The sequence below is a fragment of the Hibiscus syriacus genome, unplaced genomic scaffold (assembly GCF_006381635.1).
Source record: "Hibiscus syriacus cultivar Baekdansim isolate YM2019G1 unplaced genomic scaffold, ASM638163v2 tig00006570_pilon, whole genome shotgun sequence".
Lineage (NCBI taxonomy): Eukaryota > Viridiplantae > Streptophyta > Magnoliopsida > Malvales > Malvaceae > Hibiscus > Hibiscus syriacus.
The window spans coordinates 438403-499350 of record NW_024062102.1 but is presented as its reverse complement, the minus strand read 5'-3'; the positions used below and the strand labels follow the sequence as shown (position 1 = coordinate 499350).

Sequence of the window (60948 nt, the reverse complement as noted above, 5' to 3'; positions counted from 1 at the left end):
TTACGAAGCAAATTCGAGATGGGGGTTGCTATCGTAGCAAATCCTTTAATAAACTTGCGATAGTAAGATGCAATGCAAGAAATCCTCGCACTTCCTTGACTGTGGTAGGTATCGACCAAGCTCGTATTGCCTCAACCTTAGCGGGATCCACTACCAATCCTTCCCTTGAAACTATATGCCCCAAATATTCAACAGTGGTCTGTCCGAATGTACACTTACTACGCTTTGCGACAAAACCATTTTCTTGCAACCTTTGTAGCACCTGTCAAACATGGTCCAAATGTTCCTGCCAATTTTGACTGTACAAAATAATATCATCCAAAAACATTAAAACAAATTTACGTAGAAATGGTCGGAAGAGATCGGTCATTATTGCCTGAAAGTGGATGGCGCGTTAGTTAAACCAAACGGCATAACGAGAAACTCATAATGTCCTTCATGAGTCCGAAAAGCTATTTTTGGAACATCTTCTGCTTTAACTCGAATGATGATAGTCGACAAGTAAATCCAGTTTTGAAAAGAATTATGAATCACCCAACTCATCAAAGAGTTCATCGACTGTGGGAATCGGACATTTATCTTTAATGATGACTGCGTTTAAAGCACGGTAGTTAACACAGAACCGCCACGTACCATCTTTCTTCTTTACAAACAGCACTGGCGAAGAAAATGGGCTATTGCTCTTATGAATCAACTGGTGTTCAAGCATGTCTCGGACTTGTCGTTCGACTTCATCTTTCTGAAAATAGGGATATCGGTAGGGTCTCACATTCACTGGTTTGTTCATAGGTTGTAAATGAATAGCATGGTCATTTTCTCGAATAGGGGGTAGACCGTGATGAGCCATAAAAATATCAAATTCAACCAATAGTTTGTCATGTCATCTGGTTCAACTTTGCTTTCCATCGTTAGTCCCATATCCATTTGTAAACAATAATAGGCAGCCACAACCATAGTGTCTTTAAACGACGTAAGGATTGTAATTGGATCGGTTGGGAGCCAACCCTGTTTCCCTTGCCAACAATGCTCCTTGTTCTCTTGGTGGAATTGAAATCGAAGTGTAGAAAAATCCATAGTCACCGGTCCGAGAATAGCCATCCAAGCAACCCCTAACACCATTTCAGTACCTTCTAACGGACACATAGAAATCAATAATCAATTCAGTACCTTGAACTCGTAATTTAAGATCGCGCACACATCTCTTATTTTGTAACTTGTCACCATTTCCCACCAGGACCCTGAAGTTTAGTGTTGATGTCACATTCAAACCCAAATGCTTTGCCACACGGGTCTGGACAGAGTTGTATGTACTACCCATCAATCAAAATCCGAACGGTCGGCCTTTAATCTCCCCGTCACACGTATGGTATTAGGAATGAAACAACCTGCAAGAGCGTTAAAGGAAACTAAAGATTGTTCACGTACAAACATCGTCGGAGTCTTCTAATTCATCGCCGTCATTCGCGTGTACCTATGATCGTTTCTTGGTGTTCATCCTCAAGTTCATTATCTAGCAAGAATAACTGAGGATCCTTGTATTTGTGACCCGGAACAAATTTCGCATCACAGTAATAACTCAACCCCTTCTCACGTCGAGCTTGAGCTTCAGCCGCCGAAATTCTGCGAGGTTGCATAAGATTATGAGAGGTCGTATGATTTTCTGATTGAGGTAATCGGCCAAGATGTGCTTTAGACCCAGAAGGAAACGAGGTGGGGTTTGGTAGTATAGGACGGTAATTTTGTACCCGGTACCCGACCTAATGGTTCCTGTCTCAAGAAATTTGGCTTCATGAAATTTGGCCAGCGCAATTACTTCACTCATAGAGGTGGATCGATAACCCAACACCTCATGCTTGATATCTGAACGGAGCCCAGACACAAAGCATTATGTCAGAAAATCATCAGAAATGTTATTTGTACGCAAGGCAAGGTCTTCAAATCGGGTTTGATATTCGTCCACGTCGTTGTTTGGAAAAGCTTAGAAAGTTGCCCTTCCGGTGACTCGATTTCCATCACCATGAATCGTCGAATCGCTCCAACCAAATGTTGCCAAACTACCAGTTACCGCTGTCGTTGCATCCAACGAAACCATTTCTTGGCTATGCCTTCCATTATGAAGGATGCCATGGTTACGCGATGGTGGTTTTCAGTGCCATAAAACTCGAAGAAATCATTTGCCGATGCAAGCCACTCCTCTGGGTCCTTACCATTAAATATAGGTAACTCCACCTGAACTGGTTTGGGTGAGAAAGGAAATACGTCATCGGATTCCACTTTCATTTTTGCCTTGCCTCTGGTAACCACGATTTCTCTGAACCGTCACTATCGCAAGAAGTGGTTGTCGGAGCTCCTAACTGTGCAGAAAACACTGTTAACTGGCGAGCCAAATCCTGGAGGGTTCGTTGTGTGGTCGCATTCCATTTCTTCTGATCCTCCGCCTGAGATTGGAGAGAAACCAAAAGTTGGTCCTGGCGAGCACTCGTTTCCTGCAAAGTTTTGATAGCTTTTGTGTTAGTCACCATATTGTGCAAGCTCAAACGAGAGCACCAAAATGTTATGTACCAGTAACCAGAAAGAGAATATAAGAATAGAAAAGAAGAATAGGCAGTAGATTAAGAAGCTTTTTTAAAATATTTCAGGATTACAGATATCTTTCACGTTTCACATGCTCTCTTATTTATAATTTTAATCCTTAGATTCCTTAGAACCGGACAAAATTGGTTAAGGGTTGGGGCGTCCTTTTTTCTCTCAAGCTTCTGCGCAATATTCGGTTGTCCTTGGTGGTCGTTTCTTGGTTGCCAACTCCCTCTATAGTAACGCTCTCATTCCTTGTATCGGCTAACTATACCCTTTCCTTGACAGAAGCATTGGAGATGCCCTAAGACAAAATCTTCGCATGCAAATTGCCAAACGCATAATGTCCAATAAATAAAAAGAAATCAGTATTTGAAGGCTAACCTCTTCCAGCTGCGATTGCAACACACCACCCGCAAAACTACACATTTCTTCATAAAATTTAGCCTATGCTTTGGACCCCCCACCATCTTTTAATCCAACGCCTCAGATTCATCCCTTGCCTTAAAATAAAGATAAAAAAACGAACAGACAAATCCCGTGACAGCTGTAAACAACGTGAGACCAATCATGTTGCTCTGTTTTTGCCACGTCATCTTTCAGATGGTTGGGGCTGTGAGTGACCCCATTCACCATCTCTTTTATAGTTGGACACCAATCCTCCTTCCAAATTAAATCATTCGTTAGGATATAAATCTCAATGAGATTTAATTATATCTAATCAAAAATCATTTATATTTAAATTTATTATTTAAAAATTTATTGAGGGTTATCAGTTCGCAATAGTAAAATGAAATATTCATTTTAGGATTTCATATTTATGCATCTATGTTTACAGGTAAAAATGGACAAAACTCAACTCGATTCATAAATTTTACAAATTCGACTCAAAATTTTTTAAATTTGAGTTTAGTTATAAAATAAAACTAGAATGACTTCAAATTTTAGCAATTAGTGAATGATTTTTTAAGTTTGAGTTGAGTCCCTCAATTCTACATAATATATGAATAAATGTATATGTATATCGTGTATGCTTATAAAAAATTATTTAAATTAAAAGCAAGCGTACTATAATATTATAAATATTTATAATTAAATTTAAATATAAATTCGCTCAAATCGAATTTTTAAAATTCAATTTTAAAAAAATTAAATAAAGTTTGAGTTATAAAATAGGACTCGTCAACTCAAATAACTCGAAATTTTTTAACTCGACTCAACTTAACTCGATTGAATACTCATCTTTATTTACAAGATATGATTGCTGGGGGTAATGTTTGGAAACTTCCATGTTCTCCAACAGTGCAATGTGTATCTTTGGTCAATTATTAGGTTGGTTGTGAAATGAGGTTTTTAAGCAATGAACTTTTTGTTTACAAATTGGATTTAATGCATTTGCTTAATGAAGTAATTAAGGATCAATGCCAACTTAATTAAGATGGGATTCTAACATCCATGTTGTGGTGCTGAGTTACTTCATTACCCTCAACCCATTACCAAACAGTGATTGCATTTCATTCTTTTCTATTTGCACTTTCTATAAATGCATCTTTAATATTTAATGATTAAAATCTTTATAATTTTACTATCAAATATATAATAAATACATGTTTAATATTTTAAAAAAATATTTAAACCCCATTCAAGAAAAATAATAATTAAACCTCATTGATTGTACCATGCCACATGCTACATTGTTGCTTCAACCTTCCAAAACTCCAACGCCCACTTCTCGACTTGTCATTTTCTTATTCCATACTTTCAATTTTAATGTCAAATAAATCATTTTTTATTATTATTAAATTGTATCATTTTTTAATAATATATGATAATTATAAATAACATTATCACACTTTGTATATATAACTTTTGAAGTTAGATCCTCTAAGTGCGAATAATATTCTTTCTTTTCACCACTAGGTGAATTCTTTAGATTGTATCATTTTAAATATATAAACATAACATCTTTAACAAATATTTAAAAATATTAATATTACATGTTGATGTACAAAATAAAATTTTGATATATTTATATATATATTGATCGAAACTTACTTTAATTGATATTATTATATAAAAAAGGATTGTTAGAAATTTTTCTTTTTTGAATCTGTTATACTCATAAAATAAGCAATTAAAAAAATAAAAGTATACGATAAAGATGGTTAAGCTATCCTACCGTTCATAAGTGAAACTCAGTTTTACGTGATAATTTTAAAATAATTTAAAATATGAGTCAATAATTGAAATAAGAAGGAAAGAGATTTTGCAGGTGAAATGTTATCCCGAATTTTGACAATAATTGACCCAACATTTACCCCAAACACATTATTTTATGGAATTCAGTAATGCTGAAAATTCTCTTTGATTCATCCCCTCCATTATGATTCTAGTTCGTAATGGAAAGTTAAAATCTTGAACCCCAATATCCACAGATTGGTGGCAATACAGTCATTTAGCTTTCCATTTCATCAATCTTCCTATCCAATTCATTGAAAAACTCAACCTTTAACCTCAAAATATAGAACAGAGCCAGTCTATCTCTCTCTCTCTCTCTCTCTAAACATTATGAAAGCCAACCCCTGTATGAAACAGATTGTCCTTAAGCCTCTAAATCGAAAACCCAGTTTCGATTTATAGCTTTTAGTTTCTGGTTTTGTAACTTCTTTGTTTATCTTTCAAAGTTCCTTTTTCTTTTGTTTGTTGTTCACTTGTTTTCAATTCAGTGCTTTCTTCATTTGTTTCGTTTTCCAAGCTCTGCATTCAGCTCTTTGAGTCTAAACTCTTGAAAGAAAGGTAATTTCTTTATAAAAATCAATAATAATCATTGGTTTCTTGTCTTTTCGAGTTTATGCGAATTCTGTCTGGTTATGTTCGTAAATGTTTAATTCTTTTATATCAGTGTTGTCTTCTACTCATTTGGCAGAGAATTTAATTGTATAATTTCAGCTGGATCTTTGTTCAATTGGTGAGATGGTTCTCATTTCGTGTTTTGGTTATATTTAACTAGATTATGTGGTTTTTGAGGAAAGAATGTGAGAAGGGAACTATATGTCATTTAGATTCAGTACAAAGACCAGTCATTAAAGCTAGATCTTGCTTGAATTCTCTAGTCTCATAGTCAAAATTTAGCACTGTCATTGATTTGTTGGATTTTTGCAGAAAAACCCTTCGCTTTTTTGAGGTTTTAAGTTGATGCCGATGACCATGACTTGATTTTAGCAGGAATTTTTCTCCCTTAGCTGTAGAATGGAGTCTGAAAAACGGGATATCAATGGAGGAAGAGATCTTGTCAGTGGAAAAGCAGATGGTGAAGAATCGTTGCAGAAGAAAAGAAAAAGGAAGCCAATGCTGAAGGGGCTTCAAATTTGAATGAAGATCCGAAGCAGCAGGGAACAAAATCTGAAGGCAAGGCAAGTAAAGCTCCTGCAAATGTCTCTAAGAGTCAAATTCAAAAACCTTAAAGGTACCATTCATCCATTCGAGCTGTTTTATTGTGTTGATCACTTGTATAATTTCTTATAGCTCTAGATGTTCCCTTATTTTTCTCTATATTTTGTTTTGTACTTGTCTATTTCAATGTGTAGGAGCCTGGTGATCTGAGTGATGGAAATGCAAAGAACATTAAGGTGACAAAGGATAAACCTAATCTGAGAAGTGCTGTTCCGGTCACTCCAAATCAGAGGCTGTGCTGTGCTGTCCCAGAGTCTTTCATTTCCTGCTAGAAGAGTCCATGGCGACGCTCCTGTGAAGAGCCTTGATGGATATAAGGAGAAAGCTGATCCCAAACATGCCCAGGAGAAAAGCTCAAAAGTTCACGGCTCTTCTTCCAATGGATCAGTTCTTTCATTGTCTCGTTTGAGTCTTCCCAAGAGGCGGGGATCCGTCCATTTCGACTCAAAGAATGCAAATGGTGGTGAAGCTACTAGAAGGACTACTTTGGCATCTTTGCCTAGCAATAAGCAATCTGTGGTATGAATTTGTGATATCATCAGTTTCTATTTTCCTTTCCTCTTTTTGGTTTTCTAAATGGCTCTTTTGGTTTCATCTTGTGTTTGCTTATCAGCCTGCAAAATCTGGTCCCGGTAATGCGGCTGCTAAGTCCTCTTCATCGTCTGAGTAAGTTAGTTGCCATATCATCAGTCAGATGCACTGTTTACCCCTCTACTTTGGTTGATACTTATAATGCATTTATATATTCATGGTAAATTTTCTCAAAACTTGGATGCGGAATAGATCTCTTTGTTCCTTTGAACATTCCAACTCCCTGCAAATAATATTAAAAAGCGCAGGGTTGGAAAATAACGGATGGGAAACAATTATATAACTCAAAAATTTATTTCTGCGTATTTAATTATAGTGTGATTAAATCCTGTATGATTGCAGATCAGCTGATTCCAAGCCAATAACAGCTGCAGCACTGAGCAAAGAGGAGGAGGATGCTCATTCCACTACTTCGTACCGACATTACTTTTAACTTATTTTTGCAATGCAAAAATTTTACGAATCACTCTCGTTTTATTGATGTCTGTGATTTTTGGTCGTGATTATTAGCAGTGCCACTTCTCGTAGCACTAGGAGGAGCAGTGGGTCAGGATTCACCTTTAGGCTCGAGGACGTGCTGAAAAGCGGAAGGAGGTTGGGAATATCCATCGATCTGTTACTTCCGGTAGCCTTAATTACATTCATTTTATAATGATTGTTCATGAACTTTTCCTCCAGTTTCTTTCAAAGCTAGAAGAGAAGATCCATGCTAAGGAACTTGAAAGAATAACCTGCAGGCAAAATCAAAGGTCTTGGCGATGACCTCGTAACTATTACTTGAATGAACATATTTTTCTACTCTATCAAGTATTACTTTTTCCAAGTTTTCTGCTTCAATCCATTCTATCTCGTTGTTTCATTAATTTTTAGGTTTGTTGCATTGTGCAGGAGAACAGGAGGCAGAAATCAAGCATTAAGGAAGAGCTTGGCTTTTAAAGCAACACCGATGCCAAATTTCTACAAAGAACCTCCTCCAAAGTTGAAATAAAGAAGGTAATTTGTTTGTTTCTTCTTTTCGTTATTAATATTTCATGCTGGCATGTTCTCCTGTTCGAAGCCACATCGGCCTTAGGATACTTGGGATATGCCTATTATTTTATATTGTTTGATAATTTTTCTTTTTGTAGTATGATGCTGATAATTGCTAATCCTATACTGTGAACTTTGAATTGTTTACCCCTATACCGTGAACTAGTAGGAACAACTTTCTCAATTATTATTTATTGGTTTTCTTTTGAAGGTTGTGAAAATGAATGGTGTCTAGATAGAAGCGCTGTAGGCGAAGAAAATACTTAAAATGTTGCAGTGTTTGATTCAAGTTGATAATGCTTTAGGATATGAGGTGGCTTTGCTTGATCAAGACATTAGTCAGAATAAGATTTTGTGCTTCTACTTATCCTTGACACATGGTAAAAATGATGCATTTTTTCAGTAAACCTGAGCACTTTATCTGTTGATCGAGCACTTCAGCACGATCAATTCCCCACTTAATCAGCTTCCCATGACGACGATTTTCTTTTTGAAACTATCTAATAGATGACATTGGCAGATAACCTGGATAATGGGCAAATGTACAAATTGTACTTAGAAATAGATCAAGATTATCATCTTACAGCATTATGTTTCTCTTCTAATTCATTGTGGTATCTCATCTATACTGTAATGTCTGATATCTTCTGTTATCGTCACAGATACCAACTACGCGTGCAATATCCCAAAGCTTGGAAGGCACAAGAGTGGCACTGCTGCAACGAACAACCATTCAGAAGATGGTTCGGTGTTAGCCCATCTTTGAACCAAGAACGTAACAGTTCAACCAAAAGAACTCAAACCGATTGTAATGAAGATACTGTTGCTTCCAAGAAGACTGTAAAGAAACCCCAACCGAAGATTCAATCCAAGGAGACCACCAATCCAAAGAAAAGCTCGGAAAGTCGAAACCGAAAACAAAAAAGGCGGAGAACCCTGTGCAGGATGCTTGTGTTGGGAAGCCTGAAGAAACCAGAACCTTCCCCAATCTGAGGAAGCTGTAGCTATAGCAGAAGAAATAAACCCTGCTCAGAATGGAGGGACAATTCCAAGTTTAGCCAACACGATGTAATGCCCCGTCAAGTCACAGTCGGAGGTTGAAGATCAGGATTCTATGGCCTTGTGTTAATAGCTGCAATTTTTTACTTGTTAATCTCCATGTTTCATGCTGTTGTGAATAGTATTTGTAAGTTGATCATGACATTTTTTTTGGAGGGTTATTATACACATTATATAAGTTATATATTCATCAACAGGTTATTGCAATCATATTTTCTTCATTAAATTCAACTGAAAGTTCTTGATATGATTTGTATCTGACATGAACATTTGCTCAATCTTTTTGCTGGTAACCGATATCGGTGCATTAGATGGGTGATGATATTCTGGGAAATTCATGTTTTCATTCTGGGATTAGTTAATGAACAAGTTGGAGCCAGAGATGGAGGTAAATTGTGCGAATTTTATTGGAAAATAGTATACAGATCTTTTAAGGAACTACAGGGCCAATAATGGGTGGGTTGTTTTGATATAGACAAGTTTTTTTTATATTGGTAATGGATGCACAGTCGATGTGAAATGGAAATTATTATTGAATCATATGTCTTCCAAACTACAACTTTGATCTCAGTCTATCCATGCTGCTCTCTTTATCCATTTAAACCAATATCTAATGGATGGGCTAAAATGTTGCAATGTAGGATATTTGGAAATTTCTCAGTAGCAATTGAATTTTCATTATGTTAACCAAGAAAATACATGTTTCTCGAGAAAATCCAAGATTACAATATTGGATTGTTATTCAATTCTGGGGCTTGAGAAGGACTTCTCCAAAATCCAGTCCCAAAACTTTTGCCACATCTCTTTTTCCAGTTCATTCGCAGCTTTCTCAGTCTCTACACACCCGAAAATTTCTTCCACACCATCCACTGCCGGAATCTCAAAACCCTCATTATGGAATCCATCATGACTCCGCTGATTCAAACCCTTTTCCGGCAACTTCCGCTGCCGTATCCGATGGAGAGCACGGCGAAATAGGCCTGCGGGGATCTTGTAAATTGCTAAAACTAAAAAGTTGGCTATCGTCAAAGGGCAACAGCAACAAATAGCCGCACACTCGGCTGTCGCGCCCCCCAAACCTCTCCGAAAGTGGCTCTCTCCATGGAGGTGCTCCTTCTGGGGCTTCTGCCGCCGACGCTGGAGAGCAGAGAAGAAACGGGTTGGCAGCCATGATCGCCGTCGTCGAACTGAAGTTTGGTCCATGAGGATTCTATGACTGGAGATTGTTTGATGGACAGAAAAAATGGTGGAATAGTCTTTGGTTTATATGTGCTGTCACCAGTTTCAGTTCTGTTTTCCGTCTTGCAACGATGCAACTGTAATATATTTTACACACACACAAGAAACAATCACAAAAGCTTGTTTACTTTCTGTTTGAACCTTATCATTCTGGAATCCACAAACTAGAAGAATAAAAGAAGTAAATAAACTGTAGTTTTTGCTGCATGAAAAACACGAGAGAAAACTGAAGCTTAGAAAATGGGAAATATCCATCTTCTCATTTCAGGTGTAATCTCCAACTCTAACTCAAGCGTGCTGCTTCCATTGGAGTCGATCTTCAAATAAAGATTAAAGGATAAATAAGTAAAAACAAGACCCAATATTTATATGAAAACAAGACTTTCGAGGATACTATTCACATTAATTTATTTAATTTTAATTCATGTTTTTTTTTTAATTTAACTATGAAAATTATATAATAATATTATAAACACTCCAAATAATCAAATGAGATTTTACGAATGATGCATAAATTAATAATAAGATCTAACATATTCAATAATTATTACTTGTGCAAGAACTAAAATCATAAAATTTAAATAAATATAATTAATTAAATATAAAAAACAAATTTATACAAACTCACGATAATATATCTGGAAGAAAAATAATTAATGCTCTCAAAATGAGAACTCGGATCATCAAGATGGATAGATGATAATGGATTAATGGAGAATTTATTCAATTCATATAGGAAATTAAAAATTTCACTTCTTTTTTTATATAACTAATATTGATGAGAACTTCATTATTATATAGATATCTCATTAGAATTAAAAAACGAATTACAACAAATAATATATGAATAATAAGGAGAGATATGAGGATAGTAAAAATAAAGGAAAAGAAAGAGAAACCAGATTTCATCCCATAATGAAAAGAAGAGAGAATACTCAAGAAGTGAAGAGAAGATGGGTGAAGAAGCTTGAAGCAGGCGGAACACCACCCCGTACACGATCCTCAGCCCCATTTTTGGATGTTGAATCTTAGATCTCATCTGCTTTTCTTCTCTGCAATTTAAGATGGAGCATGTGGATTGGGTAAGATGATATGCTTCCACTAATTAAATATATATAGATTAATTCGATACAAATAAGTTAATTAACTGGAAATATTTAAATATATTATATATTAAGCTCAAAGCTTGAAATTAAACTTTTGTGACCTAATTAGATCTTAACCCAATTAAACTTTCAAAAGATTTCAGTACAATTAATTTAGTTTTAACTAATTTAATTTATCAATGATCGAATTAATTGTTTGAACACTCCAAATTATAACTATAAAATTTTACGTAAGTTAATCTCTCGAGGAGATGAAGTGATTCAAGATGTTTTAGGAGTTGACTGCTAAAATTATATTTGTCAATGACTTTTAAACATAAATATCTTTTCGAAAATTGAAGTGATTCAAATTAAGCAATAAAAAATTGAAAATGACTCTTAAATAAAAGACATATGTTTAATAATGAATGATTAAATTTTAATAAATTATATAACATTAAAAGAGAAAATATAAAAATTTGAAAATAATAACATACTATAAGTATAATTTGTTAATATTGTTTAAAAACTAAATTTCCAGGGTTTTCATTTTTCACAACATAAAGCATTTCCCTCTACTTTCCTCTTTTCAATTTCCAGTTTGATTTCTCTATTTTATTCCACATTAAGAAAAATATAAGAAATATCCTTCTTTCAGAAAAAAAAAATCGGTTACTTTTTAATTTTATTATCCAGTTGTTATGAAATTTCAAAATTTAAGACTATGATTCTTTCACCACATAATTACTGTGTTATTTATCTAAGTACTGTTTATTCAATCCGTATTAATATATCTATTTTGCATAAAATTCCAACATATGCAAAGGATCCACCACTGCATATACTAAATTCCACGTGCATGGTTAATTTACAATACAGGAGAGAGCATTGACAAATTCTTCAAGGTAAAAAAAAAACACCCAGAAAACAGCTCGAGATGCATCCCATTTTGCGGACTCCTGATCCTCGGTAACTTCAGTTCTGCAACACTGAAGTCCAAGCTTTCAAGATCATCCTTGAAATAATGGCAATCCCAAGCTTTCAACAATGAAGCTTCATTCTTCGCAATGAGAGGTAAGCCAAGAAACGGTAGCCGAAAATCATTGCAACCAAGGCACCAACTTCATTCAACCCACTGTCTGTTTTTATGCCGTTTACTGTAGGCAGGATGTCTTGGTATTGTACCTTTAGAAGAAGCTTGTATGTGATAGTTGAATGACATGTATCGGATCCAGGATATGAACACTGGTACTTTCTGCAACATCCAAGAATGACGACAGTATGAGAATTCCCGTGCAGTTCTTCAAAATTTCGAGCAGAGATTCGGTTGCTTACCTTAACAAAATAGCCACCAGCCAGCATGAAGGTCATCACAGTTACTGAAGCCAAAGTGGTAGCTCTCTTTAAGTCCATTAGTGGCACCAATGGCTAGTCCAAGACCCTGCAAAAGTGACCAATGTTCATACCTTGGATTTTAAACAATTGTTCAATTTCATGGTTTCCATGTACAAGGAGCATACCTGGGCAGCAACAATGCAGAGAAAAACCGTTAGCATAGTGAGAAAGAAGGAGTAGCACTCAGTCTCAAGCCTGCCATGAAATAGACTACCAGAAGGAAAAGTACTGGTAATATCAGATCAAGTGGAAGGTCACTTGTAGTCCTAGCTAGAAAATACGCGCTCAATCGGTACATGTCGGCTGCTCTTTCTTTACCAAGCATGGCTCTTTCTTGAGGGAATGTGAAGATTGCAGTGAAAACGGGAAAGAAGCCCCAGAAGACAGATATGAAGAACAGTAGCCCTGCCTGCATTGTTCCAATGTTCCATTGATGCGAGTATAATTAACTTTCCTTTTGATGTCAAGAGGGAAAAAATGGATTTTTACCTGATCTTGACGACCTCTGGTAGTTTTACTGTCTGATTGCCACCATAGTAATCCCAAGATGATTGCTGTTGAAAGAACTTGTGTGATCCTCAACCAGCTGAAATAATCATGCCTTCGTTCTTTGATCCCTCTACAGATAAGATGCAATACTGCTGCCACCAGCTCTCGCACCCCATTGCCGCTTTGACGAAGACACTTTCGACTTCAGCTCTTCATCTAATGGAAGAGGAGCCATAAGTTTCCTCTTCTCACCATCTGCAACTCTCGACTCATAGGCCTCCACAAGATACTGTTTTCAAGTGAAAGCATGTCATTAAGACATTATTACAATCAACTAAGCATAGTACATTAATACACCCCAAAAAGCAGTCCATATTACCTTAGCTTCCCTCAGATTTATAGTCATAGAGCTCCACTTGTACTGAAAAAGAAAGAACGAAAGGTTCTATATCGGAAAGTTTAGAGTTGAATTGAAGTTTACCTCATGAACAGCTGCTAGTGGAGGCTTGCCGTTTCTGAATTCGGCTTCGGAATTCCCCATTTGAACTTTGTCCTCGAGCTCTGATGGCACAGAATATCAGTTATGTTCCCATTTGCAAGGTCAAGCAGAAACTCTGAAGGGTTCATTGCAATTAGAGGGGAACAGCCAATGGATGAAAATAACCATTGCTTCTGAAGCTTTCCCAAAGTAGAGTAAACTGCCTTTCCCCAGAAGAATCAATTTGTCAAATTTGTGAAACAGTCTACTTGATGGCTGGTGGATTGTTGTTATCACTGTCTTCCCAACCTGCCATTACAGGTGAAGATACTAAAAACTGAATAAAACCATGTTTTGTTTCACTGTTCTGAAAATGTTTTTTGAAATGACAGGCATTGGCTTAAAGGAATTTTGACTGTGGATGTCAAAACTCAAACCTCAGCTATGTCTTGTAACGTTTGAATGGTTCTTAAAGCAGTTGTTGAATCCAAGCCAGAGGTTGGTTCATCAAGAAACAGAAGAGAAGGGTTGATTATGATTTCATTGCCAATACAAACTCTTTTCCTTTCCCCACCGGACACGCCTCGGACGAACGATCCACCGATCATGGTGTCTTGACATCTGCATTATCATCATTTCAAGACCAAGCATGTCACATAGTCTGAGATTCAATACCAATACCAGAGAGTTTACCTTTCCAAGCCTAACTCGTGAATCACATCAACGGCTCGCTTTTCCTTCTGCTGTTTCGTTAGTACTTTCGGCAGTCGCAGGCGGGCTGCATATGTCAATGTTTCCTTCACCGTAAGGTGCTGAAACAACACATCGTCCTGTGTCACGAATCCTATCCTGCCATACATTATTAAACGTTATTCATCCAATGTTCTTTAAACAAGGCATGATGAACTAAGTTTGAGATTCTTACCTGCTTTTAAGAAACTTGGAATAAGGTTGATCATTATACATAACCTGAATTAACCGTCCTCCGAGCAGATTAAGAAGTGTGTCTTCCCACTACCTGAAGGTCCCATAAGAGCCAAAACTTCCCCGGGATTTGCAGAACCTGAGATCCCATTCAAGATATCCCTCTTTTCAGAACTTGTTATTCCTTTGATAATCACCTTGTAGCTCACATCTGTGAACTGCAGTTCCAAGACATGAAATTGAACATATTATATTAAAAAACATAAACATATTCTCATGTAATAACAATATTTCCCCATCAAAAGCAATCAAAACTAAAACTTCAAAATTATATATATCAGATATTCCATACCCTTCTTTCCTCATGAAATTGTGCTTCAGATGGTTGTTTATGCAACTTTCTAAACTAAAGATGACTATCTAAACTAATCCGTGCCTTTATATGTTATATATTGCAGGTTTCATTTGTTGGAAAGAAGGGAAGAGTCTTGTACAAAATGTCCATGTAAGATGAGACTACTCCGTACAAGACTGAACCTGACAATGTTAGCCATGTTCTATGGGACTGCGTTGATCTTTACACAATTCTCCATCTCTTGCCTGTCGAAATACATATGGCACCCAAAATCATCCACACCATTAACAGCACGTGTTTTTTTCTTTTTTTTTTCTTTTTGCAAGACCTGAAGATTTTTGTTGCAGATTAAACTTAATGATGATAATGGGAAGAAGAAGAAAAAAACAAAGCATGTTGTTGATTGTCTGTTACCTTGAGATAAATTGGCAAAGTAGGTTCTGTCTGAAATTTCATCTTAGAAGTTCCAGCTTCAAGATCTTCAGCTGCAAATGAAGATTTAACTAGTTTGTTCTAACATGTTTTAGACCATAAGTCAAGGCACATGATAACCTTTGTAATGTATACATTTATGATACTTAATGGAACCTTAAAATGTTTAGGGTTATCATCAATTTGGCATAGCCTTAGTCGCATTTAGGTGTGGGATTGAAATTAAAGATGACTAAGAAGCAAATATTTCAATGACATGGGACCAATTGTTCCATCATAATGTTTATGTTCTGTTATCTGCTTTCAGTCTTTCTACATTTTGGGATCCACTAATTTTTTTAAGTAGTCTATCCTTTGGTCGTGAATGTATTCGAACGTAAATAAATGTATAATTTTATATTAGGAATATGAATTTAAAAATTTATTAAAAATTTGAATGTGAAACTATAAATTTCAAGAGTGCGAATTTAAATTAATAACAAAAAAATACAAGAAAATATTTAAATTATATAGTCAAATCTTCATGATGAGTTTACATGCTATAGTATATTAAGCCTCGAACACTTTGTTTTAAGTTCAGTATATTTTAGTCCCTTTAATACGTTAAAATTTAAATTTTACTCACTCTATTTTAATTTATTATTATTTTCAAAATTCAAGTGGCTAAAAAAAAAATAGGTGACCAATGCATTGGCCTAGTTAAAATACAAAGAAAATATTTAAATATATAGTCAAATCTTCATGATGAGTTTACATGCTATAGTATATTAAGCCTCGAACACTTTGTTTTAAGTTCAGTTATATTTTAGTCCCTTTAATACGTTAAAAATTTAAATTTTACTCACTCTATTTTAATTTATTATTATTTCAAAATTCAGTGGCTAAAAAAAAAATAGGTGACCAATGCATTGGCCTAGTTTTTTATATACAGTCTCACTCTCTATCTTACCTTTTATGGCTATAAATTGCACTGCTCATTTGAATTGTTTTTTTAACATTATCTGTCATTTCAAGAATTTCACTCGTGAAATTCAAAAATTTCATTCCTTAAGGCAATAATTTCTGTTTAATAATAAAATTTCAATTTAAAATTTTAACTCTTAATTTTAAAATCTATAAAATGTAGATATAGTTTTCAATAAGAATACATATATAAGTAAATTTTAATATTGAAATTACTTACCATTGATTCAAATCGTTATATACATATTTTTCAAAAATAAAACATTTATTTGTTAATTATTAACTTCGTATTATCCAAATCGTTTCCGAATTTAATATTCCAAACCCACAATTAAGGTTTAAAGCAGTAGTTTGTGCATGAGAAACACAAAAAAAAAAACTTACGTATATCATCGTCGCTTAAGGTTTTGGAATCGGCGATCTCATCTGCCGGCACAGTGAAGCCGGTGAACGAAAAGACAACCCAAAACTAGCGCTAGAGGCACGGCTGAGAGCCTGCCCGCCGCTCAGTTCTTCCAAGTCCAGCTTCATCTGAGCACTCCTCGACTTCCGAATGTAGGTGTTATTCTCGCTGCCACCGCTGCTCCCCTTCGACGATGCACCGAGCATTAATCGTTGCTCGGCTTCCTCGACGGAGTTCCAGCAGTTTCGGAGTTTCCCGGTGACTTGAAAGCCGCTGCCAGAGTCTCAACCAGTTGGTCCGATTTTGTTCGTGCCAAAGTGGTTGAAGTAGTCGGCTTCTCCATTGAACAACTGCATGGACATATAACCCAAACTTCAATTTCTTCAAAAATTAAAATAAATTGTTACAACATATTTATATCATTGAAGAAGAAGAAAAAATATTATATTCGACCCTCCAAAGCTTTAATTTAGATGAAATATATTGCAAAGAATCATGTAAAACAAAATGACTAAATTTGTAATGTTCATCGTAAAGAGACAAGACAAGCAAAGTCTTGTTTGGTTGATGAGAAAAAAAAAGGAAATTGCTCGAGAAAAACCCATGTTTTTCAATGAAAAATACGAGTTTTTTCCCTTTGTGTGTAAGTTTAAAGTGCTTCAACTGTAAAAAATCCTCAGCACCACTAGCATGTATGCATATATATAAGGTGCAATTAAGAAGGAGATATTTGAATTACCGAAAACGCCCTTTGAAGTCTTGGAAATATACAAATACACACCCACGTAATACCCAAAGGTGACATCATCATTGTCGTACACGTGTTCGGAGAGTTTCATGGATATGATTTTGGTTTTGTTCTTGGAAAAAAATCCCAATGTATATAACATTTTTAAAGATGTCGAAATATATTAGTTTATGAAAATTTAAGATGATCGTATCGAATCCAAAAGAAAGCTTGCTGTCTTAGTGCAGACAGAAACGTATGATTGTGATTTGTTGTTAATCAGATGGCATGTATGTGTGGAACATGAGGCTATGGTGTAGCCCTACATTACCTTTGTACGGGCAATAAGTTTGGAGCTTTGGTATATACCCATTTTTTTCTTTTCTTTTGTTTGGGATTTGGATTATTTCCATTTATTATCTTTCTTGAAACTAAAACTAATGTTTGAATAATAATCCATCAAGTAATTTTAATGTTTAAATAAAATATTATTCTCTTTTAAGATCTTGAGTTGAACAATTGTATTTGAAAGATATGTGCGCGTTAATAGGTTAATAAATTCTGAATATATATATCTATAATTAAGGACGTAATTAAAAAATCAAATATTGAGGGGCAATTGGACAAAAAATTATATAAAAAATAAGAATCTATTAAATATTTAAATCTAAAATTGGGAGAGAAAAATATCTTATTTAACTAATATTTAAACTAAAAAAAACCTAAAATGTTATTATACTAAATTTTTGGAAGGATCAACAACCCCTCCCAATTACTATGTAGCATAGTCCCTATTTATAATCGACAGATTAAAAAAACCTAAATTGTTTAGGTTGTTTATATTCATTTGTGTTTGTTTATCATTATAAGAACGATTATAAACGAATAAGAATAAACTATGTTTCTTAATAAACGAACATGAATAATAATTTTATTTATTTATTCACATTCATTCATTTTTATTAAAAATTAAAAAAAACAAACATAAACATATATTTATTCATGTTTGTTCAATTCATTTACACACCTAATTCTAACCACCGTTGTAGGTTATCTTATCAAACTCCACATTCCATAATTCATTTGAATATCCTTTCCAAAGTTAACTTTCAGGGTTGAAATATCTTTTGCAGTCTTGGATTTTAATATTGTGTCAACGGCTCAAAGTATATTTATTAATTGAAAATTTATTTTTATTTAAATTAATTTATAAATATATAAAAAGTTAAATATTTTAATATTAAACAAATAATAAATTTAAACTAATATATCAGACCGAACTGATTGAAAGTTGAAGCAGAACTAAAACGATGTAGTTGAATCCAACCCACTAATAGGACTAAGTTTCGAGCGAGTCGAGTAAAAGAAAAAATTAGTTATTTGCAGACGAATCTTATTTTACAATTTAAATTTTATTTGAAATTTTTAAGTCGACTTTATAAAAATTTGAGTCGAGCCGATTCGATTCGAGTTATGTTTGAATTTAAATGTACAATGTTATAATACTATTTTTTAATTTAAATGATAATTAATAATCATATACATAAACAAATATTTTTTTTCATTTTTTGTATGTAATATGCATATACTATGTATAATTAAGGAACTCGACTCAATTTTAAAAATTAATATTAATAAAAATTTCAAATTATTTAAATTTTATTTTATATGCAATTTGAATTAAAATTATTCTATTTAATTTAAGTTTATAAAATTATAAATTAAATTAGTTTTTTAATATTAAATTAAATATTAATTTTAAAGTCGGGTCGATATTTCTCAACCTTAACCATAAACAATATGCATTATTTCCAATGTATCTCATACATGATTAAAGGGTACAATTGTAAATGCGAATGGGAGTATATTTCAAAAGGAAGGTGAGTGGCTAAGATAAGGGGTGTCCGCTGTCGACCAAAAACAAGAAAGGTTTTTCTCCCAAAGGACAAGTTTGGGGGATCATTGCCGTCTTTATTGGGTGTGATTGTTTGGTTCACCATCACCAGCCACGTGTCCAATCAGCATTTTTTTAATATTTTTCTCTCTATTAAATCTCACTTTCCTAATTATTATGATATTAACGGATTTATCATACCTCGGACTATAAACGATTCCACTTGGTTTGAATATTATTGAACTAAAATTTATTTAAAAATTTTAAAATTAAGTTAGATTGATCAAAAAATTTTATTAGCTTAAAATTGTTAAGCTTGACTTTAAATTAAAAATTAAAATTCAACTCTAACACAAAAAAACTTAAATTTAAATATTCTCATATTTAATTCGATTATAGTTCAAATTTAAATTTGAAACATTAATTTTAAGTGCATAAAAATCTTAACTTATATTATATATAACATGTAATGTTAATATATTTAATTTAATTTAAGAAATAAAAATTAATATATTATTTTTGAGTTGGTTATGAGCTTTATGTTGAGTATCAATAGCTTACTTCACTCGTTAATAATTCAAGTGGAGTTCAGACTCAAACCAATTTAATCAATTCAAATATAAACCAAATTTTAATCGAATCAACTTAAAAAAGTTAATATTTATTTCGTCTTATTTATTGCCCTAATCAAACCTTTCAAAACAGAAAGTCTTAAAGCTCGATAAATAAGTTTTGACACGTGTTTTTCTCATTAACTCTAGTCAAAGCAACATTTAGATTATTTCATTCCTTGACACTTTATTTTGTAAATTTGTCATAAATATATACTTACAATAAAATCAAACACCAAACTATGGGAAGGCGGAATTTCTAAATTTGAAAATAAGGATAAATTGCATCATTAGTCACAAAACTTTAGACAATATCTTATTTTAATCATTAGATTATAAAAATAACAATTTATCATTAAGTTTTTCAAAATCATTTTATAACTATATTGTTAAATCATTAACGATATGATGACGCGATTGTTATTTTTCCCATTTTTTGTAAAGAAAATTATTAACTCCTCAAACAAATACTATTGATCACTCAACAATCGTCATTCATTACCTTTCGTGGTAAGATCAATATTAAAATGTTTGCATCTTACTCATATTTTTCATCTTGTATTGATTTCTATAAAACTCACTCAAAACTGATAAAAATCATAAAATTGATATTATAATACATTGATCTCTACAATAATCATATAATGATATCAATTTCAAGATATGTTATTTATCCATTGATAGAATGTTTATCATCATTCGAATTTTGAATGAACAACTCAAACCCTCAAAATAGAGAAGCCCCTAAACCCGCAAGAAGTCGATGTATGTTTAATTTTAGAAGTTCTAAAATAACTTCAGAAAATCTAAACCTATATAATGATAAAAGACGAGACGTGTTCAACAATATTTAAGTTTTAATAAAAAAACGTTAGCGAATATCATACTTTACAATGATGAAAAGACATTGTGTTGATGGAGAATATGATGAGATGGAAAAAAATTAATAAATGTCACATCAATATGAAATAAATAAAAAATATTTTTGAACTTCATGTCAATATTAAAATATCTCATCATCTTACCATTAATTATTTAACGATATAGTAATTAATAAATCAATTTAAAAAATTAAGTGACAAATTTGAATTTTTTTTATAATCAAGTGATTAGAAAAGGAGACAACTCCTAAATTTCAATGATTAATGATTAGGGGTGAGCAAAACTCGAAAAATCAATTGTTTCGACTCAACTCAACTTGAATTGACTCCGAGTTGTAATTTCGTAAACTCGTATTGACTCAAAAGAATTTTGAGTTCAAATCGAGTTGTAAAATACAACTCGAATAGTAACTCAAATAACTCGAAAATTTTAGTAATTAGTGAATTGATTTCCAAGTTTGAGTTGAGTTCATTGACTCCGTGTGATATATATGTATCTTCATATGAAAAAAAATATGAATATATATATATATATGTATGGATTAGGATATACTTACACAATATAAAACTCTTTAGTTTTACACAGATTTAGGACCATTGGATAAGTAAAAATAGATTGTTGAGACTCATTATTTTTCTTTCACATTGAATATCTTCTTATTTCCTATTGTTAATATTAATAATCTATTTTCACTTATACAACGATATTAAATTTATATAAAACTAAAAGAGTCTTACATTGTGTAAAAGAGTTTTGCTGCGATGATTAAACACTCACCCCTATTAGTGATGTACGTTACTGTTGAAATTAGGCTTAATAAAAAAAGTTGCTCAAACTATACTATTTTTCCATTTAGATGCCTAAATTTTTTCCGATCAATATAAGTGTCTAATGTTACAAATGTTATCATTTTAGTGTCACGACCCTGACGGTCGTTAAAAAGTTCCATTAAGTGACATGTGTCATGTTCTGATGATTTTGAAAATTTTATTTAAAATAAAAATTTAAAATTATTTTAAAAAAATACCCAATTTTTTTCAAATCTTAGAAAAAACTCAAAACTTTGAAAACTCTAATTTCAATACCTATACCAACGCTTGCAACTCCCTTTGCCACCGTCATTGCCATCGACCAAACCTACCCTCGACTACACCTCCACCCAACGACCAACCACCTAGCTAACCCTAATTGTAATTTAAACCCACGAACAACAAGGAAAATTTGTGATAATTCACGACCCCATGAGACCCGACTACGTGGGAAACGATATGGGTAACAACTACCGGAAAGAGAAAAGGCAATGGAGGCATCGTCGACGATGAACGTGGCTGGAAATGAAGATTATATGATTAGGGTTAGGGGTTTTAGGGTCATTTTAGGGATTTTTGACTTTTTGTGATTTTAGAAAATTTAGGTTTTAATATAATATTTAAAAAAAATTAAAAAAACAATTTCTAAAATTATCATAACGTGACACGTATAACACCCCAACTCGTACCCGACCGAATACGAGTCCGAGATGTCACATTGACTTTTTAAAACAATATTCTTAACAAAATACAGATCATTTGGACTTATATTAAGAGAATATGATAATATATTGTTGAATTGTGTTCGTTATAACCAATTTAAGAAAATATACATTTTTATGAACAATACTATACGGTATGAACAATATCGTGAACAGTACCATGAACAGTACTGAATGTTAAAAAATTTTCCAGATTGCTTCAGGGGTATCAATACCCCTGCTACAGGTACCGATACCCAGCTACAGTACTGCTACACTTTCGTAAAGCGTTCATAAAACTCGTAAAAATTTAACTGTTCATTACTATACATTTACCATGTACATATATTTTAAAAACATTACAAAATTCAATCATATAATTTTACAAAACTGATTATAGCATATCGGATCCAAATCTTTGTTTACATGCCAACCACTATCATTATTACAAAATACATACTATACATTTATTTTCTGATTTGATATTTGGAAAGGAGAAATTGACCTGTAAAACTATAGAACATTTCATGTAACAAAATGCATACATATATATATACCTTCATCATCATAATCTCTATTTATCATAATTTTGTACTTATCATTTCTGTATATCATATAACACACATAACATCCTATAATTCATAACATATTTCATATCACCAAAAACATATACTAAGCATTTCTATACACATCATGAAACACATATATCATTTCACAACAAAGCACATATAGTATCATATCAATTGATTTATTTACTCTCTTTAAATCCCATGTATTAGCCCATGTATACTTTTGAGAACTTAAGGTATGTGAGTACATTGAGGTTGTGCACCACTATACTGTCATTACAGCTCATATAAACGTCCCGAATGACCTATCTAGAGCTCATAAAGAACCTCAGTAACTGTCCATAGGTCCTGAAGAATCTAGGTAAACTGTCTATATGTTCCTTAGAACATAGATATACTGTTCATATGTCCCGAAAGAAATAGGTAACCCTCGACTCTTGGCATGTCAACTATACCACTAGCTCTCATATCACATAACATGGGCATTATCATTTATAACAGTTCATATTACTTTTATCTTCTTATGATCTCATAGATCATTGTATAATATCTGTATGACTCATAGATCCCTTTTCATATAACCCATATGTAACATCCTCCATACTGGGTTAGTGATCAAATTATGAAATTTAAAAATTCAGTGGCCAAATTGGATAAATTAAAAGTTCAAAGAATTGATTGAAATGTTTTGTGTAGGAGCAATTAGCAAAGAATGAGGAACTAAAGGGGTAAATGAGTCTTTTAATAAGTGAAATAATTAAATATTAGTTGAGGATATTTTATACCCACGTGGAAGGCAATTGAGGGATAACTAAAGTTCCTGACTTCTCTTCTTCTTCTTCATCGTGAAACTAAGCTAAAGGTGAGTTTTCTTGTTAATCAAATTCTTGATGAATTTAAGGTTGCTTATTGATCATTAGATGATAACTAAACTTAAGGAAAGCTTAGGTTATCTTAAAATCAAAAGATGATGGAGTTAGGAAGGATTAAAGAAAGTAAAAAAGTGAAATCTTGGAATAGAGTTCATAATAAGAATTAGAAGTGAGATTTGACTTGTCATCAAACTAATTAAGGAATAGGAAGTGTTAGAATTAAAATTAGAACATGTTAGAATTTGAGTGAGATTCTTAAATTCCATATGGAGGATTGGATTTCTAAGTTTTAGAAGTATTGAATGGATAATAATTAGTTTAAGTGTATGTAAGTTAGGGATATAAAAAGAGGGGAAATATAAAGTGTTGAGAAGATGATGAAGAGATTTTTGTGCTAAAATAATATTTCTGGGTTATGTGCATCGATGCACATTCAATATGAACCGATGTATCAAGGATAAATCCCAGAAATTGTTCAAGGTGTATCGATGCACATGAAGTGCATCGATGCACTCCTTTAAAATAAACATCGAATGCCATCATGTATCGATGAACAAGTAGTGCATCGATGCACCCCTTAAATAAAAACATCGAATAAGATTTATGTATCGATGCATAGATAGTGCATCGATGTACCCGTCAAGGGATGCATCGATACATGGTGTAGTGCATCGATGCATACCTTCATTAAAAGATGAAAATGGCTTTTCTTTTAGCCCAAGAAATGATAGTTTAAAATATATTAATTAGTATACTGATAAGTATCAATGAATTACTATGTAGATACAGAGCCTAAACAAGTTCCAGAACAATTGGCTAGTAAGATCGATCGAGGAAAAAGCAAGGAAATATAGGTGAGTGTATATGCATAATATATAGCGATATTCAGTTCTAGACTTGTGAGAAGTCTAGATTCAATACATTGATGCATGATTCATTTCATATTGTGAAGCATGATATGAATTCATACTATGTGTATTGTGTAACATGTTTTAAATGAATATGTATACATAGTTATATTAGCCATGTGATGAAGGTAAGAAAATGATATGTCTATGTGATATACTATGCAAATTGGGAAAAGCCCAAGTTATGTAGATGAGAACTATATGTATAGTAGGCATGCCAAGAGTAGAGGGTATATGCGGTCCTTCGGGACATATATGTATTATTGGGAACATGTATGAGGTCTTTTGAGACACATATTTGGTCCTTGCCATATGTATATGATTCATAAGGAATTTTCTACGTGGTCCTTAGGGACATCTTATATGGTACTTCGGTGCAATTCTACGTGGCACTTCGGTGCAATTCTAGGCACTTCGGTGCATTTATACGAGCTGTGGTGACATCATAGTGCACAACCTCACAGTACTCACATACCTTAAGTTCTCAGTGTGGTATCATGGGCATATAAACTTATTAATACGAATTCATTAATGTTAATGTACTATGCTTATAGGTAATGAACATGGTGATATAAACTGCATGGTTAAGTATTTGATTTCATTTCATTCCATCTTATTATGGCATTTTCATTACATTTCTTTGTTGTTATTATTATATTGCCTCACTAAGTCGATGACTTAGCGTGTGAGTGTTTCATACGTAGGATCCGAGAAAGTAGACGAGACATGTTAAGCAGTGGACAACACTATTCTTGCAACTATCAGATCAGAGACAACTTAATTAGTAGGTCCCTTTGTTATGTAAATGAATGTTGACATGTAATCAAAGGGTCAAGTTGTGTATGCTCTGAGTATTTTGATAAACTTGTATTAACATATGTATATTATTGTATTTTAATAATATAAGTTCAAATGTTTTATCATTTTTTATAGAGTATTGTTTTGTGTAGTCAATGTGACATCATGGACTCGTATTTGGGTCGGGTATGGGTTGAGGGTGTTACATTTAATGGTATCAGAGCTATGATTTAGCCGATTCTAGGCATAAAACAGAGTCTATAGAGTCTTTAAATGGAATACATGCCAACAAATAGTGAGAACTTCTGATCTAGTATAGTATGAGTATGTTTGTTTGCTAATAGAACAATGTGTTTATTTTATTAGATGTCAGGACATAATAGCTCCCGGAGTAAAGCGAGAGAAGATAAGCCTGCTGAAAGCAGTAATTCACCTGCCCTGGCCAGACAAGGTGAATGATAGGCATCTCAGAGAGTGCCTGTACAAGACCAATACACTTTCTTCAGGACGTTGGATGTTATTCTGACGCGTCTTCAACCTCCTGCCCCTCCAATTCAAAGAATGAATGTAGCAAAAGATTTGAGAAGTTTGGGAGCTCCCGAATTTAAGGGAGAATCTGAGGAAGGTCCGGTTGCGGCGGATCTTTGGTTAAATGATTTGAAAATCATGTTGGATGGTCTCCACTGCTCTGAAGTGGATAAGTTAGATGGAGTTATCTCGTTACGGAGGGGTCAGGCGAGAATATGGTGGATGAATGTCACCATAAGGATGTCAAGTGACCTGTTGACTTTGTATTTGTTCCTAGATGAATTTAAAAACAAGTAGATTGGAGATCAATTTATTCGGCAGATGAAGCAGGAGTTTATGAACTTGAAACAGATGAACCGCTCTGTATATGAGTATGAATGCGAGTTCAACAAGTTGATTCGGTTTGCATCTGAGCTTGTGCCTACTGAAAAAGATGCGTGTGAATGGTTTGTGGAGGGCTTATGCCCTAGATTGAAAGAAATGCTGATAGTATTGAATTTATCCTCGTTTCAAGAGGTGATTAATCGTGCCAAAGCTCTTGAAAGGGCTCAGAATGAGAGATTTGGGGACTCAAGAGTTCAGATATCAAAGAGGACATGCTTCTTCTAGCTCAGCACCACCAAAAAGAGGAAGAGACTTATGATTTCGATCACAAGTTAGATCATAATTAGTTGCATCCTCTACTAGAGGAGCAAGTCAAGCAAGGCCTAGACAGACACAGTCGATGAGATCTGGTGCTGGGAGATCCAATCATGGTCAAGTAAGACAGTGTCAGCACTGTGGGAAAACCATTTTGGGGCGTATCGGATGGCTTCTGGGACTTGTTTTCGATGCGGAAATGCTGGACATTTTATCCAGGATTGTCTGTTGATGGTTGGTGAACTTGCACCATCTGAGAGAGTTGGTTCTGCCTCACAGAGAGGACGAGGAAGAGGCAGAGGAAGGAACCAGTCTGAATCCTCTGCTCAACCTGAAGTTCAGTCAACCGCACGGGTGTACAATTTAAAGATAAGTGATGACTGAGATAATCCTGATATTATAGCAGGTACTTTTCAGTTGTATGATAAATTAGTATTGGTACTGATTGATCCGGGTTCTAATTATTCTTACATTACAAGTAAGTTAGTAAAGGAATTGAGGATCCCCTTAGAAGCTACGAGTAATTAAATAATTGTAACTAATTCTTTAGGCCATAGTGCTCGGGTGAACAAAGTCTGTAAGGGGTGTCCCATAAAGACTCAGGGAATTGAATTCCTTGCTAATCTGATGGAATTACCCTTTGACGAGTTTGAAGTGATTCTGGGAATAGATCGGTTGTTCTGTTACTATGGGGATGTTAATTGCATATCGAAAAAGGTAACCCTGAAGAGTCCAGGAGGAACAAAAATAAGTGTGATCAGTGAAAGGTTTAATCCTCTAGCAAATGTAATATCATTAATGTCTGCTAAGAAGCTATTGCTACAAGGATGTCAAGATTTTCTTGCAAATGTGATAGATACAAGATCTAAAGAGAAAGGATTAGATGAGATTTCAATAGTTCGGGAATTCCATGATGTTTTCCCTGCTGAGTTGCCAGGATTACCTCCGGATTGAGAGGAAGAATTTCAAATTGAAGTAATACTGGGAACAACTCCAATTGCAATGGCACCTTATCGGATGACTCCGAAAGAATTGTAAGAGTTAAAGAATCAATTGCAAGAGTTGTTAGAAGGGATTTATTCGACCAAGTGTGTCACCTTGGGGAGCTCCGGTGTTATTTGTTAAAAGAATGATGGTTTAATGCGTCTCTGCATTGATTATCGACAGCTTAATAAGGTGACCATCAAGAATAAGTATCCCCTCCACGTGTTGATGACTTGTTTGATCAGCTAAAAGGAGCTTCGGTATTTTCGAAGATCGGTCTACGTTCGAGTTATCACCAATTAAAGATTTAGGAAAAGGACATTTCAAAGACTACTTTTAGAATGAGATATGGCCATTATGAATTCATTGTAATGCCATTCGGAGTAACGAATGCACCTGCTGCTTTCATGGATCTCATGAACAGGATTTTTTAGCCCTATTTGGACCAGTTTGTTGTTGTCTTTATGACATACTGGTTTACTCGAAGTCGATTGAAGAGCATAACGCACATTTACAAACAGTTTTGCAAATTCTCAAAGATAAAAGCTTTATGCCAATTGTCCAAATGTGAATTTTGACTAAATGAAGTAATTTTCTTGGGCCATGTGATCTCTGTAGATGGGATTCGGGTAGACCCTCAAAAGGTAAAAGCTATAATGGACTGGGAAGTTCCAAAGAATGTATCCAAAGTTTGGAGTTTCCTTGGACTTGCCGGTTATTATCGAAGATTTGTTAAGAATTTTTCGATGATAGTACTGCCTTTAACGAAACTGATGAGAAAGAATGTACCGTTTGTTTGGACTTTTGAATGTCAAGAAAATTTGAAGCTTTAAAGAGAATTATGACAGAAACTCATGTATTGGTTCAACCGAAATCTGGAAAGAATTTTGTAATATACAGTGACGAGTCCCACAATGGGTTGGGGTGTGTATTAATGCAAGAAGGGAAGGTGGTAGCGTATGCATCGAGACAGTTGAAACCACATGAAAAGAATTACCCTACCCATGATTTAGAAATGGCTGCAGTGGTGTTCGCTCTCAAGATTTGACGTCATTATCTGTATGGAGAACGATGTTACTTGTATATGGATCATAAGAGCTTGAAATACTCGATGACTCAAAAAGAGCTTAATTTGAGACAAAGGAGATGAGTTGAGTTTTTGAGAGATTATGATATAATAATTGACTATCATCCCGGAAAGGCTAACGTGGTAGCAGATACTTTGAGTAAAAAACATTTGCGGCTTTACGAGCTATGGATACAAGGTTATCTTTGACTGGAGATGGTGGTCTATGTGTAGAGTTAAAATTTAAACCATCATGGTTGGACCAAATAGGAGAATTGCAAAGTCAAGATGAAATATTTGAAAGAATAAGCAAGTAAAGAATAAAGAAATTAAGGATTTTGAGGTGAAGTCTAATGGGAAATTGTATTATAAAGAAAGAATTGTGATACTAGATGATGAAGAGTTGAAGAAAGATTTATTGACAGAGGCTCATTGCAGTCCATTGACGATGCACCTGGGTGGAACCAAGATGTATATGGATTTAAAAGATCGATATTGATGGACAAGGATGAAATGAAGCATTATTGAATTTGTGTCCAAGTGCTTAACATGTCAACAAGTCAAAGCCGAACATCAAGTTCCGTCTGGATTATTGCAAACACTTTCCATTCCACAATGAAAGTGGGAAAATGTAACGATGGATTTTGTTTCGGGGTTACCCCTGACTCCAAACAAAAGAGATTTGATCTGGGTAATTGTTGATTGATTGACCAAGTCATCACATTTCCTTACTGTCAGAACAGATTTCTCCATGGAAAAGTATTCGGAACTGTATATTAGAGAAATTATTAGATTGCATGGAGTGTCTGTTTCTATAATTTCTTATCGAGATCCTCGATTCACCTCGAGATTCTGGAAATCCTTGCATGGAGCATTGGGGACTCACTTAAACTTTAGTACTGCCTTTCACCCTCAGACAGACTTACAATCAGAAAGGACAATTCAAATATTGGAAGATATGTTGCGAGCATGTGTCATTGAGTTTAAAGGGTCGTGGGAGAAATACTTACTACTGGCGGAGTTCGCTTACAACAATAGTTATCAGTCCAGTATTAAAATGGCACCCTATGAGGCATTATATGGGTGGAAGTATCGTACACCATTAAACTGGTATGAGCTTAAAGATCGAAGTGTACTTGGTCTAGATTTGATTCAAGATATGGAAGAGAAAGTTCGGGAAATCCAACATAACCTAAAAGTGACATTTGATCGACAAAAGTCCTATTCTGACCACAAAAGAAAGGAGATTGAATTTGAAGTTGGGGATAAAGTATTTCTGAAGGTATCACCATGGAAAAAAGTATTACGATTTGGTCGGAAATGAAAGCTAAGTCCTAGATTCATCGGGCCATATGAAGTTGTTAAAAGAATATGACCAGTGGCATATCAGTTATCTTTTCCACCATAAATGGAGAAAATCCATAATGTTTTCCATGTGTCCATGTTACGAAGATATAGGTCCGATCCCTCTCACATTGTTGCACCAGAACAAGTAGAAGTTCAACCTGATTTGACCTATGAAGAGGAACCAATACAAATATTGAATCACGAAGTTAAGCAATTGGGAAATAAAACGGTTTCGTTGGTTAAAGTTCTTTGGAGAAATCACAAGGTAGAAGAAGCCACGTGGGAACGTGAAGAAGATATACAACTTCAATATCCTCATCTGTTCGTACAATGAAAATTCGATGACGAATTTTCTTGAGGAGAGAGATTTGTAACAACCTCCATATCGGGTTAGTGATCAAATTGTGAGATTTAAAAATTCAGTGGCCAAATTGGATAAATTAAGAGTTCAAAGAATTGATTGAAATGTTTTGTGTAGGAGCAATTAACAAAGAAGGAGGAACTAAAGGGGTAAATGAGTCTTTTAATTAGTGAAATAATTAAATATTAGTTGAGGATATTTTATACCCACGTGGAAGGAAATTGAGGGATAACTAAAGTTCCAGACTTCTCTTCTTCTTCATTCTTCTTCTCCATCGTGAAGCCAAGCTAAAGGTGAGTTTTCTTGTTAATCAAATTCTTGATGAATTTAAGGTTGCTTATTGATCATTAGATGATAACTAAGCTTAAGGAAAGCTTAGGTTATCTTAAAATCAAAATATGATGGAGTTAGGAAGGATTAAAGAAAGGAAGTAAAAAAAGTAAAATCTTGGAATAGAGTTCATAATAAGAATTAGAAGTGGGATTTGACTTGTCATCAAGCTGATTAAGGAATAGGAAGTGTTAGAATTAAAATTAGAATATGTTGGAATTTGAGTGAGATTCTTAAATTCCATATGGAGGATTGGATTTCTAAGTTTTAGAAGTATTGAATGGATAATAATTAGTTTAAGTAAGTGTATGCAAGTTAGGGATATAAAAAGAGGGGAAATATAAAGTGTTGAGAATATGATGAAGAGATTTTTGTGTTAAAATAATATTTATGGGTTATGTGCATCGATGCACATTCAATGTGTATCGATGCATCAAGGATAAATCCCAAAAATTGTTCAAGGTGTATCGATGCACATGAAGTGCATCGATGCACTCCTTTAAAATAAAAACATCGAATGCCATCAGTGTATCAATGCACAAGTAGTGCATCGATGCACCCCCTTAAATACAAATATCGAATAGGATTTCTGTATCGATGCATAGATAGTGCATCGATCCACCCGTCAAGGGATGCATCGATATATGGTGTAGTGCATCGATGCATACCTTCATTAAAAGATGAAAATGGCTTTTCTTTTAGCCCAAGAAATGATAGTTTAGAATATATTAATTCGTATACTGATAAGTATCAATGAATTACTATGTAGATACAGAGCCTAAACAAGTTCTAGAACAATTGCCTAGTAAGATCGATCGAGGAAAAAGTAAGGAAATATAATTGAGTGTATATGCATAACATAATTATATCGATATATTCAGTTCTAGACTTGTGAGAAGTCTAGATTTAATACATTGATGCATGATTCATTTCATATTGTGAAGCATGATATGAATTCATACTATGTGCATTGTGTAACATGTTTTAAATGAATATGTATACAAATTTATATGAGCCATGTGATGAAGGTAAGGAAATGATATGTCTATGTGATGTACTATGCAAATTGGGAAAAGCCCATGTTATGTAGATAAGAACTATAGGTATAGTTGGCATGCCAAGAGTAGAGGGTCTACGCGGTCCTTCGGGACATATATATATTCTTTAGAACATGTATGAGGTCTTTTGAGACACATATTTGGTTCTTGGCATATGTATATGATTCTTAAGGAATTTTCTACGTGGTCCTTAGGAACATCTTATATGGCACTTCGGTGTAATTCTACGCGGCACTTTGGTGCAATTCTACGTGGCACTTCGGTGCATTTATGCGAGCTGTGGTGACAACATAGTGCATAACCTCACAGTACTCACATACCTTAGGTTCTCAGTATGGTATAATGGGCCAATAAACTTATTAATACGAATTCATGAATGTTAATGTACTATGCTTATAGGTAAGGAACATGGTGATATAAACTGCATGGTTAAGTATTTGATTTCATTTCATTCCATCTTATTATGGCATTTTCATTACATTTCTTTGTTGTTATTATTATATTGCCTCACTAAGTCGATGACTTAGCGTGTGAGTGATTCACACGTAGGATCCGAGAAAGTAGACGAGACATGTTAAGCAGTTGGACAACACTACTCCTGCAACTATCAGATCAGATGCAACTTAATTAGTAGGTCCTTTTGTTATGTAAATGAATATTGGCATGTAATCAAAGGGTCAAGTTGTGTATGCTCTGAGTATTTTTATAAACTTGTATTAACATATGTATATTATTGTATTTTAATAATATAAGTTCAAATGTTTTATCCTTTTTTAAGAGTATTGTTTTGTGTAGTCAATGTGACATCCTAGACTCGTATCCGGGTCGAGTATGGGTTGAGGGTGTTACACCATATCACATAGGTTCATATCATATCATATATTAAATGTGCATGTAATCATGTAGATCGTATCATATAGCTTATATAATTTCTCATGTGTTCATATCTATCATGTCACATTTAATAACATATGACACATATACCCAGAACTTCATATCATATAACATGTAATGCAAACAAGATGTATAATACATACATGTAATCATATAATTTATATCATTTCACACTTAGTCACATGGGTCATTTCTCATAGCATATATCACATGGTTCATGTAACATTTCATGTAGTCACTTAGATCATTGTCTTATAACACATATCCCATAATCACACAAATCATCGCATCGATCACCAATCAAATAATATTTTAAGAGTTACTTATTACCATAGTAACTCCATCACTGGCTCATCACAAGCCAAAGTTTATTCAATAATATAAGTACAAATTAAATTGCACTCACCTTAGCCTTGCTTAATTACCAAATCCACTTCTATGATTTTCTCTCTTTGAATCGATCCTAACTTTTCGGTTCTTCCTAAATTTGCTTGTGCTTGATATCTATACATATAATATTCAAATCAACATTTCAATTACTATAATTTGACCCTTCATTTCTTAGAGTAAAAGAACAACTCAATTCTATTTTCTCTTAGGGTAGCATCGGTACCCCCATAGGGTATCGGTACCCCTGCATAATCTGTTAAAACCCATAATTTACTGTTTAAACCCGAAAATCATCATCTCTTCACTCAATTCTTCTATTTCAGCCCCTATCATACCATTAAACTCAACTACCATTACTTAAACCCAACTTATATCCATAAAACTATCTTTATCTTCCATATCTCCTCATGATTCTTAAAGTTAAGAATCTTACTAAACTTTCAACTATGTTATAAATCCTTTTTGACTTCATAAATCTTTTAATTACGTTGATGACAAGTCAAATTTAGTTTCAAATTCAACTTATCAACTCTTTTCCAAAAATTCACTTAAAACCCCATTTTTTTAATCTTTCATAACTTCTTCATCTTTTGATTTTAAGATAACTTAAGCTTTCTTTAAGCTTAGTTGCCATCTAATGATCAAAACCCAACCTTTAAATCAACAAATAATCAACTAATTAGAAAACTTACCTTTGCAAGCTTGGCTCTCTTTATCTCGTACATGAAGAAGAAAAAAGATGAAGTGGAGAAAAATATCTCCTTATCTTATCCCACCTACATATATATCATTTTTTTTATCATTTCAAGTCAAATGACCATTTTTCCCTTTCATTCTTTTAATAATTACTAACAACTTTCAGGAAATATGTCCACTTAAACCATTGAACTATTCAACTATTATACTTTTATCCCCAAATTCTAAAATTTTACAATTTAGTCAATAACCCGGTATTGAGGATGTTTCAAATCTCCCCTCCTTTTAAGAAAATTCATCCTCGAATTTTCATTGCACATCTTGATAAGAACATATCTTCAAATGTTTTCATGTTGTTTCCCTTACTTATTCTTTCTTGTCATCATAAGAAAACTTAATTTTCAATCCTTTAGTTCTTCAACTACCTTTTTCCCTTATATGTTCATCTACTGTCACTTATCATATAAACAATAACCAATAACCTCAATTCATTTTTGTCTTTTCTTTATTTTTATTCTTCATTTTCCTTTGACCTTTCTAAAATTCATATAATGTCACTCATCACGTAGACAATAATATCCATTCTCATCATTCCATATCAAATCAATATATTCTTCATTAATCTCTAATTACCTTATATTAATACGAAACTTTTATTCCATCATCATTTGACCATAAACACAACTTTAAATCTTCTTCAATGTGATTAAAAATATATTTTACGAAATCAAAACAATTTTTCACATCACCTTGCATACTTTTATTTACTTCTATATCGAACTTATCATCTATACTTCCATTTAGTCTTTCTTATATTTGATCCTTTAAACTAACCCTTTTCATTTCTTTAACCATTTATCCTTTTATAATCAAGATCTTCTTATACATAACCAAACTATCTTGTCCTTCATACTCCCATACTCTTTATATTACCTATACTTAACTCGAAATTATCGATCTTCATCGCAACTTCTTAATTTTAATAATCCAATTTACTTATACATAACCTTATTATTTAACCTTTGATGTCATTTATCATATAAACGGTAACAAAAAATCTTACTCCTTTCCAATCAAAATCATCTCAATAATAGTTTACTTAACTTATCGAACCCACATTCATTCTCATACACCATTTAATTTCCATTGTTCAAACTCAACATTCTATCTTCTTCATCTTATAAACTGATCACTGATATATCCATTGTTAAACTCTTCTTATCAATCCTTAGCTTTACTCAACCATATGAATCTTCACTTCATTCACTATATCACACTACTATGATCAAAATATACAACGGTATTCGAATCCACTTCATATTTGGTTATCTTAACCTGACAATATCTTATAATCTTATAATTCCAGTACATTTTCATCCCATATTCTGGTTAGCCAACGCTAACTCTTTCCATCTTAATTGCAAACCCTTATCATATCCACACTCTTGCTTATACCCAATAATATCTCTTCGTTTCAAACTCATAAGCTTTAATTATACATATATATACGCTTGTCACTAATACTTATTCTCAAACTATTCTATAAACAATAATCATATCATTGATCTTTAAGATTCCCAAGGTGACATTTTTCCACCGTATTCTAACTTGCCCAAGTAGTAATGAAACTACTCAATTTAATTTCTCCACTTTGGAGAAATGAACACCTTCTAGCATTATCTTTATATCATTTATCCAAAGGTCTATAACAACAGGACCTTCCCCACATTCACTCTTGAGCTCAGGTGATCTTAACCTTTTTAACTCTTTCATTACATTCATTCTATGAGTTAAAGAAGTATAAAATTGAAAACACATCATAATATAATTCAACATCATGAAACATTCTCTATTCTTATACAAGCACTCCCTGAGGTGTTCGCTCTTCTCCCTGCCTGGCTAAGGCAGGTGAATTGCTATTACCTTTAGGTCTATCGCCTTCCACTTCACTTTGGAAGCTCTCATGATCAAACATCTAATATAACATAACACTTTAACTCTATTATCAAGACATCATACTCCTTATATTATTATATCAGAAAATTTTTCACTTTATGTTGGCATGTATAATTTTTAAAATACTTTTGACTTCGTTTTTAGCCTAGAATCGGCTAAATCGTAGCTCTGATACCATTAAATGTAACACCTCAACCCGTACTCGACCCGGATACGAGTCCGAGATGTCACATTGACTTTTAAAACAATATTCTAAACAAAATACATATCATTTGGGCTTATATTAAGAAAATATGATAAATATTGTTGAATTGTGTTCGTTATAACCAATTTAAGAAAATATACGTTTTTATGAACAGTACTATACGGTATGAACAGTACGAACAATAATGAACAGTAGTGAACAATACCGTGAACAATACCGAATGTTAAAATTTTTTTTAGATTGCTTTAGGGGTATCGATACCCCTGCTACAGGTATCGATTCCCTGCTACAGTAACTTTCGTAAAACGTTCATAAGACTCGTAAAAATTTAACCGTTCATTACTATACATTTACCATGTACATATATACTTTAAAAACATTAAAAAATTCAATCATATAATTTTAAAAAACCGATTATAGCATATCGGATCCAAATATTTGTTTACATGTCAACCACTATCATTATTACAAAATACATACTATACATTTATTTTCTGATCTGATCTTTGGAAAGGAGAAACTGACATGTCTTGCATAACTTTTATCATCTTCTTCTCGAAACCTACGTGTGAAACAATCACACGCTAAGTCGTTGACTTAGTGAGACATATAAAAATATAATAAAACTATAGAACATTTTATGTAACAAAATGCATACATATACATATACCTTCATCATCATAATCTCTATTTATCATATGATTTTGTACTTATCATTTCTGTATATCATATAACACACATAACATCCTATAATTCATAAAACATATTTCATATCACCAAAAACATATACTAAGCATTTATATACACATCATGGAAACATATATCATTTCATAACAAAGCACACATAGTCATATCAATTGATTTATTTACTCTCTTTAAATCCCATGTATTAGCCCATGTATACTTTTGAGAACTTAAGGTATGTGAGTACATTGAGGTTGTACACCACTATGCTATCATTACAACTCGTATAAACGTCCCGAAGGACCTATCCAAAGGTCATAAAGAACCTCGACAACTGTCCATAGGTCCCGAAGAACCTAGGTAAACTTTCTATATGTTCCTTAGAACATAGGTATAATGTCAATATGTCCCGAAAGAAATAAGTAACCCTCGACTCTTGGCATGCCAACTATACTACTAGCTCTCATATCACATAACATGGGCATTATCATTTATAACAGTTCATATTACTTGTATCATTCTTATATGATCTCATAGATCATTGTATAACATTCTTGTATGATCTCATAGATCCCTTTTCATATAACCCATATCACATAGGTTCATATCATATCACATATATCACATGTGCATGTAATCATGTAGATCGTATCATATAGCTTATATAATTTCTCATGTGTTCATATCTATCATGTCACATATAATAACATATGACACATATACCCATAACTTCATATCACATAACATGTAATGCAAACAAGATGTATTAATACATACATGTAATCATATAACTTATATCATTTCACACTTAGTCACATGGGTCATTTCTCATAGCATATATCACATGGTTCATGTAACATTTTCATGTAGTCACTTAGATCATTGTCTTATAATACATATCCCAAATCACACAAATCACATCGATCACCAATCAAATAATATTTTAGGAGTTACTTCTTACCATAGTAACTCCATCACTGGCTCATCGTAAGCCAATGTTTATTCAATAATATAAGTACAAATTAAATTGCACTCACCTTAGCCTTGCTTAATTACCAAATCCACTTCTATGATTTTCTCTCTTTGAATTGATCCTAACTTTGCGGTTCTTCCTGAATTTGCTTGTTCTTGATATCTATACATATAATATTCAAATCAACATTTCAATTACTATAATTCGATCTTCATTTCTTAGAGTAAAAGAATAACTCAATTCTATTTTCTCTTAGGGTAGTGTCGGTACCCCCATAGGGTATCGATACCCCCTGCATAATCTTTTAAAACCCAAATTTACTGTTTAAACCCGAAAATCATCATCTCTTCACTCAATTCTTCTATTTTAAGCCCTTATCATACCATTAAACTCAACTACATTACTTAAACCAACTTATATCCATATAAACCATCTTTATCTTCCATATCTCCTCATGATTCTTAAAATTAATAATCTTACTAAACTTTCAACTATGTTATAAATTCTTTTTGACTTCATAAATCTCTTAATTAGATTGATGACAAGTCAAATTTAGTTTCAAATTCAACTTATCAACTTTTTTCCAAAAATTCACTTAAAAACTCATTTTCTTTAATCTTTCATAACTTCTTTATCTTTTGATTTTAAGATAACTTAAGCTTTCCTTAAGCTTAGTTATCATCTAATGATCAAAACCCAACCTTTAAAACAACAAATAATCAACTAATTAGAAAACTTACCTTTGCAAGCTTGGCTCTCTCTTTCTCTCGTACATGAAGAAGAAGAAGAAGATGAAGTGGAGAAAATATCTCCTCATCCTTATCCTCACCTACATATATATCATTTTTTATCATTTCCAAGTCAAATGACCATTTTGCCCTTTCATTCTTTTAATAATTACTAACAACTTTTAGGAAATATGTCCACATAAACCATTGAACTATTCAACTATTCTACTTTTATCCCTAAATTCTAAAATTTTATAATTTAGTCACTAACCCGGTATTGAGGATTTTACAACACGTGTCAGTTAACATATTTTTTTAATGGTTATTACAGTCGGGAGCTCTTAAAATGATAATACTTGTAACATTACACACCTAGTTTGATTGAAACAAATTTAGGTATCTAAAAGAGAAAAAAAGTGTAATTTAAATATATTTTTTTATATTAAGCCTTGAAATTATGTGTTTTTGCTACCTCATACATGTCAAATCTTTTATTTTAGGGGCAATTGTTGAAATCAATTAAAAATGATATTTTTAATACAAAATTAATGGATGGCTGAAGTGGAAATATTACATGGAGATTGGCTAATATACAAGAGACATGAAAATTATTTTAAATTATTTTATAAATTTAAGGGTGAATGTATTTGAACAATTTGATAATTCATGTTCATTTTTTATTTAAATTCATAATATAAGTTTATTATAATAATTTATTTTTAAAAAGTATAAAATATCTATGTTATGTTTCTATATTTTGTGTAAAATATTATAAATTTATATTTTATATATTAATAATTTGTTTTAATTAAATTTTGATATTTTTGTATGTTTAAGCCTTCATCATTTTATTTTTCATAATTACATATTTTAATTATTTTCAATTTGTTATATCACGAACCGGTCCTTTACGTGGTTAATACAAGTAATGTATGAGTGGGCTTGAATGTGTAATGTCTTCCTCAAATGAGTATAATTAATTAGGGGTTAAGTAGTCTGTTAGAAATTATATTGATATGAATATATTGAGTGATCTCAGTAATTAAATGGAGTGTTGTTTTTTCTTGAGTTTGTGTTTAAGTAGTTGTGTTTGTAAGATGTATGTGCGTTGCCAATACTTAAAAAAGATTATGTACAAATATTATCTTATTACCATCCTGACTATTCAAATAAAAAAATATATTGATATGAATATTATAAGTTCAAATATATATTTTGACCTAACACTTCTATTATGGTCAATTAGAAGAAGTAAAGTTAAACAATTGAAATTAAAGTTAATCGTTTTTGTCCAAACATTTATTTATGAAGAACTATAGAAAACTAATCTTATAAGTGACATTTTAAAAGGGTATTAGATGTTCGTTGATTTCACTTTAAGGTTTTTGAAAAAAAATTCTTATTTCTTTAATATTTTAATTATTTTAGAGTGTAAGGACCCAATTACATGATAATAAGTCTTTGCCGTTTTCTCTACTACTTAAGCTGTTAAGGATAAAGTCCTTAAAGGGATTGGACGTTTTAAATCTGTACATATATTTATCTAAGATAAGATTTTAAAAGGAGTATCATCATGTTTAAATTTATTTAATTATGTTATTTTAAATCCTTTTTATTTTATTTAAATATTATGATGAAATCACATTAAAGTTACAAAAATATAAAATAATTGATTCCATTTCATAACATAGTTTTTATGCATACAGTGGCTTTTTTTTATCGGAGCAACAAAAGAATGATTGGAAGTCACATTATTTGGATCATAATCTCATCGAAAACACACGAATCATTCTTATTGGAAAAATGAAACTTTTTTTTTTGTCAAAAAGGGTAATTTTGTCCATGAAAGGCAGACAAAAGGAGCTAAGATAGCATAAATGAGATTTCTGTTTTTTGACAGCTTGATTTTGCACAAAATTAAAGGCCATCCTGTAATTTAAAAAGAGGGGCGGTGCCGCCCTATACAGGGCAAGTCACGTGATAAGGACTTGAACGTGAGGATCAGGCTGTTTATTACTACGAGTCAGTGGAACACTTTTAATTTTACGAAATTCTAAAATATAATTTGTTCACATAAAATTAAAAAATAATAAAAAAAAAATTTAATTTAAAGTCTATTTTTAGATTTGATATAATGATATTTTTAGTACAATAAAAAATATTACATTTTTCGTAATATTTTTATTCATTAACATATATATATTGTCCACCCTTAATCTTTTTAGATCCTCACTATTTTAGATTGTAAATCTTAAATTCTGTATAATGTGACTTTTTTATTGTAACAAAATTGTTACAAATTTATATAAAATTTTAGATTAAAAATAATGATATTTTAAATTAAACTTATCTTAAATTAAACTACAACATAAAATTATCCCTTAATTTCTCGTTTATATATATATATATATATTCATTTTATTTTCTGTTAGTTTCCAAAGATAATATTTCTCAAAGAAAGGAAAGGAATTCCGATGGGGGAAAATGATTTTTTGGAAGAAAAACACCTAAAGAAGTTTAGGTCACCATTTGTTTGCCACGTGTATGATTTAGATCCGCTGGTGGACACGTAAGTAAGATTTGGTGGCTGCGAGTCACCGAAGCACATGCATCGACACGTGGGTTTAAAAATGGGGTCTCTGACTCCTACCTGTAAATTTAGTCAACTTATATTGACATGACATCTCAAATATATTATTGAAGTACATAAATAGAACATCAAATTATATTAAAAATATATTTTTACAATTAAAAGTTTTAGCAATTTCAAAATTATCGTTAAATTATTGTAAATTATCTTTACATATTATAAAATAGTGATAAATTCTAAGAGTATAAGTATCATTTTATAATAGATAGATAAATTTAACTAATTTTTTATAATAATTTGATAAAACTTTGATGATCATTTTATAATTTTAAAAAAATTTAGTAATAAAAAATTATTTTAATATAATTTAATGATTAAGAAAAAAAAGATAAATGAAGGAAAAAAGAAATGTCTTTTATACTAATAGAGTGGATCAAGCTCGACCCGCGTCAGGATCTGCGAGCAACCCGACCCGATTTGCACTCTTGATCATTTTGGTTTTATTCCAGCTATAGTCCTTCAGCCTTTTCCTCCTTTCAATTTAATCATTGTTTCAATTAATTTATTTTATTTCAATTTGTCCTAGTTCGAGTTTGAGCTTCAACTGAGTTAATTTAAGATTTTTTTATTTTAAGCTCTTTTAAGCTTCAATTCATGGTCTCAAGTTCGAGTCGAGTTTGAAAATTTTATGTTCGTGAATTTTCGAACCGAATCGAGTTCCGTTTTAAATTTTTCATCGAGTCGAGCTACTCAATAATACTCGAGTCCAACTCGACTAATTTACATCCCTATTTATGATACTATTCTAATCACAAATGAATTGAAACTATTCAAAATTTATATAAGAATCATTTTTGGGTAACCGTCATGATCTTTAATCTTAAAAATATATTTGGTTTATATTTAAAAAATGATTTTATAAAATTTATATTTAAATATAAATTTTAAATTCATTATTTTAAATTAAAAAATAACATAAGATTAAACTTATCAAGTTGTTTTAATAGTTGAGAGGTGTATTATCTTTAAAAGTCTTGAGTTTAAACAATTACGTTTATAAAAATATGTGATTTATCAAAGATTAAAATATATTATAAATAAATATTATATTATAATAATCTTATTTTATTACAAAAAGTAACATAATTTGTAATAACGAATATCGTGAGTGTTAATCCCAGCTGTGATGTGCCATATCAAGAGACAAATAAAATTTGAAATTTCGACTACTTTTTAAATTTCATAATTATATATAAAATGCTATATATTTAAAAAGATAAATAATTTATTTATATAAATGTTTCACACACAGCATATCAAATTATTATTTTTGTAATAGATAATAATGAAAATTAAGCTAAAAAATCGGATATGGTGTAAAGTTGGCATATGACAGGAGATGATGAAGGTGTCAAAGCTGGTGCCTTTTTCCCCCTTCTCACACATCTTTAGTCCCATAAGAGCTTGAAAACGACATTGGATTAAGAATTAACTTTAGCATGCATCCATCATAATTCCACTGCTTAAATAACCAATATTCCATATTTCCTCATTTGTTTTTTTATTCAATGTTATTACAAAAACAAATCTATGGTGGGACAATTTTGCATCACTCGATTTTAAATGGGTGGTTAATATTTATAATTGATCGACAATTAATAAAACAAGTGCAAATCTTCTTATTTTTAGTAACTACATTTCTCACAAAATAATAATGTAATACTCTTGACTTATTTTTAGTAGTAAATTAGATTGAAGATATCATATTAATTTAACATAGTTTAAATTGGATCGACACAAGATTAAAATGAACAAAATCTTAATATACTTGTTGGAATTGACTTGTGACGCGTAAATACAATTTGAATCGAGCTCAATAAAACTAAAATCATATAAAAACAACAATAAACAATGAAGTGAGCTTCGAAAATCTTAATGAGATGGTTGTTGCACAAACTAACATATAAACATATTAACCCATAATTGAATCGTAACATGAAAAGCTGATCATCATAACAATAGTTTTATATCTATCCATACAACATATTATTTTATAAATTTAGTCATTGATTTTATTCAAAGCACAATATTTTAGTACGATGCTTACCTAATAACTAAGGGATACCCGAATACACATCTCTTTGTCAAATATATATTAGAAAAATAATAAAATAATTGAATGATATTGATGCTGCTTATAATAAGTCATGTAGTCATGTGCCTTGATGAATAGACTTATTAATAATAAGTTGGTTGCAGTTGCGTCAATTTAATTATACATATTAGTTTTCCAACAATTCTTTTTATGAACAGTATTAACTCTTCATAAAAAGGTCTTAAGCTTTTGATTCATTTCCTCTCCACTATAAATAGTTAGTTGAGGCACAAATCTTAAACAAAATTTTAAAACTTTTAAATAGGAAAACACTTAAAAAATTTCTTCCAGATTCATTCTTTTCGGTGATAGAGAAAAGTAAGATCTTGTTTAGGGATAGGCATGAGACCCGAACCCGATCAGGTCGGATTTTTTTTAAAAAAAATCGGGTTCGGGTCGGGCCAAGTCGGGTTTTTTTACTGTTATGTTCGGGTCGGGTTCAGGTTTAGGGTGAATAATACCCGAACCGAAAAATATATATAATTTTACCTTATATATATATTTAGGAATAATTACAATAATATCCATCTATATATTATTATTTTTTCAATTAAGTCACTGTTTTTATTGAATAAAAATATTTTTTTATTATTTCGGGTTGGGTTTTAAGTTATATATCGGGTCGGGTGAAAACTTGTTTTGGTCGGGTCGGGTCTCAGGTGGAGGACTCCTTGTTCTCGGGTCGGGTCGGGTGGACCAAAAACCCGACCCATGCCCATCCCTAATTGTGTTTAATTGATCACTATTATTGTGATCGTTTGTTGTTGTATCCTTCGAGTCAGACATTACTAAATCACCAAGGAGAAGACAAATATGTCTTAAGGAAACTGTTTATACACGCCTTATCAAAATTATTCTTCTATTTTTTCGACTATGATCATCTAATTTTATGTCTACATACGAGTAAACAAAGCATATTTCTCTATTTTTAATTTCATATTTATTTTACTTCATTCAATTTAATAATAATATATGTTTATTATTTTTATCTCGGTTTAATGTTTTGTCTAACAATCTTAAAACTCATTTAATATTTTCGAGATGAACGAATTCGATATTTTCCATAATATTAATATGTAGAGTTATTGAAGAATTAGTCTACCGCTTCCTTCAAAAATTAACGGCCATGTTAAGGTACACATGCTACATGCGTTCTAATTATGTTAATGTTGCAGAAGAGAATTCTGTTACTAAAAATGTATTGTTTCTTTCTTTTTAAATGCCTAATGTAGAAACAATAAAAGTGGTATATATTTATGTGCTCACTTGTCGTCTATATATTTCAATTTTTAAGTATATTTTAATGGATTTCCTTTGCAGAAAATAACAACTGTGTGTATTTCATATAAACCTTTAATTGTCCTCATGTAATTTACAAATCCAAGGGCCTAATTGAATTAATCAACAATGTAATATACTTGTTCGCAAATCCAAACAGAAGCATGTACTTAAAAGATAAAATTCCAAAATTTTATAACGAGAGTATTGATACCAAACTTTCAGTTTGGATATTAAAGAATGAACATCAGTACTCAAGTTCAATATCAATATCAAATACTAGAATTCTATTTTTTAATAATTAATATCAGTATTGCAAGGACAATATCTCTATAAAACAGTCAAATTTATTTTTATTGAATCTGGTGAAATTGTAAAACAATTGGTCTTTGTTTTGTTAAGGTAGTCTTATTTCGAGCATGCTCCTTTAATTGAGAAGTTACAACCTTAATAATAGCTAAATAATCACCTGACTTGTAACTCTTCATTAAATGATATCCATCGAATTACTGGAAGTTTCGGATGACGATGATAAACATTACTTATTCTTGAGTAGGTAACCATCAATTATTAGATTATTCTATCATAAGTTGCCCGGCCAACCATATATTTATTATTGTCTTCTGTTAGATTAGCCTCGTCAACTTTATTTCATTGACCAAGCTTTTACACTAAAAATGGTTACTATTTGGTTAGTACAGTGAATTCATAATTTTATCTCCATACTTGATTTGAATTTCTTTTTTTACGTCGTTCTTTCGAGTGTGCTTATGAAATTAAAAAATTGTCGTTGTAAAATGAATATCTCTTCTATGAAAAGTGAATTTTCGTCGTCGATATTTGAAGCTGTGTACTTTGAAATTCTTGAACAAAGCAAAGTTGGTTGACATGTAAATAGAATCAAAGCAGAAAGGAAATTGGGTAAATTAATGACCTTGACTTGACTGACCAATCTGTCATCTTCCCTTTGTTGTTGATTGTTCAACCAGACAACCTTTTCTGAGAAAAGCGTAGCCGGCAGATCCTACCTTATTATTATATGACTTGCATAGACCGTTTCAAATCCATAGACCCAGTTTTCTGGGCTTTTTCTAAGCAATCCCTTCGCATATGGTTGGACTCTTTCTTACGTCCTCATTATCAATATAACATGTATATATATATAAACCAATGACTGGTCTTCTCCAAGCCTTGATAAGAAGAAGAAGAAGAAAAGATGAGTCTTATTAGTGAAAGTTGTGAAATCAAGCACACCATTAGAGGGAGATCTTTGATGCAGGGTCCAAGGCCTTCTCCGTTAAAGGTTAACGATTCTTCATCGGTAATCAAGAAATCATCGCATAATAATATTATTCGAAATCGAATCGACAGCAGAAGCGAGGTAATTAACCCCGTGGTAATCTATCTGAGGTCGCCAAAGATTATCCATGCTAGACCCGAGGAGTTCATGAGCCTGGTGCAACGACTCACGGGGAAGGACTCGTTATCGAGCGACGAGTCGTATAATCGAACGCCATCACCTTCTTCTTGGAACTTGGTAAGGGAAGATGATCATGACGAATCCATGGCGGTGGCCTCACTGGCCGGCAAGGTGACTGAGAGATCGTCATCGAGTAGTCTGTTCGATGCACAAATGTCGAAGCTGGCATTTAATGGGGTGGAACATGGAGATCAAATTCTTGAACTGTCTCCAACTTGGCTGCGTTTCTTAGCTTGTGTGTAGATCATAAGTTTACGTTTCTTAATTATTAGCTGAGAATGTTACTGATGATAGTAATAGTAAAATATGTCTAAAAAGTATAGGTTTTGATGGTAAAAATGTTGTGATGGAGCTTTGGAGAAAAATAGCTGAAATGGAAGAGTGAAAAAAATTAATTTCTAAGTAGGGTGAATTTTATAATGAGTTCGAAGTCAGTCAGAGTATATGACGTTTTTTGGAAGATGATTGGAGTACCCGACGTCTTCAACTCTTCATCTTCGACAGCATCTGACGTCCACATCTCGAACATCTTCAAGAGGTCAACTATGGTACTCCGACCAAGTATAACTGCATCAAAGAAAGATACCAGTCATGATACTCCAATGATGAAAAGCTTGAAGACGATGCATTCATCTTATTTGAACAAAATAAAAAATTAACTACTCCAAACGAAAACAATTTTTTTTTCAATGCCCCATCCAAGCAAATTTGCCAGATTTTGATGGCTAAACATTAATTTATATGTTCGATTAGAATTTTGATATAATTTCTCAAAAGGTTAAATCATGGCTAAATTTTGAGTTGTTCGAGTCAAGTTGAAATTTAAAATTTAAGTAACTCGAAAATAAAAAATTTGGATGAGTATTTTGAAATATTTATGAGTTGGTCTCCGATTTCTTATTCCTTCAATTCCTCATTCATTTTAAGTCAATTTTTTTAACAAAATTTGAACAAAGTGCTTCTAAATCATTATAGAATACATATTACCTTCAATTCCACTTTTTGACAACAAATTTTCTTCTTTTTTAATTTAGTCTTCAATTTTACATGATTTTCGTATTTCTTCAATTCATCATTCATCTTAAGCATGTTTTTGACCAAATGTTCACCTACCACTATAGAAAACCCATATAACTTCAATTTTTATTTTTTCACTAAAAGTATACTTTTTTTTAATTTAGTCATTTAATTGATATTTTACTCAATTTAGTCTCCTGACAACAATTGTTTACAAATTATTTTTTTCACATTAATAGTTTGACTCCTTTATACTCTCCTCAATCTTTTGTGTACATTCTTTGAAATATAATAATGTAAATATATTTTATAAGTTTAGATTGTATGTGATATATAAAATAACATTATAATGTGAAAAAATAATAAGATATATATATATATATATTATATGGTTACAGAGACTAAAAAAATTGGAATAAATCTGTATTATAATATTATAAGTAATTATAATTAAATTTGTATAGAAATTTGAATAATTCGATTTGACTCAAAAAATTTCAAGTTAAATTCAAGTTATAAAATATAACTCGTAAACTTAAATAATTCAAAATTTTTTAACTCGATTTGACTCGACTCGATTGAATGTTCAATCTTAAATAATAACAAACAATATTACCCATATTTTTGGAAGAGCACAAATCATAGGGAATTTGATAACGCCGTAAGTTGCAGGAGGGAAAACCCAATTGTTTAAAAAACAAATAAACCTCCAAAAACACATTTAAGCTTTTCCACTTTGCCGCACTCTCTCTCTCTCTCTCTCTCTCCCTTCTCCTTTCTTTCCATGATTTGCCCTTATGCTTTCATCAGCTTTGGGGCAAATTAATTTTTTTTACAAAACCCTAGATTACTATCCGATTGGGGATTACCAGGATTCTCTTGGTTCCATTATTGAGTCATTTCTTCCCCGTGGTAAGACACTGATTTGAATTGCAATTTTTATATGAAATCTATCATTATTTTGTCACCAATACAAACATGCGAGTTTTCTATTCCATTTTTCCAAAATTACAAAGAAAACGTCATAATTGCTGGTATTGCTATTGCTGTTTCAGGTAAAGGAGTCGCGATTACTGCTTGAGTGGAGTCTCGAATATGGCAAAGGTAGCTACACTTGGTGCTTTAGCTTCTGCACCGCAACAAATTGGCGGTGATGCTCTCAAAATTGGTACAGCAGTTAAAAGGAAGACCCCTTCGGAACTTAGAGTATTGTTTTTCCCCCTCTTAACTTTTACTAGCATTGTTGGGATTGGGTATTTCTCTTTTTATGATCTTTTATTTTTATATAGTTGTGTTCATTGTAATTGTTTAGGGGATCAGGATGTTTTCATAATGCATAAGGGTACCTTTTAAAGAGATAAATGTATTATTGTCTCTAGTTTTTTTTTCTAGTCAATGTTTTTTTCGATTATTATTATTCTTATTTTAATTTGTCTGGAGAGCCATTCACTGCTTTGAGTTTTTCCTTAGTCCACTAAGTCATAGCTCTGAACGTGATAGTTACTCTTTTCACCTTGTGCGCCTTGCAGTCACGTTTTCTGAATTTTCAACCATACTTTTTTTTACATTATTTGGTTTAATACTTGGAGTATTGATGCTAAATAGACAATAGTTTAGTTAACTTTACGAGGAATTGTATTTTAATCTTATGCTTCATAATGTGTTTATATGACAGGGGGAGCAGTTAAAGATGGCAAATGTTGCGGAGCTTGTTCATAAATCTTTGGCCCCAAGGTAGTGCTGTTATTCCTCTTTCTCTTTGGCAAGTGTTATGCCTCTTTAGTTCCGGTTCCTTTTACTTATTATTATGGAGTTGCAAGCATCTTAAAAATTTGCTTTTCTCTGTTGGTTGTGGCAGTGATATGGAGAATGGAGTCAAAAAATCAGATCCACAAAGGAATCCAAAATATATTGGCATCCGTATGAATGAAGTATACCCTTCCAAGAAATCAAGGTTCAAACTGCCTTCAGGAAAAGAAAATTCGAAGGTTACATTTCCAGAAAATGCATTTAATAGAAATATCTTAATGCAGATTAAGTTTTTATTAGTAATAAGGTGATAACTAGTTCATTGATTTGTTCAATCATGTTACTGTTTAGCAGGACAATAGTTCAGTTGAGCAACCTAGCTGCCTAAAGAATATCTCTGCATTTTCAAGTTTGGCTGCCAAGAAAAGGCAACAACTTTCACGGTATGTCTGTCAGTCCTAGTACTCCATATCTGTCACATAATAATTGGATTTATTGTTTGATTTTAGTGGTTATATGTTGTTGCTTTACAGTCCAGAGGGTTTTGTTGCTTCTGTTGACGTTCCAAAAAATGATGTGACCAATGCCCATCGAACACTTGAAAAATGCAATCAGGGTACATTTCTCAGTGTTACTGAGCTTTCATCAGGGGGCCAAAAGTTATCAGGCTTGGCAACTGTTGACATGGTATATGCTTTTAGCAGCTTCAAGCTTCAATTACTTGGATTATTTTTTCCCCATAATAAACCACCAGTTATTTTGTAGGATAAAGCATTGAAAGGACTAGTTGCTTGTGAAGCAATCCCGAATTTACCTTCTGAATCTTCTGAAAGATTTGATGATCTTTCAAGGGGGAACTTCTGTTCTGATTACCATGTGACAGGGAAGAAAATTCCTCTGGATTTTACTCTGAAAACTTATGTGCGATTGGTGTCCTCCTCCTCAGTGAATTGGTGAATAAATATGTTGTTTTTCTTCATATACTTTTGTTATATTTCTTTTACTTGGAGATATGGCCTCTGTGTTCATTTTTTAGTGCTGTTTATTTTGTGTATATATGTGCGTGTGTATGTATAACAAGCGTATCATTGTTTTGTGTTTCCAGGTTACATAGGTCAATGATGTCTGGTACATATAATGGTATGCCTCAATTTACATCACATTCTGGTTCTTCTGAAGACCAAAATGTTAGCAGTGCTTCTCAGACCAGCCTAGCTTCCCAAGTGTTGAATTCAAATGCATTACATTCTTGGATTTATCCTCAATCTACCCTACCACCATCTCTAATTTCAGTACTGATCTCAGCAGCAGCAGATGGAGGTTTCTTTAATGAAACATTTGTGTTGAATTCTCTTTCAGTCCGTCTTGTTTGTATACCAACACACACACACATGTCTAGAGTATTGCTTCTCCATTTCTCCCCTTATCTGAAGTTATTTAACTGATTCTGTCACTTGTTCTCCAGTTGAAATGGATTTCTTAAGAAAGCGGGTCGGGGCATGGGAGGAATCATTTCGGAGTCTTTACTATATGTTTCGGGAAAATGTTTGTAGCATCTTTTATGGTAAATGTTTTCATGCTTATGCTTTTTTCCTCATGTATCAACACTTTTCAAACCATGCTCCAATATTCTTGCACTGTTGATTGAACCAAGTTATGAGGATGATGTTTTCTCGTCATTAGAACATCAAGGTATTTTATTTATTGCACACACATACCTGTGACTGCAGGCCTTGAAATGCTTGCATTTTCTTGTTTAATTGTATTTTGCTTGCGTCTCAATGTTGTTAAATACCTTGCGCATCTTATGTGTATACTTAATCAGGATAATATTTTTAATGGGGCCCTGAGTTCTTTGAAGAACACATACATGCCCTCTCCGTCCGCCACACCTAAATCCTACTTTGTTTCCTCCATAATTTCAAATTATCTTTTCTTCTTTTCATGACCGTAAATTCTTCTTTAAGTTTTATGTTGGATAATTCTCACTTGCATTAATTTGTTTGGAAATATAAGCTATATCTTGGTAATGATTTTGTTTGAAACTTTCTAGTGTGCACTTCACATTTTGTGGTGATGTTCACTGCTACTGATGGCTCGGGAAGAAGTAGAAGGTCATACCATGCTTATATCTCTCAGTCAACCAGAGGTTTGAGGTCATTACTAAAGGAGCAAGTAAGATGCTGCTCTTTACTAGTTAAATTATTGGGTAGTGATGGTAATCATGATTACTATAAACTCTGGAAAACCATATTTAATGAAAATAGTAATGCACATGGCCTTCTAGAGATGTTTCTGTAATGGTATCCTGATCATTTGATATATTAACGGCAATGGTGCAAAGTTGTAAGCTTCGCATATATCTTGTTGGCATTTTGTATATAGAAGTGATTATGCTAGTATATAAATGCTTTAGCCTAAATTCTCTTTTTATTTCATTTTCAGATCTATTCAACTAAAATTTATTTAATGATACTCTGATCCATTTCACTATAATCTAATAAGCGGTGGTACTGACTATTGACTACTGAGGCGGAGAATGAGAACCATAAGAAGTCTTTTTTGAGACATCTAGCTACAGTTTTATAGATAAGGGACTTGGTCATGGTGTTCCTGGTGATATTGTAGCAATAAAATACTGGACTGATAGTAATAGTTAAAGCAATATTAACCCAGTACGTGTTTTAATATTTCTAAAGTCTGAAAATTGACACAAGCTTGCCAACTCAACTTCTGACTGCAGAAGAGGGTATATGAGTAAAGGGATATTCTCCCTGTAATTTATTGTCCTTTTTTCTGGAAGCTATAGAGGTCGTATAAATCATTTGTAGTTTTAATTGGAAATTATATTTAATTCCTATGCTGGCCATTTATAAGTTGATTAGTTTTCTTGCTTTATTAAATGTGAGATGCTGATGTTTTCCCTCTGCTGGTTTTCAATAACATTTCATAGGATGTTTCTTTTTCTATGCCACTTTGTCATTCTCAAGTAGAACATGTGACTACTGAGGATCTCTTAGAGCTTTCTGAAATCGAGAAGTACAACTTAGGTCAGGTATGTACATCTTGAACTGATAGTCTGTAATTTGGCTTTTGATTGAATTAATGTCTAGGTATTTGACCATGGAATGCCTTTTGATGCAATATTTGAGACATAAAAAATCAGACAGCCAGTATGATACTTGGTTGAGTTGCTGCACTTACTTTTGTTCTGGAACTGTTAGCTTCTTGGTATAAACTAGTTATCTGTTTCTTTTAAAAGATTAAAGTGTTTTGATCTAAATGTGCTATATTCTTGTTTATCCTTCCATTTTCATCTTTCTTTCCCTTTTGACTCCTGCATGCACTAAGTTGGTTACGTCAATTTCAAGTTTAAATCTGTATTTTTTGACTTGTGACGTAACTTTTTTTTTTTAAAAAAAATTACGTCCACTTGAACTGAAAACTTGTATAAACTCATCATTCATCTCCTATGTGATTTTGTGTTTCTAAAGAGGATGCTAACTGGAAGAAAACTTTGGTGTATTACACCCTTTTGCTCAATTATTTAGGATATTTGTTCACTTTTCTTATGCTCAATATTTATCCCCTATCTGTTGAATTTGCTGCAGACTCGACGCATGAATTCCTTCTCTGATATTGATAATACTCCCCAGTCTTTACTGGTTTTCAGTGGAAATCAGAATGTGCATGGTTTGTATGAGATTTTGTTAAATTATAGGTGAGTTCCTTCTGTCAATTAAAAAAAATAGAGAATTGTTTGGTAAACTGATATATGGTTTCAAGATTTTTCATGTTGAAAGGGATTGTACTTCCCTTTTATCTGCATTGACTTGCCAGTTGCCAATATCTGACTATTTGCCGTCTGTTTGTCTTTAGATCTTTCTTGACCTTTTTGAATGCTGTGGATGTTCCTGTATTATATTCTCCTATGCCGTTTCAGCATGCTACTCTTTCTGCCCCTGAGGTCAGTGACATTGCCAGAAATGATATTTTTGTTTCTTTTTAGCTTTTGTTGGTAGTAAATTTTAATTGTTTATTCAATCACATAATCTGGCCACTCCCTTTAATGCTGCCAAATAGTAGCTGTTTGACGTATATATGTAATATTTTTCTGGTCATAGAAAATAAGTTAATATAGAAAACTTGATCATAGTTTCTTGCCACTTGTTGCATAACATGGTTTATATGTTTCTATGTCAATTTTGATGTTAAGGTTAAATGCATGGAGATTAAAATGGCTGATCATGGTGCTTCTGTTCCCCAAGGATCCATCTTGAAAGATGGTCATTCCATTCCAATTTCATCTAGTGGCCTTTGTTATAGCGTTGAAATCAAGGATTCATATATTCCCCCTTGGATTCTCAGCAACATATGTGCTCAAATGGCTTCTAAAGGGCAAAGCTTTGAGGCAAGGTATTGTTACTACACTTTCTTTTCCTTGGATCAAATTATTGCATTCTATCAATAGAAAATACAAAGAAAATACATAAATTATATAAGAATTTATTCAAGGGGGCGACCACCCTCCTCCCCAGTCCCGCTCCTCGGTCCATCCCTGGATATTGATATGTATCTGATATTGATAGGTTCAATTTTCTTCTGAAATATTCAAATATTTAGATGATGCCCCTATATCCGTGTCTGAATATATATCTGAAAAAAGTAAAGAACATAAATGAAAAAAAAGAAAAGACAAAGCTATTGCATTAGTCAGTGAAAATTTTGCCTGATATTGTATGGGGTTATTTTCAGCTTTACAACGGAGCATACGTCAGTTGGGTTAAATATTGCACTTGAGACAGTTTGTGAGATAGCTGGCAGTAGTGAAGCCACGTCTGATGAAAATACACAACAAATAATAGGGTATTCCTTTGGTGTTCCCGAAGCTATTGTTTCCTCTCATTTGAATTCTGGTTTACTAAAGGGGTTGAAATACTGTAATGCTTCATATATTGTGTCTCTCACCCCTGTATGACATTAAAATGCTCTCATTATCTCTTGGGGGGTATATTTGACAGCGTAATTTGTTAATGCCTTTTGTCAAATTTTTAAGCTTGAATCCTTATTTTTTAACTTGAAGGTGCTGGTTTCTGGCAATGAATTTTTGTTTTATATTAGTTGTTTGGGGGGTATTTTTGCCCTTTTAAAAGCTTATTGCGCTACAGCTGACATTTTGGTAATTGCAAGAGGGATTTTAAGGGGTTTGATGTGTTTTTGTGTAATAAATGTTATTTGGTTTTTAATTGATAACTGGTTTGGCTAATTAAAGGTTATGAATTAAATCTGTGAAACTAAGTGAAAATAATGAGTTCATAGAATTAATGGAAATGCTCAGAAATATGATAATTTAACTGTTCTTTTATGTGTTAAAGTTTTATATTGTTGCCATTTACTATATAGATGCAATGGTAGGCATGGTTACATTTATATAATTGATATAAAGAGAAGTATTTGTTCAGTGTCCTATAAAAATTATTGTTGAAACCATTTCAGTGATAATTTGAATATTTTTAAATTTGATTTGCGTATAACATTCTGATTAAAATTGGATTTAGGAGTATGTTACGTGTGGGAAAAATTAAAATACCTTGACTGTATCTAAAATTGGTACCCTAAAAAAGTTAGGTTATCTCAAAAAAGAAAGTATGAGGTAAGGCCAGTAAAAATATGAATAAATAGTAAAAATAATAAACATAGTTAAAATATTGAATTGAAAAAGAATTATACATTCAATACTTGTAGTCTTATTAAAAATCCTAGATTAGGATTGAATTGAAGTCAATTAAGAAACTAAAGCTAAATTATTAATCAATTTCAAATTAAGGGTCTGATTCAAGTCAATTAGGATATTATAGTAAATCTTATTAACCAAATTATAGTCAATTAAGAAACTAAACTTATTATGTTTTTTATTATTTCTTAATGAACTAGAGACCTAATTAAAAGAAGCTAAGCTTACTAGGTTTGATTATTAGCTAATTTAATGAACCAAGGACCCAATTAATAAACCATAGTTATAACAGGAATTGTTTGAGTGAAATCCAAAATCTGTAATTAATTATGCAAAATAGGACTAAATTAAATTAAACAAAACCTAAAAGGACTAAAATAGAAATTACATTATGTTAAGAAGGGACTAAATTGAATAAACATTGAAAGGTGGAAGGGCCAAAATTAGAATAAACCCATAAACTTCAAAATACAGATCCTAGGGGAGCTTCGGGTTGGGTACACTCGTCGGTTATCAAAATAATGTCATTTTGGAGTCTAAACATCTCTTCCAAAATGACATTGTTTGGGGGTCTGAACATCCATTCCAAAAAGTTGTTTTGTGGTCTGAATATCTCTTCCAAATCGTAATCGAACGATAAATATATTTTCCCTTTTTTCTTTTTCTTTTTTTTTTTGGGGGGGGGGTTCTGGTCTTAATCGGAACTTTTTCTTGTTTTTTAATTGGTTTTTGGCTCCTTTTCATTTTCAGAGGGTTTTCCTTTTTATATGTGTTTTTAAGGCTCGAAGGTGTAGTTATAATATATATTATATAATATATATAGTATAGTATGCATAGTATAGTATAGTATATCTTTATATTATATAATATTTATATTATAATACTATATTATATTACATATATATATATATATTTATATTATATAATATATAACATGTTATATTACATATATATATATATATTATATAGTACAATCATATAATATATATATTTATTATACTTATATTGTATATTTATATAATATTGTAGTATATATAGTATATTTTACATAATATATATTATAATATTATAGTATATATAATATGTTATATTACGTTATATATTTATGTTATATAATATATTTATATAATATATAGTATTATTTATTTATTATATATTTGTATTACATAGCATATATTATATTATATATATTATATGTTCTATTATACTATATTATTAACGTTATTATTATTTTTGGGTTGTTTAGGTCCTAAAACTCAAAGTCCAAGTCCGGGTCCAACAACGAAGCCCAATCAAGCATGCAAACCTGACCCAGTAAGCAAACTCGGAATGAGCCTAATAGGAAGAAGTCCAAGTCGCCTGACCCAGCAAACTAGGGTTTCACAAACAAATCCAGCGCCACAAGCACATCAGTCGTTGAATCAGATCAAATGATCCAACATCCCACAAACATTAAGAGACCCCAAAGGTCACCAACCGACTAATAACGGTGCCTTAGGACCACACGACGGTGAAAGAAGCAATTATTAGTCGCTACGCGCCAAATCGAAGCATTTCAAAGTATCAAAATCGCAACAGAATTAGAGCAAACAAAAACAGGATCTCTCACGCTTTTAGGTGAGAGGGAAATATATCCCAAAGTCCGAGCAAATAAAAAAACCGGGGAAACAACCCCCCATCATATTCGGGAAGAGCCCCTGTCAAGGGGCTATATATACCTACAAGTCGAACAAGAGGGACAAGAAAACAAGCATCGAAACACCAAACAAAAATCGAGCAAAGCATCTCGCAAACCGCAAGATAAAAATCATAAAAAATCAAGATCTAGCCTCTGTTTTTGCTCCGATGAGGAAAGGCTGCCGAGAAAGTGAAAAGACGTCGTCAAACGAAGGTAAGCACCGAAACTTTAAGCGTATATCTACATCGGTTGGGGGTTTTTAGTATGATTAGGCCTAGGTTTTGTGTTCTCGGCTTTTTGGGTAGTTTCTAAGGTTCTGGCCACCTGTGGCGGTGGCCAGAGCGGCGATTTGGGCGACAGGGCTTTTTCGATGGGTGGCCAGCTTTTGGCCGGTTAGGAAAGAGTGGAGAGAGTTTTGAGATAATGGGGAATTGAGTTTTGAGAATGAATTGAAAATTAAAATGAAATAAGATTTTTGGACTATTTATAGGGGGATTAGAGTGCAATTAGAAAATAGTTAAATTTGTTGAGTTAATCGATCGATGGAATCAGCCAAGAGGGGGTAAATTGGAAATTAAAATTTTGGTGGAAGCTTTTGCAGAAAATTGAAAAGATTTGCACATCGATTTAGAGTGGTTCGTATTTATCAACCAAAGTCTACGTCCACTACCTTAGCTATCCACATTAAGGATTTTCCAACAAATTCACTAATTTGTTCTTTCTTTTGAGGCCAAAGAGATAACCTTACAACACCCTCAAGAATATACCCCAATTCTTGAGAACACTCTTTTCTCAAAGAGAAGATTACAAATTTGCAAACTTACAAGGAAAACCTCACAAGGCAAATATGTTTGCACAATTCTAGAACAAAGAAAGAACACTCAAGAATAGATACAATTGAGCACAATAAGTGTTCTTGAAAGCAAGATGAATATTGAATGAAAAATAGGCTTGAAATGCTCAAACTTGAGGTTTGATTCTTTCTCTTTAATTCTCTCTTGATTTTAGTTGCTTGTTGATGATCAATGGCTTCTAAGCTTGTTTAAATACACCTTGAATCACTTCTGAACGTTGGGGGTGATTAGTGGAGTCAATAGAGCCGTTTAAGTGTGAAAACAATTAATTAAAACAGTTGGGAGCGTCAGTGCGTCGATGCATACCCATGGTGCATCGGTGTAAAATTCAAATATTTTGACCGTTGGACCCTTAGTGCATCGGTGCACTAAGAGTGCATCGATGTATCAAGTGCATTTGATGTTTCAAAATAGCCAGAGTGCATCGATGCATGGCTGGTGCATCAATGCATCAAATGCATTCGATGTTTTCATAAAATCCTTAGTGCATCGGTGCATGGTAAGTTCATCGATGCATGAAATGCATTCTATGTTCAATTTAATTCATGGTGCATCAATGCATGAGTTGGTGCATCGGTGCATCACTCTGAAAAATTGATTTTAGGCTTGATTTTGATTCAAAATACTTTGTGAAAATTATTTTAAAAAATATAGTAAGTATAAAATACAATTTTACACATTTAGTAAGGTTTGAAATTGATCTTAAAAGACTTGGAGTAATAATTTGATATTTGATTAATTAAATCGAATATATTTAGAAAATCATTTGTAAAATCTTAAAATTCATTTAAACTAATTTGTTATATCGAAATACAAAAATGTTTTCAACAATCTCCCCCTTTTTGATATAACAAAACATTTGTGTTAATTTAAGATTTTCTAAAATTTGAAATCAATTTTGAAAAATTACTTCCCCTTACTATAACACTTCTCCCTTAAAACATAACATTTCTCCCCCTTTTTGTTAAATCAAAAAGACTTAAAATCGATTTATACAAGGTTTTGAAAAACATAGCCAATTGATATATATATATATATAGCTTAAGCTGCTAAGATCAAAAGAGAGATTAACCATTAGTTTCATAATCAATATTCAAAATAAAATGTGAAATGGTAAATTGGTCATATTTCAACTAAAAGGTAAATGATGCATATATTGAAACAAACCAAAATATATATATGAAATAAAAGTTCAAATATCCATCAAACAGTCATCCAACAATTAAAGAAAGACAATCCAAAATGTTTTAACAATTTAAATTCAAGTTCAACCCAAAAACAATCAAAGCAAAATAAGTCTATTCATCCATAGAAGGATCGGGAGGAGGAGGAGGGTAACGAGCTCTCTTCTCAAGCGTGAGTGCATCCAAACGATCATTCATATCTTGTTGTCGAGCTCCCCAAGGTAGAGAGCTGGGACTCAATGAATGTGAAGCACGAATCCATGGACGTATACCGTAAATCAAATATATCCAAAAACGAATGAAAATATGGAGGCATTTGATCTTCTTGTGGAGCTGGTTCCGGTGCAGGCTCGTCATCAGGTACGTGATCATCGATGTCTTGCATAAGTTGTTGAAATTTAGGATCATCGTCAGAAGCGAGAGCCGTAGGAGGAGAAGGAACACGAGAGGAGCTAGGAGCAGCTCGTGAGGAACTAGCTCCCGGAGTTTGTTTTCTGGGTCTAAAAACCCATTGACCGATTACCTCGTCTTGTTTCCAATCCGCTTTCTTCAAGGATGTGAGACTGATTTTGTTGAAATATGTTTCGATATAACAAATTTAAAGGCAAAATGTTTTTGGACTTAAATTGAATTTATTCAAAGTTTTCAAAAGGTTTCAAAAATAATTCAAGTTCATTAAAATCGGATTTGAGCAAGAAAAACCAGATTGCCCAGAGGGAACAGATTTCCCCCAGGGGGTATCGATTCCCCGGGTACAGATTCCCCCTAGGGGTATCGATTCCCCGGGTACAGATTCCCCCCTGCATGGTTTGGCTCCAAGAAATAACAGATTACTCGGAGGAACCGATTCTCCCCTTGAGGGTATCGATCCCTCACTGTTCATCAGCCCAACGGTCATAATATTTGAATATTATGAAGGGGTATCGATTCCCTATGAAGGGGTACCGATTCCCCCCATTCTGGGCAGCCCATTTTTGTAAAAAAATCATTCCCAAACGGCTAGATATGACTTCAAACACATTCCAAGCTATAAATACAAGCTAAGGACACTTGAAGAAGCAAGTGAACAACTATCCAATCAATCAAACACAAGAGAAGAGTTTTTCATTCTTATTTCATCTTTCTCTTGTATATATTTTGTTCTTGTGAGCTCAATCTTGTAAACACCTACCTTAGAGAGGTTTTCTTGTTTACATTTCTTATCCTTTTGTAAAGGGGAAAGGTTCTAGATAATCCCGTGTAAAAGCTAGGGAAAGGTTCTAGTTTAGCCCGTAAAAACTAGGGAGTTTGTAAGGTTACTCTTTATCCTCAAAAGAAAGAAAAAATTAGTGAATTTGTTAGAAAATCCTTGGTGAGGAGCTAAGGTAGTGGATGTAGACTTTGATTGAGAAAGTTGAACCACTATAAATCGCTATGCAATTCTCTATCTTTCAATCTCCTTACTCCCTAAACATAAAACCGTTCCGACCCCTCTTTGCAAACCGTTTTGATTGTCGATTCGAGCTTCCGAAAATCCCAACAATTGGCATCAGAGCCTAACTCGTTAAGAAGGTTTAACCACCTTGAGACGATCCTAGAAGAAGCTCTACCAATTCCCGATGCAATCGACAAAGAAATGACTTTTTCCTCCGGTGCTTATTAACTTGAAGAATATCCTATTATGGATTCACAACCGGTCAACATGCCACCCTTATTCAATGGAGAAAATTATGCACATTGGAAGAATAAGATGATGTACTTCATTCAATCATACAATCTAGGAGCTTGGTACTCAATCATGGATGGTTACTCCTCTCCACCCGGCATGTACAACGATTGGAGTAGAGAAGAGCATAAAAATTTTCAGCTTAATTCTAAGGCTATACATATTCTATTTTGTGCTTTAGGCCCAAATGAATATGGAAGATTCTCATCTTGTTCCAGTGCCAAAGAGATTTGGGATAAGCTCCAAGTCACTCATGAAGGAACGACAAAGTGAGGGAATCAAAGAAAAGTCTTCTCAACCATAGCTACGAGAACTTCAATATGAAACCCGATGAAGACATCAAAGCTATGACGGATAGATTTTCTGTGATTTTCAACGGTCTCAAGGGATATGGAGAAGTAATACCTAATGAGAAACTTGTGAGGAAGATGATCTACTCTCTTCTGAAGGAGTGGCCATCGAAGAAGACGACCATTATCGAAGCAAGAAACTTAAAGTCTCTCACTCTCGACGAGCTAATTGGTTCCCTTCTCACTCATGAGATGATGGTGAAGGAAGATGAAGAAAGGGAAGAGAATAAAAATAAGGAAAAGAAGAAGGAAGAGGTAGGCATTGCCTTCAAATCCACCATTGAAAGCTATCAAGATTCAAGTGATGAGGTGGATGAAGACGATGATGAACAAGAAGAAGAGATGGTCAAGCTCTTGAAGGAACTCAAGAGATTTATGATTTCCAAGGAAGTGAAACATGAATCAACCAAAAAGAAGAGTCCTCGATATGTTTCAATTGTCAAAGAAAGGGACATGTCAAGTATGAATGTCCTCTTCTAAAGAAAGAGGGGAAAAAGGCATTTGTTGCATCTTGGAGTGATGAAGATGATTCCAATGATGAAGATGAAGTAGTCAACCTATGCCTCATGGCCATTCAAGAAGAATTCGAGGTATCTTCTAACTCAAATGAATTTAATTAATTTACTTTTGATGAGTTACAAGATGCTTATAATAGGTTGTATTTGGGATTTGAGACCATGAATTCCAAATATACGAAATTAATTTCAAAACTCAAAAATAAAGATAATTTGATTTTGAAAGCAAAAGTTGATTTTGAAAGTCAAAATGAAATTTTGAAAAATGATTTAGAGCTTTCAAAAATCAAAATAAATGATTTAGAAAAGAAAAATTTTGAGTTAGAAGTTAAACTTGAAGGCTTAACAAAAGAAAAAGAATTAATTTCTAAAAATAACCTATTATGTTTAAAAATGGCAAAATGCTCACATTGTCATTTTTATGGTCATTTGGAACATACTTGTCCTTTAAAGAAAGGAAAACATTTTAAAATTAGACAAGTATGGGTTCCTAAGGGAACAAGGGGCATTGAAACTAACGTCCAAGGATCCAAAGCAATTTGGATACCAAAATCGAAATGAATGTCTCTTGTAGGTGTGT

General features: G+C 32.8%; 3 protein-coding genes, 1 long non-coding RNA gene and 3 pseudogenes across 5 annotated transcripts; 3 read left to right on the top strand and 4 right to left on the bottom strand.

Annotated features, from left to right (window-relative positions):
• Nucleotides 1-5236: 5236 nt before the first annotated feature.
• LOC120200755 lies at nucleotides 5237-8913 on the top strand (annotated as a pseudogene).
• Nucleotides 8914-9444: 531 nt separating this feature from the next.
• Nucleotides 9445-9909, bottom strand: LOC120200754. Its single transcript, XM_039201513.1, has one exon. The coding sequence runs from the start codon at nucleotides 9907-9909 to the stop codon at nucleotides 9445-9447; it is 465 nt and encodes a 154-aa protein (XP_039057444.1).
• Nucleotides 9910-11860: 1951 nt separating this feature from the next.
• Nucleotides 11861-14699, bottom strand: LOC120200816. The gene is made up of 2 exons (XR_005523605.1): nucleotides 14669-14699; nucleotides 11861-12068 (listed from the first exon to the last, which is right to left on the bottom strand). It is a non-coding gene; the product is annotated as an uncharacterized LOC120200816 (long non-coding RNA).
• On the bottom strand, nucleotides 11975-14232 carry LOC120200814 (annotated as a pseudogene).
• Nucleotides 14700-14745: 46 nt separating the features above from the next.
• On the bottom strand, nucleotides 14746-35840 carry LOC120200815 (annotated as a pseudogene).
• A 9478-nt stretch (nucleotides 35841-45318) lies between these two features.
• Nucleotides 45319-45825, top strand: LOC120200753 (nuclear speckle RNA-binding protein B-like). Its single transcript, XM_039201512.1, has one exon. It carries the CDS (start codon nucleotides 45319-45321, stop codon nucleotides 45823-45825), a length of 507 nt encoding a protein of 168 aa, XP_039057443.1.
• A 1577-nt stretch (nucleotides 45826-47402) lies between these two features.
• Nucleotides 47403-53375, top strand: LOC120200813 (protein downstream neighbor of Son-like). Of its 2 annotated transcripts, none has more exons than XM_039201565.1 (15): nucleotides 47403-47511; nucleotides 47655-47805; nucleotides 48275-48333; nucleotides 48458-48587; nucleotides 48703-48791; nucleotides 48882-49035; nucleotides 49114-49301; nucleotides 49454-49668; nucleotides 49814-49912; nucleotides 50402-50523; nucleotides 51302-51403; nucleotides 51960-52069; nucleotides 52228-52315; nucleotides 52565-52764; nucleotides 53104-53375. In XM_039201565.1, the coding sequence occupies exons 2-15, from the start codon at nucleotides 47695-47697 to the stop codon at nucleotides 53324-53326; spliced, it is 1890 nt and encodes a 629-aa protein (XP_039057496.1). In that variant the 5' UTR covers nucleotides 47403-47511; nucleotides 47655-47694; the 3' UTR covers nucleotides 53327-53375. The 2 variants fall into 2 exon arrangements, with proteins under 2 accessions (XP_039057496.1, XP_039057495.1); XM_039201564.1 differs by having other exon boundaries at nucleotides 48700-48791.
• The last annotated feature ends 7573 nt before the right edge of the window (nucleotides 53376-60948 follow it).

Bases quoted from the DNA above. Each gene is read 5' to 3' on its own strand.
- LOC120200753 (XM_039201512.1), top strand. From the start codon at position 45,319: ATGAGTCTTATTAGTGAAAGTTGTGAAATCAAGCACACCATTAGAGGG.
- LOC120200813 (XM_039201564.1), top strand. From the start codon at position 47,695: ATGGCAAAGGTAGCTACACTTGGTGCTTTAGCTTCTGCACCGCAACAA. The intron at 48,588-48,699 runs GTTACATTTCCA...GTTACTGTTTAG, and splicing joins CAGGAAAAGAAAATTCGAAG to CAGGACAATAGTTCAGTTGA. The intron at 49,913-50,401 runs GTAAATGTTTTC...GAAACTTTCTAG, and splicing joins TGTTTGTAGCATCTTTTATG to TGTGCACTTCACATTTTGTG.
- LOC120200754 (XM_039201513.1), bottom strand. From the start codon at position 9,909: ATGGACCAAACTTCAGTTCGACGACGGCGATCATGGCTGCCAACCCGT.